The sequence below is a fragment of the Erpetoichthys calabaricus genome, chromosome 4 (assembly GCF_900747795.2).
Source record: "Erpetoichthys calabaricus chromosome 4, fErpCal1.3, whole genome shotgun sequence".
Taxonomy (NCBI): Eukaryota; Metazoa; Chordata; class Cladistia; order Polypteriformes; family Polypteridae; genus Erpetoichthys; species Erpetoichthys calabaricus.
In genome coordinates this window covers 214,977,944-215,050,032 of record NC_041397.2, presented here as the reverse complement: position 1 = coordinate 215,050,032, position 72,089 = coordinate 214,977,944, and the positions used below count along the sequence as shown (strand labels likewise).

The window sequence follows — 72,089 nt, the reverse complement described above, 5'->3', positions numbered from 1 at the left end:
ATATATATATATATATATATATATATATATATATATATATATATATAAAGTGTGTGTGTGTGATTAAATGTCTGTTTGTCTGACTATTTCCTATAAACTACAAGTCAAGTCAAGTTGGGGAGCATGCACTGGTACAGTGCGTTGCTGCACCCACTACACAACAAAACAACTCGGGATCCCAGTTTGTAACCCCCCAGGCAGACACATGGTCCAGTCCCACCCTCCAGAAATGACCCTCTATCTGCCGCAGCCAGGTGTTACATGGGCGACCCCTTGGCCTGGTCCAGCCACTCGGGTCCCCAACAATGAGGATCTTACGAGCTGGATCACCCTCGGGGAAACGCGCCACATGGTCATAGGGCCGTAACTGACGCTCCCCCATAATGCAGGCAATGTGCCTCATTTGGGACTTCATGAGCAACTGCTCATTCGACACAAAGTCAAACCAACGGTACCCAAGGATTCTGCAAAGAGACACAGTACTGAAGGAGTCCAGTCTTCGTCTTAGGTCAATGGATAGCATCCATGTCTCACAACCATATAGCAAGACACGAAGCATCAGGACTCTAAAGTCTTATACCTTCGTCCTTTTTGCATTGATATCGGGAGCACCATACACCCATTTCCAGCAACCTCATGATCCCCCATGCTCTCCCAATCCGTCTACTGACCTTATAGGAACAATCACCAGAGACATGAATGTCACTGCCAAGGTAAGTAAACCTCTCAACAAGGTTGACACTCTCTCCGCAGACAGACACACTGCTGATGGCTGTGCCCAAGAAGTCATTAAAGGCCTGGATCTTGGTTTTTATCCAGGACACTCGCAAGCCCAGACACTCAGACTCCTTGCTCAGTCTCTCGAGCGCCCGAGTCCATGAAGATCACAGCATTGTCAGCAAAGTCAAGATCCGTGAATCTTTCTTCACCAACAGATGCCCCACATGGGCATTGTAAGCATCTGTTGTATAAACTACATTCCAACATATTGATGGCATTATGGTCCTTATTGTAAACTTTATGGGCATTTCCCCCATCCAGAAACACTTTCCATCTGAAGTAACAGATATGGGTACCACACAGATGTAGTCACAAAGACATAAAGCAAATGATATTTCATGTTTGGGACTCCCCTCTTTCTGAATGAGTCCACCACTTACTTGTATTCATGCCATGCCTTATAACTGGCAGCTCTTCCTACTTTTCTTTAATATGATATATGAATGGGTTTTCTGAAGTGACACAAACCGAGTTCCCAAGACCACAATTGTCTTTTTTTTCAAATTGTGGTTTGGACATTAGTTTCATGTGTTTCCTGTCATGTGTTCACTTCTCAGCTCCATTTAGGAGCTTTGAATTGTGTGTGAACATCTTCCAGATGGCACTACGTGTGTATTTGGCAAAAACTGAGAAATAATCAGCACTTGAGACGTCACAGTGTCATAGAATGTACATCATGAGAAAGTGCTAAGAAAACTGATAGTGGTTATACTTTTAACGTTTTGAAATCATCCTATACATGTAAAAACAAGATTATTTATAAGCTACATTTCAACTTCTTTTATAGAAAAAGGTACTTCTCAAAGATAATATTAACAGTAATAGCTCTGTAATGTACAGTACTGCTTAAACATTAAAGCCCCTTTTACAAAAACAAATTCTTTTTCACACATTTTTTTTATTGAACAAAACTGAACTGTACACAGTGTTCTCAAAACAGCAGCTCTGTGGCATGGCTCCAAGCTATAAGCCAGATGAGGATTTTAGGTAGAGCAAGCCGACCTCGATAAGTATTGCTGATAGATGAACATGCTTTGCTGAAGCGTCTGAAGAGGTCTGGTTACTGCAGTTTCATTACGTATAAAATGATAAAGAACATGCGTCAGACTTGTGAGTACAAGGCTTTGTGGTGAACTAAATTAATGTGGCCTCTGGGTAACCATCTACGACCTAATGCTTTTCTTTCTTGCTAACAGCATTATTCACTTAGCAGGAGACTTTGTGTTTTTTGTACAGAAATGGTTTACTTTTCAAATATATAACCAGTAAGAAATCATATTCCTGTATTATTTTGTAATTCGTTTTGTATTCTCCGGCAGGTGGCTACTCATACCTTAGTATGTGCTGTTTGTTAATGCTCATCTATAATGGTGGTGGGAAGGGGCTAGTGAGACAGTTGCACCTATGTGTGTGCATGTATGTGTGTGTGAGCTGCTACTTTACAAACAGGCACCTGGAAAAGAAGAACAGGAGCAAAATAAAGCTTTTAAAATAATGGTAGTTATTTCAGAAACAGCTCTGAATAAGGCAAAGGGAGCCAGTGTGCTAAAGTGAGGCCAGTCTTAGTCCTTGCTTTTATGATGTACAGCAGGGACACTCATGTAGGGTCATGTTGTCTGTAGGCCATGGAGTACCCAGGTGACTTGTCTTTTAGGAAAACCATTTTGAGTCCCATATTTTTATATGTCTTCCATTTGAATCTACTGTATATATAAAATATTAGACTCATGCAACTGATATATTGATTCCTTGATCATTTTTTTTATATAGAAACATAACTACAGGACAGTAAACCAGTGTATAGTATGTGCTCACAAGGAGTTTAGAGAGGCAGCTTTAGACTCATCATCTCACAATCTCAGGCTAAGTAAAAAAATCTCTAGATAATGGCTAGGATACTAGTTTTTTTGTTTTGTTAGACCTCTGCTTGTACTGGGGCCCTCTGGGTAGGACTATCCATGTAACAGGGCATAACTAGGCAATGAAAGTGGTAACCGTGTTCATGAGCATTTCTAGGACAGGCACACATTCATTTTCTTCCTACATGGAGGCAGGTAGGGCATATTGGAGAGGAGGTGCTGGCAGGTCATTAGGGCAGCCAAATGTTAACTTCACAAATGCAGAGCAGATTTGGAAATGTAAAAGGGTCAGACTACTCGTCTTATGGTGAATGACCTGTAACTCCAGATGTACAAGGAGTGTAAACAGCCAATGATAACTAAATACAGAAGTACAGGAGTTTAGTTCTGGGAAGAACAGATGATAGGAGAGGCATTTACCAGAAAAAGAATGAGGAAGGCCTGTGTAGCAATCTGGAGGGGTACAGTAAATGGACTCTGGTGCCTCTTAAGTAATATCTCGTATGGGGTGGAATAGGTGCCACCTTTCACAACAGCTTTCTGTTCTGAATATTTCAAAGATATGCCATTTTAATATAATGGAAGTTGAATGCCTCTGTTTTAAAGCTGATGGCCCAAGGGAGTTGGACACGACATGTCAAAACTGAGTCAAATGTCCTAAAAGAGAAATCACTTGAAAGGAGAGCTCTCTGGCCTTGTTAAATGGAGCAGCAGATTAGACTTTTGTTTGTACATTAGAGCAATAGGCTTGTCACTACAACAAAAACTGAACAGCATCGGCGCTAAGTGGAATTTGCAGATACCGCTCATTATAAAAAAGAAAGAAATAAAAGTTGAAGATCTAGAAAAGTATTTCCAACAATCTATAAAACAAGTTATGGCTGAAAATTTATAGTGTATACTCTATATGTTATGAAGCCTATTATCAGAAAACCTCTATTTCATATACTACACTGGGTAAGAAATTAAATATTTGAACAGTTTAAGACAACTAAATTAAATTAATATATATAATAATAAAATGTATAACAACTGCTTAATACAGCTTTAGGCGGAGTGGTGGCCTTGAGGCTAGGGATCTGCAGCGACAATCAGAATGTTGCCGGTTTGAATCCCATAAGTGACAGAAGTGATTCCACTCCATTGGGCCCTTGTGGAATTGCTCCGTCCTGGGTATGACATTAACTTGCATTCAGCCCTGGTGGCAGCATTGGCACTCCAGGAACTGTAGAAAACCTCACATTGTTCCATTCCATTCAAACTAATGTGAGGCTAAGGTGTCACCTGTTGCATGGCTCTCCTCAGGTCCTATGGGATCCTAAGGTGGTTCGTCTTGTGGTGGGTGCAGCAACGCGCTGTATCAGTGCACGCCCCCAGCCTCTTCTCCTCTTTAATACAGTTTAGGTTATATTAATTATATGATTATCAAATTATATATCTATGTAATGCAAGGGTGCATTAATTATTTTGTTTACTTTTATTCATTGATATTCTTATCTAATATTAATTTGTTCTCCTTTGTAAAGCACATTGTATGAATAAGTGCTATAGAAATACATGTTATCATTCTTGTAGGATCACTAGGGCATATTACAGTGCCTATCTCAGTAGTACCAGGAGCAAGTGCCAGTACACACCCACGCACATACAGAATGGCCAATTAACTTTAAACACAAGTCTTTCAGATGAACGAGGAAAACTGCTGAACCCAGAAAACACCCACTATAATATAACATTCATTTTAAAAGTGCACAGAACAGTGGTGCTTGGTCACCTTTGCTGCCTCACATCTTCAGGCGGCCACTGTTACTGTGCAGTTTGTATTTTCTCCCAGTGTCCATGTTGGTTTCTCTCGGGTTCTCCAGTTTCCTCACATTGATTTAACATGAATGTCTGTCTATTTACAGCTCCTATGGACTGGTCTCCCATTCAGTAATAGCCACCATGCGGTAGAAAAATGAGCTGATAAAATGGATGGATGGTTCTTTTAAAAGGTATTGTAATTGACATGCAAGTATGTTACAGTAGCACTCTGCTAACATGTTGAATTTTAATATTTTGTGCCTGGAAAGCTGGTATCAGTTTAGAGAAACAACAAACTGAAACAAAATTTCAGTTAAGAACTTAAAATTAAATTGAAGATTTCTTTTTTTTTTTTTTAAATAAATTTGGCTTTGACTGCACTCAAATGATGATGATCATCAGATGACAAATAACCTTCCGATTAGGCCACTCTCAATAGAACATGTGGACATAAAACCTTCTGGGTGCCTTTGCTATGACCCTGGTTTATTTACATAATATTCCATGATCTCAAAGTAATTAGAGACAATATTAGATAAGGCTGTAATATTCTGTTTTCATGGATAATTCTGATGTTTCTGGCATATTCAACACAGATGAGATCAGTGTTTCTCAAATAATGTCATGATAATTGCATACTAATTAACATATAGCTAATAACACATAAATAAATCTTATCAAAAGCTGTTCTTGGCTAAAGACTTCATGTTCTATTGTAAATGTCAGTAAGCCTTTAGTTTTAAAGAAACAGTGTCTGCTTTTGAGAGGTTTCTTTTTATTGAAGGAAAAAATAACATATAATTATATTACCATTTAATGTTGCAAAATACCCAAAAATGTACTTATTGTTAGAACAGTCTACAGAAACTACTGCCGGCATACACTATGATTTTCCAAGCCATTACAAAGGATTCACATTACCTATTTAATGGACATACAATGTTGTTATTGCATGGTGCCACCATTTATTTGTAAAGTGAGAGCTTGTGGGCATGTGAGAGTGTGCCCTTTGAGGGACTTTCACCCCATCCAGGGAGGTCCCAGCGTAGAACCCAATATGTCTGGGTCAGACACCTGCCAGCAAGACTATGAACAGGATTAATCAGAAAAAGATGGATGAACGGATAAAAAGGGTGTTTTCAAAGAACACAAGAAATCTGATAAACGAGAGGAGACAATTCAGTCCATCAAGCCCATCTATTTAGCTAAAAGCTTAGTTATCCCAATATTTTATCCAGATTCTTCTTAAAGGTTATCAAGGTTTCAGCTTCAACCACATATCTTGACAGTTTGTTCCAGAGGGAATGTACAAACTTCACCCAGATTCAAACCCACAAGTCAGGAGTGATAACTTCTGTAAGTTGCACAGTGGCTAACAATGTAGTTTGAAAAACATGAATACAAAAACTTCATTTTATAAAACCAGAAAGCACCTGATACATCTGTATAGCAGCAGTGTTGACCACCTCAGTACTTTTGGAAAAGCTAAACAGAGAGTGACATTTAAGACACCAGTGGAAACTAAAAGTAAGCCCACTAAATACGAACACCCGAAGCAGTATGTCACACAAAACAAATGGCTTAAAAAAACAACTGGATGACATATTGAGACAAACATCTGGATATTTAAATAACCAGACAAATATATAGTCTTTATACGTGTTATGTCATTATTTTCCAGAAGATGAGAGTTTAATAAGTAGCTGCTCATATGGACCAAGGATTTTATTTGTGCTTTTAGGAAAGTAATACAAAAGACAACACAGGTATGCTTTGGAAATAGAAACTGTTTTTATAATTATATCTATTTATCTATTTTATATATCTATTTTTATCTTAGTTTCTTCTATTAAAAAGGACTGTTTATTTGATGCTTAACAATTAGCTTTCATCTCTAAAGTACGCTCTAAAATTTTAGCTCTGTACAAGTAGCAATATCTTGCTGTTTCTTAACTTTGTTATGCACAGCATCAGTTTGTGTTATGAATGACCCGTGGTGGCCAGTGGACTTCATTCAGACTTTTAACTGTTGGTTCCTAACGACTTTTTCTGGATTCTGCATAAAATGCAGATCCCCTCCCCACTTCCTATTCATTGTCACCTTACAGATCTAGCATTCCGAGTTTGAATTCCATCTCCAGCCAGTCTAAGTGTGGGGTTTGTACATTCTTCCCATGGCTACAGTACAGGGTTTTTTTCTGGATACTATAATAGACCTTGTACTAGATTGATTATGAGCAATTCCAAACAGGCCCTCTGTGTGTGTGTGTGTGTGTGTGTGTGTGTGTGTGCGCGCGCGCGTGTGTGTGTGTGTGTGTTTGTGTGTAGTGAGCACTGTGTTGGACTGGTGTCGCATCTGGGTCCCTCGCAGTCTAATTTTGAACCCATTACTGCCAGAGTTACACCCCTAACACCCAGAAATGGATTATGTAATTTTAAGAAATAATGTTCTGAAAACATACCTTAGTTTAATTTACTCTAACCATTATGATTTATTTATATAATTAGTATTAAGACTGATTGATTTACATATATATATGGAAGTGAAGGTCTGTGATACAGTTTGCATATTTGTATCTGGAAATCTACAAAGGGAGAAAATTAATCACATATCTTAAAATTGTTTTTTATTCCTAAGGTTTCGACTCCTATCAGGAATCATCATCAGAGTAAAATGAATAGACTTAAAGGAATCCAAAGCAATATATAGCAAATAAGGAGGGGAGGGGAGGATAGATGGATGTCGGGGGCGGAATCGATGAGGTGGGGTTCAGAGGGTGTAGGTTATAAAGTCTTATTTACTACGTGCCCGTCCTTTCCAAGCCTACATATGCTGGGTTTTATATATACACATACATACATATTATATATAAATACACACATATACATATACACATATATACATACATATTTACATACATATACATATATATACATATCACCTTCAAGGCTCAGATAAGGTATGTAATAACCCACTGGGGCAAGAGGGGACACCAGCCGTAATAATAAATCTATTTTCTTCTCCTTATCTCTGAGAAGCTTCACAAGGAAGGCACGCCAGTCACACCCTCATTCAACTAAGCCATGCCCCATCTGTCAGTATAAATTCAAGGACTCCCAGAAGATGGTGTATTAGTTGGAGGAAACAGGTCCCACATGATTGAGCTCCTGGACACAGACCTGCTTGACAGAACCGAGAGTTTAGAGAAACCATTGGGGCTTAACAGGCAGATTTCACTGTTATTTTCTGTTGCTCCACCGCATGCTAATTTTTGCTCACTTTTCTGGACATTGGCAGAGTCAGGGTGACCCAGTTGGCACCCCAACTTTTCTTTGGCTCTCTGCTTCCTTTATTGCCTTCACACACACACACACACACACACACACACATCGTAGGTGCCAGGAAGCAAGGACAGGCAACCTGGCCGGGATAAATGAAGGATTCATACCTGGCCAGTAGGCCATAGTGGAAGGATTGGGCGAACAGGAGCAGGTCATTCCCCCACAAGGAAGGTAGCAGTTTTTCCTTAAGGGTGGACCAGTTTAAGACACCCGCAGGGTGGAATGGGAGTCGCAGTCTGGAGACAGAGCCCTGTTGGGGTCTTTGGAGACTGCCAGAGGGCACTGTCAGGGGACAACTGCCCTGGATTACACACGACCCAGAAATGCTTTGGAGGACATGGATATGAGACCAGAAGCAGTTCCTGAATCTAGTTTAAAAAAAGAGCGTAGCACCTCAAAAATTGTCAAAAGATTTTTTTAAACAATTCAGTTTTTCTAATTTTTGAGTAATCAAACTAATCTGTCAATTTTTGTCTGGTGTGATTATTTTGATGTTCACTTTTTATTTTAATGTGTTGTGACTCCTTGCCAAAAGAAAATGTCACTGATTTGGTTTATTTCACTAAACAATGAGGCAATGGTGCTACATGTATGTATACAACTTAAGGGCTGGTGTAAAATGCCTAATTTGTATCATTGCTTATATGGGTCATGAAAAATTGCACTGCCATTAGTCTAGATGAATCTAAGGTCAAATGAACATGGACGCTCAACTGCAGAGTTGCACCATTGTTGAACAAAATGCCAAAGTGAGATTTCTTTGGCAGAGGGAGTGAAACCTGATGAAATTCGCCGAAGAATGTTGGAAGTGTAAACAGCATGAAAGGGTAGAACAAATGTAATTGACGAAGCTCGATCTGGTCAACCATCAACATTGCATACACAAGTCCACACTGACATGGTGAATGCCTTCTTCAGAATGATTACATTCTTCACTGCTGCTGCACATTTGGATATCTACTATGGATCTGCATATGCATAGTGCATGATGACTTGGGGTTCTGTAAAGTTTGCACAAGATGGGTTCCCAAACAGCCTACAGTACTTATCTGCACAGTTCAACATCCTTCAGTGAATTTCAGCATGTTTCACTCCATTTACCCAAGGAAATCTCACTACAGCGTGTTGTTCAACAATGATGCAATCCCGCAGTGGAGCACCCATGTTCATTTTAACTAATGGCAGAGTGCTACCGATTACCAATAAGCCAATGCGAATGTGTTGTATTGTGTCAATAATTTTCAAGTTGTCTCAGAAATTCACCATTTATTAATATTAAATGACTTTAACAAAGTAAATAAATTCAGAGAAGCCCTGTATTGTCTGTAGTGTACAAATAAGGATAAACAAAAAATGTTGAATGCTAAGCACAGCAGACATTACACAAGAAAAAAAAAATTAAAAAGCTGTCATTGCAGGTTCAGTCCATTTAGTTGTCTTTACCTGTAAGCTGCAGTGAAATTCTTCCCAAGCATTAAAACAATCAGTGGCATGAAATAAACTCTTCTGTAGCCATCCGGGGAGAAAGAAAGTACATATGTCCTCACAGGTGGCGCAGTGGTAGTGCTGCTGCTTTGCAGTAAGGAGACTGTGGAAGATTGTGGGTTTGCTTCCCGGTTCCTCCCTGTGTGGATAGCGCTTTGAGTACTGAGAAAAGCGCTATATAAATGTCATGAATTATTATTATTTTAAAAATCACAGACTTGAAGACTAGTATTATGTCTTCTGTAGAAGTTTATTGTTTGTAGATTATGAATATGAAGAAGTGAATGTGTTCATAAGTAGGAGTTACTGTATGTGTACTGTGTGAAAAGAAAACACAAAACATTTCTGAGGATCTTAACCAAGCTTTTCTTTTTAGCCCTTCATAGTATTTCTCAAAGTGCTGGACTACTGTAATTTGAAATTACGGCTAGTTGTCTCGGTAACAAGCAACAAATGGAATGGAAATGGATGATTATGAAGTGCTACAAAACTGTTATTTCATTCACAAATGGCTGTCATGGCAGCAGTCCTATTATGTGAGGAAAAAATTGCTGAAAAGATCTTAAAAAGAGAATAGATAAATGAATGCTAAATATGTGGAGAACTCAAAGGCAAAGTTCAGAAAAGATGGCACAGCATATGTGAATGGATGGATCATCTCCAGGGACTGCAAGATGAGAGCTAAAACTTGACAAGTGAATATCAGTGTGTGTTTCAGTGCTCCATTTGATGTACTGGGGTTGTTTCTTGCTTTGTACCCCAAATAGACAGATGAATAGCATATAGAGAATTATCATGTCATGTCAGGTCATTAATTCATTTTCTGTATCCACTTAATATTAAAATAGTTGTAATATTGGTAACACTGGGCAAAACATAGGATGGTTCAATGGATGGTCTCCCACTGGGTTAATGCAGAGTTGCCCATTAAGCTGCTAAAAACATGGAAAAAAATTAGAGTATCCAGAGAAAATCCAAGTGAACATGGGAAACCTGGGCAAACTCTTCAACAACATTTGAAGTCATAACTTTGAGGTTATCAAAAATTGAAAAATAATATAATTTTCAGAGTTTTACAAAAAGTAATGGGTTAACAACATACACCTTTCCTGCAGTAATGTAAGTTACATTTTCTTTGAAAGCTGAGGCAAACAATTCCTACAAGTGTCCCAAGCTTTTTCAGTTACTTATGTACAATTACTGTCTATGTGAAGGCAGTTTTGGAACAAAGTGTGGTAGTATTATCTAGAGAATATTGCACTGTATATTGCTAATATAATGGCGAGAAAAAGGCAATTAACAAGGGAAGACACATAGACCATTATAACCCTTAAAAGTGAAGGTCTTTCCTTTTGAGAAATTCCAAAGAAAGCTGAGGCATCAATAACTATAGATTTCTACACCAACAACAGGAACTTGAAATATGGATGGGTCAGGTATGGCAGACCCAATGTCACAACAGAACTGTTGACTCTCAGAGACTTGTCTTCTGATTCTGATTGGCTTTTTTAATCTCTGGCAGTTTATCTCTAATCTTTGTACCATTTTGGGTTATTCACTGGACTTGAGCTGTGTAAATTTCAATTAAAAAAATGGAAAAATTGAGGTGTTCCAAAACATTTGACTGGTAGTGTATGATAAACATAAACATACACACATACACAGTATGTACTGTAGATATAGTATACACACTGTCACGCATGTGTATCAGTGGATCATCCTCCGGGGTCTTCTGAGATATGTTCTACCACCTTGTGTCAAGAGGGGGCACTAGTGCTAAACCTATCCTCTTTTTCGTTCCCGCCATAGTGCCAAGAAGATGCCCAGTTAGGGCAATTGACTCTGCTCCTTGCTCCCTCTACTACATAATCTGTGGTTCCCGGAAAGAGGTGTCACTCGTTAGAACATATCACAGGATGGAGCTCCTTCCCACTGTAACTATACCAGGCATTATTAGCCAAGAAAGAAGTTCCTGAATTTTCATTTGTTTTGTCACCATCAAGTGCACATTTTGTTAATTCCTTTGTATCAATTAAAATTGGGACAACCAGGTTGGTGCCCCAACATTTCAGTTTGTGGACCTGCAGTTCTTTCCATGGACCACAACACATACACACTCACTCTTATTCACCTAAATTAAACATATGTCACTAATTATCATTGTTTTTGACCCTTTCTTCTAAGTATCCTGCTGTGACACTTGTGATATTCACCAAGCAGTGATGAACACACACACACAGCATCCGATCAGAGCATCATAAAATTATTCCCAGTGATTTTCTGAAAAATATAAAAACATAAATAAAATAATTCTTTGGAGTGTGACAGACATTCTACTAGCATTTCATTTCCTAATTCTATTTTTATCCTGATTGCTTTCCAAGGCACAGTGGTTGATGTAAGGTGAGTTTAGTCTAGCAAACTTCTACTTAACTTTAATCAGAAGGTTTCTGGGAACCCCCCATATCCAGTTTATTTGAAGTGGCTCAATGACATAGTACAGCAGCAAGCTGTTTACAGAAACACTGGTTCAGTTCTCCTACTCTGCTCCAAATGTCCTGGCCTTGAGAGATATCTCTTCCACTGTGTCTAAAGGAAAACAAGCAAAAAGGGGAATGCTGCTACCTCATGGTCTGACTAGCCCCTGGAATGTCGTACAGAGAAGAATGCAAACGTAACAGAGGCCATGTATATCCCAGCCCATGCTCTTCTTAACCAGCAAAGTTCCCACTACTTTAAAAGCGGACTTACTTCATTCAGACTAAGCACACCTGCAGCTTGAAAAATGAGAACCCCCAGTAGCCCCATGTAGCTTTCAACTGCTTGATTTTCATTATCTATACAGCATGTATATACGTCCAGTTGATTTCTTCCTGACTGGTCCTAATGCTATAAGACTTTACATACACTGTAACTACTACCAGTTTCTACCATATTGTCAAGCAGAGCTCTGCAATCCTTCAAATTTGTTGCCAATTATTCATGTCATTTGTTGGCTTAATTTATGGTATAATGTTACACTATGCTTCTACTTTTTAATACTGATGCATCATCCTAGTGTCCATCTTTGGGATCAGTTGATACAAAAGGAATCTGTATAGTTATTGGTTAATAATTCTATACTTAGCATACATCCATACACACACACACATATATATATATATAAAAAGTATATATGTGCATGTAAATTTTGCTTAATTATTATTTTTTCTGCTGTTGCTCTCAATTTATCTAGGTGCTATGAACCTGTAGTGTGACCAGAGTGAAGAACAAAAGCAAACTGAATTAAGAAAGTTTGATGTGGGATTTGTGTATGTGGACTGATTTGTAAATAGAGAAACAAGAGGAATTGCCTAAGTCATGGCAGCCACAGAACACAATTCCCCCATACATCCCCTCCCTTCAGTCCATTTCTACCCCTCTGATTCCGTACATCCCCTCTCTATTAAACTCTTTGTAAAACCTCGCTACTCAAGAACGACCTTCTTGCAGACTTCTGGAAGGCTTAGGATAGCTGCCTCTGATTAGGTCTAATTAATAAACAGGGAGAATAAGTGGAAAATATAACAAACTGGAGATAAAGAGACAGTAGTGCTTGTGTTATCAGAGCTGAAAGCCTGCTCCAAATTCACATTTTTTTGCAAGAAATATTACATAAAGATTACCATTCAGCACAACAGGCTATTGTCTGTTAAACTTAAAAAGCAGTTATCTTGTTATCAGATTTCGAGACTGATCCCTTCTAGAGCCTGGTAATACGCCTGTCTCTTGATAAATGCCAGCTGTGTGGTATACTGCACTCCTGGGCTCAAGTGCTCGCTTTTATTGTAGGGAAGTTTTAACAATGCCAGTACTCTGTGGACTCTTTAGATATAAAGGAACAGACTACACAGAGCTGGCAATTGCAGAATCCCAATAGAAAAGCATTTACAAAGCTTGATCTTTCAGCAAGACCCTAAAGCAAGATTCTGAGAAGCATAAGATTTTCTTTATGCACTGACTTGATGGGTTCACACTGCAGGATACTCAGCCATTGGGAATGACAAGTTAAAAGGTCTGGTTGTCTCATGAAGAAAAAAATCTTGGTTTATCTTATTTTCTATTGTTTTAACTCTATAACTAACTTTTTTGTGATCAACAGCATTAGGAAACCAAGGGCCAGACATTGTGCAAAATAAGTTACTAACATCTCTTAGTTATTTAATAAATTCAGATGTTTATAACACCCCTCCACTTTTCCTTCCTAAGCATTTTTTGCAATGTTCCATCATATGTTCAGTGTAATTACTTATCTAGGTAACACTTCTGTTTAGGTACTGCAAAAATGCATCTATTGCTCTTATATAACAAGACCTTAACAAACACTTCTTTTGTTTTTTATGACATACTGTATATAAAACATCAATAGATGGATCATCCATCTCTGTGCAGTTTGACATATTGGCATGATGGTAAAAATTCTTGTTAATATGAGGAATTCACAGGTTTTATACTAAATATGTACAGTAAAGTCAGGAGAAATATGTGCCTCAGTTAAGCCACCTCAGACCACTCCAATGTGAAGTTTTGGTAGTAAATTAGATTGCAGAGATGAATAAACACTTTACTGATGCTTTGGAAGCGTTACAAAGACCCAAAGTAGCGTATGTTAAAGTCATGTTACAGAATAGTAAATGTGCAATGCAGGCAAATACCCTTAGCGTAGCCTATATAGCCTTAGCCTTACCCTTAATCGTTGGTTAAATATGACCTATTGTAGTATGTAAAATTGTCCTTGTGCTGCCTGCTGGAAGTCTGTTTCCTGATGTGAAGCTGGACCAGTTGGCCTTGCAGTGTTCTAAGTCTGTCCTTGGGTATGTCTGTGCATGTTTAGCCTGAACTGTCTACTTTAACATTGGCCTTTGAACAACAGAGCACCTTACCTTGGCATTAAAATCAGGGCCACATTTTTTTTCCCCATTGCATGTTTGCACTTCCAGTTTGAGCTTCTTCTATTCAAGGCTATGCAACACAAGCCACCCAAGAAGTAGGAAAGTCCAGGATTACTTGTTCTCTTAATATTAATCACAGTAACATGAAGAAAAAGTAGATCAGTATTTGCAATACACTGAACACGAGACATCATGCTGATGTGCGTTTTGATTATTAACCCCTGCTGAGGGGGACTAGATGATGGTGCCAAGTTTGAAAAAGCCACCAGGAAACTTCACATGTCCTCCATCCACTTTGTGGAAAAGAAGTCAGCAGTACGATGCCCCCTATTTCAAAGAAGCACTAAGTGGTGGCGCAGAAAGATCTGGGGCTTCATGTATAAATGGTGCGTACGCACAAAAATGTTGCATACTCCCGTTTCCACACTCAAATCGCAATGTATAAAACCTAAACTTTAAGGTTTTCACAGTAGCTCAAACCCTGGTGTATGCAAGTTCTCCGCTCGGTTTTGCAAACTGGCGGCACCCAACGTCAAAGCAGTGCTTTTGTTCTAGTGTGGTTTCCCTTTCTTTTTTAGATCCACATCCTTGACGCGGCTTTATCATATACACCAGCATGTCTCAGCCTTTAAGTATTTGCGACCTGAGTTTTCATAACAGTTTTAATCGTGCCCCCCCTAACGTTTTTTTGAAACCCTAATAAAATTTATTCCTATATTTTTTGCTGCCGATACACCACTACAAGTTTAAAATTTCCCTACGAATAGAGAAATTACGCCACATATGGCAAGATTCATGCCCCCTTTTTTGTTACTTAGTGATTCACACACGTAGAGCACATAGAAGAGAGCACATAGAAGAACACATAGAAAACAAAGCATTTAACATGCTACTTTAGTTATGATAGGATTTGAGAAACTAGTAAATTAAATGATTTTAAGATGAAGTTTATGATGTTCTACTTTAATGACAAAATAAACTACGTGATTAAAGTGTAAAGTTCGAGATTAAAGTTGCTTTTTTCCCCACTGTGTGCCTATTTTTTTTTCTTTTCTTTGTACCCTAATAAGCTTTCATATGACACTCAAACGGTGGGCTACGACTTGTCTTTTCATGGTGACTTTGATATCTGACAGCTTCTTTTTTATTTCGGGCACTGTGCGACTTTGTGAACTTGAGCTTTCGAGTTTTTCTGACACTCTATATCACTCGATCAACTTCCTTTTGTTGTTTATACCACTGTTTAAACCAAGAAATAGTATGTTTTTCCTTGCCTCCACTTGGTATTCGCTGAAATTCTTCTATTTCCCCCCGTGCTTTTGCCATTGCCTTTTCACAGAATGCTGAACTTAAGGGCTATTTATATTGATTTGCATATTCAAAGAGACGTAATTCTGGGAGGAGTTTGGTTGAGTGGCAGCAGGCGCGTGCATTACTTTTCATGCTGACTGGGATTTATGGAGCGGAAGAATGTGGAAGTTGGTGTTTGCACAAATTTATGCATCTGGATTTTTTTTGTGCGTATGCACATTTCCGCTTTGTCCTTACGCAAAGTTTTAGTGTGAATTCTATGCACGGTGTTATGCTGCATGAGGCCCCAGGTGTGAAGAAAATACTTTTTTCTACATACCTGGCCAAATAGAGCTTAGTGCTACTCTTAGACAGCCCCAGAGTCTTGTATTTGAGTCATGGAGTGTGTTCAGTCTGTGTGTTTTGTTTTTTTTTCTTTGTTATTGTGGCTTGTCCTTCACCTCAAAGCTGTTTGATTCTAAATGTGAGTCATTGCTTTTGCAATGAATGCATTTCATTGACAATATATTTTCCTGGCCCGCGTTTAAATATTAGTGTATTATGTCAGATGTTGACAATATCAGAGGGTATCACACAGATCTGATGTCAATCGAGGAAAACCAGGCACCAGCATAACATTGTCGGATTAATCTCTGTTATGATGTGAACAGTGCATGAACCTGCATGTCTAGACAGTCATTAGCAACAAAGGGATGGATGTTATTAGTTACATGGAGGTAAGTTAATGTTAATGCTAGAGAAGTCTGCCAACATAAAGGAAAAAAATTCTAGAATCCCCATGACAGAAATGCCACTGTTTCTGATGAATTTTGAGTAGCCTCTATTAGATTTATTTTCAACTAATGAAACTTTGATTTATAGGAGATGTTTTCCTGATATTATAGGATACTCTAATTGGTCAAGAATTGATATATTTTGTCAATGTTGAAAGACAATCGCTCACAGATTTTAAAGGGTGTGTTGCCCTTTAATTTTTTGCAGTAATAACAGTGCATTCACTTTCCTATAGCTGTTTAGCTTTAGTTTCATACATTTTCCACAATACCTGTCCTCTCAGTGTTTCAGGAATCATTCTTTAGTAGTTTAAGTAGCAGATTACTGTATATACTCGTGTATAAGTCGGGTCTTCAAACCCAAAAAATCGATCATAAAATCAGAGCCCAACTTATGCACCCATTCAAAAATGCGACACTTAAATTTCTTTTTTTTTTTTTTTTTTACATCTTCTTGCTTCCTCCAATCTCTCATCAGTTACTCAGACTCATCAAATTTCGTTGCAGCAGTGCAGTTACCAATTTCTTTTGCCACTTCAACCATGTTTAATTTAAAACCAGCTTCATATTTTCTTCTGATCGAATGCTCTATCGTAGATAAGGGATGCTCTTACGATAAAGGTGTATGAGGGTGTGAGATACAAAAAACACAAAACAGTGCAAACGTCACTTCATGTACATAGAAAAAAAGAGACCGTGTGCTCCATGGTTACTCTCTCAGGTGGGCGTTAGCATATCGTAATCTCTTGGACTAGTAGCATGAGTTTTCCGCGTTCAACTTATACGGCTGACATTATAAAATAACAGAAAATATACGGTTAAATCAAGCCCCGATTTATCTGAACTTAAACATTAGTATATACAGTATGCCAATTTCCATCTTAAAACAGAATACAGAAAAAATGCAGACTTGGACTGAACTGTACACACTATCTAGTAGAACTGTACATACTATCCAATAGTTGCTGCTGCACATTTTACCAGTTTACTGCTTAATTTTCTTTTTGTCACCGATTCTGTTCATAACTTTTATGGACAGAATTTCTAGGCGCAGCCAGGGCGTTGAGGGGGTCCGGTTTGGTGGGCTCAGGATTGGGTCACTGCTTTTTGCAGATGATGTTGTCCTGTTCGCTTCATCAGGCCGTGATCTTCAGTTCTCTCTAGATCGGTTCGCAGCCGAGTGTGAAGCGGCTGGAATGAGAATCAGCACCTCCAAATCCGAGACCATGGTCCTCAGCCGGAAAAGGGTGGAGTGTCCTCTCAGGGTTGGTAGCGAGATCCTGCTTCAAGTGGAGGAGTTCAAGTATCTCGGGATCTTGTTCACGAGTGAGGGAAGAACGGAGCGTGAGATCGACAGGCGGATCGGTGCGGCATCCGCAGTAATGCGGGCGCTGCATCGGTCTGTCGTGGTGAAAAAGGAGCTGAGCCGCAAGGCGAAGCTCTCAATTTACCAGTCGATCTATGTTCCTACCCTCACCTATGGTCATGAACTATGGGTAGTGACCGAAAGAACGAGATTGCGAATACAAGCGGCTGAAATGAGTTTCCTCCGCAGGGTGTCTGGGCTTTCCCTTAAAGATAGGGTGAGAAGCTCAGTCATCCGGGAGGGGCTCAGAGTAGAGCCGCTGCTCCTCCGCATCGAGAGGAGTCAGATGAGGTGGCTCGGGCATCTGATCAGGATGCCTCCTGGACGCCTCCCTGGTGAGGTGTTCCGGGCACGTCCAACCGGGAGGAGGCCCCAGGGAAGACCCAGGACACGTTGGAGGGACTATGTCTCTTGACTGGCCTGGGAACGCCTTGGGATTCTCCCGGAAGAGCTAGAAGAAGTGGCCGGGGAGAGGGAAGTCTGGGCATCTCTGCTCAAGCTGCTGCCCCCGCGACCCGACCTCGGATAAGCGGGAGACAATGGATGGATGGATGGATATCCTTATTAGAGTGAAAGAGCTCTAATAACCACAGGTCTGCCATTGTTTCCACTTTTCTGCTTATGACATCTTTTTGTTATATTTGCCCTACATAAGGCATCTGCTAAAATCAGGAACCTTGCAAGCTGGTATGTAGGAGTGACAATACAACATATGCCACATTATCATTCTTTGAAAATAAGGAGATTTTAAAGAACGATTGTTTGGTTTGCTTCAGCGGGGTCAGTTGGATCCTTTTCACAGAGTCTTAACGAACCTCATTATAGTCCTGTATATGTGAAAAGAAGCCTATCCATTAAAGCCCCCACACTGGCATTCTTCTTCCTGATCAATTGTTGCTGACAGAATGCACCACGATTTTATGAATGGAGAGCACTAGGCTACTGGTAATCTTCTAACATTTTTGCAGTAAGTATTATACAAAAATAATATACAGATCAACAACACTGCAAAAATTTTTTTGCAAAAAAAGAAAAAAAATTAAAAACAGCAATCTTTCATTCACCCTTTGCTGCTAAACATCATATTCATGATTCCACTACTCTAGTAAACAGTACAGCATCCTCTCCACCAGCCTCCAACGCTCATACAAAGGTAGGCATTTCTTTCAGTGCTTTTCACTTTCCAATTTTTCTGTTGGCAGAAAAAGAAGCAAATCATTATGCAATTCTTTTTTGTTTGGGTGCATTTTTAGTGGAATCAAATAATTGTATTACATGCCACTGTTTGCCTTTATCTCCTCCTATAGCACAGCCACTATGTCATCTCTGGGTATGTTTATAAATAAAAGGGTGAAAACGTAATTCAGATTTTCCAGTTCTTCATCATGACCCTGTTTTCAAAACTAATTTCTTTGATGCTTATAGCTGTTTTTGGTGATTCGCAATTCTTGCTAACAAGTTTAGATTTAATTTTTGCCACTAAATTCACCTTTTCTGAGGCTATCTCTAACATCTATAATGTCTCCGGCTTTGGCATGTAGTTTATGACTTGCATTATAAAGATTCTGAAAAATCACTGAAAATATATTTATTTAAAAATGGAAAATGACCTTGCAAAACCTTTTATATATTATTTAAGCACATACAGTAGTCTGAGGTTAAACACAAACAATAAAAAACAATTTCTTTAATGAACTTTGAGAGAATTTTAGAATCATTTCTGATTGTTCCTGCAAAAGTTCATCTGCTTCAGATCATGTGCTGGCTGATACATGAGGCATATCAGTTTATGGCTGGCATGATAAATGGGTTTTGAATATATCATAATATAGATGAAATATTGCATGCCAGGAAACCAGCACTTAATTGTACATTTAAAACAAGATATTAAAAAATGACATCTCGTCATTCTTTTTTCTTGGGTTGAGGAGAGAGTTGAAGTGTTTCATTTTTACCTTTTTGTAAAGTTATGATTGCCAAAAAAAAAACACAATAAAAAAACCTTTTCAATCAAACTTCCCAGGAAATTTAACAAAGGAACCCAACTAATGGACTCCACCAAATGATAAACATGCACAAGTGGAACACAGTCGAAATCTGATACTGGCTATGATCTCATTAAAGAAAGAGAGAAAGTGCTCAAAAGCAGGATGAAAAAAGACCAGCAGATTGGAAGTACTAAAGGAGCACACAACATTATCAGCAATAAAAAAGCAGAGGGTCTGAAAAGTCAGTTATTCAACTGAAAAAACAAATGAGAATCAAAATGCTAAAACAAGAATCATTAACCAAAAATCAAAGTGAAAAGCTCAAAGCAAATATCCTAACTTGATTTGTTTCCCCTATATTCCACTGCGACTTTATTTTCTATTTTATTTCTATTCATCTATTGATTGATTTATTTATTTAGAAAAGTATTCAGAGCTTGAAACTGAGTAATTGATTCTGCCATGTTATATAGCATGAGACTCGTGACATAATGTGTCATGTGACTTCCATGTCATGTGACCGACAACAAACATAGCAACAGTAAACAATATGGCTGCAGCCATGCAAGGATCAACAGGAAATGGCAGCAATGCTCAAGAAACCAGACCACAAAGTGGTGGTGTCTAATGATAAAAAAAACACAGAAAAAACAAAGCAAAAAATTCCAAAATGGTACAAAATACATGAGAGAACCTAAATACGGAGGTCATGACAGTATTTATTGTTTTCTGTGTGACTTTACTGGCTTTTCTATTTTTGCTCTGTCTTTGTTCCAATACATATTGGAACTTGTTTGCCTCAGACTGCATTTTTTCTATGTTTTCTGATTATTAATAAATCACTTATTTTATAAAGATTATGGTTTGGGATTGTCTTTCAGACCAGAGTTTTCATAGTGTTACCTCCCTTGTAAAACATTTCTGTATATTCTTGAACTTTGAAAGCTAATTTCCCATTTTGTCAGTTGTCAGGGGCAAGCTGGTCTGAAGTTCTGGGCTGGCCTGTGAAAGTTCTGGCTTTTTGAAGGCCTCACACCCATCAGTCATATTTGGAACACTATATCACAACAGAAATAAATTATAAGGGAAAGTCAACAAGTATTCATATCTTTTTTGTGCTGTTAGCAGCAGCAGTAGTTGAATGATCGTGTGTGAGTTTTATTTTGTCTAAGTTGCTGCTAAGCAGGTCCTAACTAGTCTGGTTAATCAATGGCATGTCATACCATTGTTAACATGGCCACTTCCCTCTTCTTATAAACCAAAAAAGAGCAGAATGCTCTTATCTGTTTTTTTTGTGGGCTGAATGTCTACCAGGAGTACAGGATCTAGGACCATACAAAAACTATGTTATTGCCTCAGTAAAGTGTCAATGGATGGATTGAAAAGCTCAAGAATGGCTACACAAGGGTCAGAGATGATGAATAATCAGGTCACCTGTTCATGTCCACTATTTTGGACAATATTGAACAACAGTCTTGTAAAATATTGTGTGTCCGGTGGGTTACTAACCTAGAACTTTATGTTCAAAAACAGTATTCAGGAAAATGCTGTGTTTGTTCTGTGTTAATTTTAAAATACACAGCGGATGACAGATAATCCTAGAACATTACAAGATATTTGTTTTTGTTTCAATAGGTTTTCAACAATATTTGGTTCTGGATAATCTCCCTCCTTTACATTTATAAAAATTAGACAAGTAATCTGTGTTGGTATTCTTTTTACCTGGGCAATAAGAAATAACTAAATGGAAATAGTTAAAATGATCTTATTTGTTAATGTACACATTAGAAAATCGCACTTTCTTTGTTAGAATTACATGGGGAACTTTATCTTATCCTAGCAGCAGAAGGCAAAAATCAGAACCCAATCCCTGATGGAATGTGAATTCATCACTGTACACACTCCCATATACTTTAGACACATATTCACTTATATTGGGGCAGCTTAATAATAATATATTTCAGAGAACTGCTATGGCTTGGAGTAGTGACACCCTGGTCTCTGGAACCTGTAAGGCAGCAGTGCTAACCACTGCACCAACATAAGACCGTTTCCTGTTTTTAAACAAAACACATTTTTGCGATCCATTGAACGCCATAAATGACACCGCCAGTGCTATTCTGAGAGCAAGTGCCCATATCGTGGTATTGCAAAAGAGACAAGAGTTACTGGAAATCTTCATGGTAAAACATTTCTGACTGCAATATGTGATGTACCTGCTTCCATTGCAAAGTGATGATTGAGTTGTTTTTGCTTTTTTTGAATACATCATCTACTTCACAAGTCCTTTTAAACTTACATGATTGCTTAGGAGGATATAATAATTAGCAAAGCCACTACTAAACCTTCACTTGGAAATTTAAATTCAATAGTACAACGCTAAAGTCACATGAAATTAGAATTTCTCCTTTGTTAAAAAATAGATTTGCATCAATTAAAAAGCTCTTCATTACTATGGAAAACATAAGACTAGCGCCAACTTTGGAAAACAAACTCCTGAAAGGAACCCTTAAGAGAAAACTGAATTCCAACCAGACTATTTGTGCTGAGCCTTAAAAAGTACTTGCTGTATAATTTCCTGCAGCCATTTGCAATGCATGTTTTCAGTTGTCTGTGTGCCATTTTTTAATTAAGTTTTATGCACATCTTATATTTAATTATATTATATTTAATACTGGTTGTCTTACAAAAAGCAAATGATAGCTTAGGCATAATTGTAGGCATAATTTTATTCAGTGAACTGCAGTCCAGTAGTTTACAGGGTGTGCTACAAATAATTTCTGTCTTGTCTTCTTATTTGTGCACCATTCTACTTTGGATTTAAATTAGCTAGAGGATGGGGTGCCCTTTCCTAAAAATCACTGGTGACCACCTCCTCATCTTCTTAGAATGAAACATACAATCATTATGATTTTATTCAACCCAATGTCATGGTCAGAATAATATATATAAAAAATTAATTTAAAAATATTTCTAAATGTAAAAATATATTAAAGCTACCCAATGTCATGGTCAGAATAATATATATAAAAAATTAATTTTAAAATATTTCTAAATGTAAAAATATATTAAAGCTACCAGGTATCCTGGAGTGACAGGGAGACAAAAAAAATTTGGGAACAAAAGAAAAGCAAAAATCTACCAAGCCCTATTGCCAGCCTGAAAAGTTGTATGCTAAGAGCACGATTATGTAGAGCCCGCAAGTGCTTACTTTACCACTTGACTGTAACTCAATTCGTATGGACACCTGCTTAAATAACTAGCAACTTACATGAATGTTAACAAAATAATTTTCAAAGGCACAGGCACAGATGACAAAGGTGCCTCAGAAATATTTAAGGAATGAATGTCAAACTGCATGAGTCTGACATCTCCGACAATTTTTAGAAGAGCTGACCGGCTTCATTGGAGTGAGTAGACATGTTGCAAGTTGGTCGTAGATACAAGTAGTGTTCAATTTATTTTTGTGTTTTCTGCTTTGCTTTTGCATATTTAATTAGTTTTTGTGCATTACATTTCAGGGCCACTGTACAAGTAAGAATTTTATTGTATTTTACTTGTAACTACTACACTTAATTTTGGTGGATTGCAAAGTCTCTAGCAAAGTGTGAGTGAAGTTGTACTTGGCCACACAAAACTGTGTCTCACCTTACCATTACACAAACTCACCACATGACAATAAAAAGTTAAACCAGTAAAAATAAAATGTTTTTTAATGTAAAGTGTATATCTATATTAAAAAGATGAAGCATTAAAACATAGTCCCAATTCCTCAATCCTGAAATAAATGAAAATATGTACACTGGTAACATAGAACAAGCACAATTGCCATTTTATGCAGTTCCCACTACAAACTGATAATACTACTACATATTTTGCTGATTCTGGGCTTTTGTAGTGCCCAGATGGTGGCGTCTGTAACATTATTTAAACACAACAAGATACAAAATGAACTAGGCAAAACAAGTGTCTGTTATTCATTCCTTTGTTTGTCCTTGTTGTAGTAAATTTCATTAAGAATATTTATGAAGCAGTCAACCCTTAACAGCAGGTCAGAACAATGCATTAATTCAGCAGAAGGTGTTCCTTTTTTCAAAAGTAATTTCACTCCATTATGTCATTATCCATTTGTTATTTCTTTTAGAAGAAAATGTGCTGAAAGAGTTTATAGTTAAAAGCCATGTTATAAACCATAGTCATGCTTAACAGAAAACCAGAATGAAACATGTCTCTTTCTTGTGACTTACAGTGAAGTCATATGTGCCTTCTCCAAAAGGTAAAAACATTATGTATACTTGAATGAGCAACATGAGTACTTCTGCTTTTATTCTATTTCAGTAATCATGCACACTCTGTGAAGAGGACACAAGGGCTTCAACTGCAGTCTCATTCTCTGCTTAAGAGCTCATTCCTGTGTTTTTTGATGGCTCATACAAGATGAAGAGTGAGCCGGATACAGTTTCTAGGTCAGGGACAAACAATGACGAAAATGTCATCATGACCAAGTGTTCAAAGGCCTACCATTGGGAGAGTAATGTTCCTCTGATTATCTTGGCGAACCTCAAACCACAATCTTCATTATGCACCTGGAGTTTTACTTCTTTTAATGAAAATTTTCATTGTTGAGAGGCAGAAATGTAGACTTCACAAAAGACATATTCTAAAAATAAACAAGATGACAGTCACATGTCCATTTGGATGTGCAGTTCCCTTTTTATTGGTGTTCTGTATCAACTGATATCCTCCATTTCTCTCAAATTTATAATGAATTTTTTTCATTCATTTTAATGTTCATTTAACTTAACAACTGTACAGCTGCGCAAAAATATATGTAGCTTCCAATTACAAGTCACAATAACATGCAAATGCACTTGTTCATGTAGTTCTCTCTTTGCTAGTCTTTACTTTTTGTCAGCCCATTGTAGTATATAAATGTAATGAATTATTATTATTATAAATTAGAAAATATTAACAAAGCATTCATGAGGTAAAGCACATACACACACACACACACAAAATGGTGTAGGAAACTAAAACGCTTATTCAGTATAATTTACAATAACAAAAAACACTAGGCTAACAGCCATAACTCAGAACTCTGTCCTGGATGAAATGTCAACCAAAGCATCAATAACCAAGCACTTGCAGATATACCTAATAAGCGATTTGATTTTTGGGCAATAAATAACTCAAACATCTCTATATATACAAAATCCAACGTCTGTCTGTATGTCTGTTCATTTTTCACAAGAGAACTACTTAACGCTTAGCTAGCAAACCAGAAAACTACTTAACGGATTAAGATCAGGTTTTTTTCTATAATTTGCTTCAACATTTTTTGACCCCTCTTATTATGCTAAGTATCATAGCTCGCTTGCTGGAATGATATATTCCCGCTAATCTGAGACAGAGGCTGTGAGCCGGGGGGAGAGGAAAGCGTGACATCAGGAGTGGAGAGCCAGTTTTTCCTGTTTCACTACTACATTGGCAATGCCGCGAGGAACTGCTAGTTGTATATAAAAACAAGTGTTTAATACTCAAAACCTTTTAAAAACAATTCTGCAAAATTGTGTTTGTCGTCTTTCTTACCATTTGGGATTCACTTATATTGATTAATCAGAAATGTCATATCAAGGCTGGAATTCAGCATTTTGCATAGAAACCACAATGGCCTGATCAGGTTTGCATGTTCTCTTAGGTTGCTTAGTTGTCAAAATGTCTTGAAGAACAACAAATCATGTGCTGTCCCATGTCCAGCTGTGTCCAGGAATCCACCCAAAGACAAGTGAGTTTGTGGTACTTACCAAATATCTTACAAGGTGTACAAACCCATTCCTGGTCTCCCTAATTCTAAGAGAGTAACCCATGAATAAACATCACACTGACCTTTCTGAATGATTGACTCTTCACTAATATGTTCTTGTGCAAACTGGTCTTGTCAATGTAGTCTTGAAACTGAATGACAAACTTTGGGCCTGACTCAACTGTTGCATCCTGTGGTGTTTTTTTGTTTCTATGTCTTTTAAGAGAGGGTGTGGAATTTATATGAGAGAGGAAAAACTATTGGATGTGGGTGGGGTTAAGTGCCTGGTTTTATGTGGAGCTATGCAGTTATGTTCAGTCAAACCTTGTTAACCATGATTCTGATAAAAAGGGAAAAACATACCAAAAACAAACTCTAATTCATCCTTTTGAGAAATTTCAGTAGGCAGTGTGAAGATTGGGGATCCATCAATCAGGGCAATCTTACACAATTAATGTTAGATGAGCACCTTTGCTCACAAGAATAATAAAAGGGAACTCAGTGGTGTCTGTTAGTGAGCCAAGCCGGGAGATGGTTCTTGTTGAGTTTGAGATGATATGGATATTGATGTAAATGCTGACCTGATCAAATATGTCTGTGTCCACAAGGTGATTGATTCAAAGCAACCAAAGGGTATTGCAGAAGAAGGAACATCATAGGACAAATGTAAACATGGATATCCCTAGCCTGAAGGACAGAGGTAGATGTAATTTTGCGTGCTGCATCCCAATATCAGAATGGGCCCATACAACACTACTGTCCATCTGGAATTTCTCATATTCTGCATGACCTTATATTTCCTCTCCATGACAGACAGCATACAGTAAGACTCACAAGCACTCTGCCTATATTGTGATATAGGATAATGCCAACTTCCATCCTGCAGACGATATCCAACAACCCATACTCCTGTAAGGAATTTGCTGGAGGCTCGACCAATTCCTTATTTTTACCTACAAACTTTTCTCCCATATTTTTCTCCTATAGTTTTTGGAATTGAGCTCTGAAAGGCATGACCCTGTTTATGGCAAAGTCCTCAGGTGTTCTGCTAATTTTGGCAGTCACTTGAGGCTCCATAAAAGATGCGACTGGAGCTTTGGCACTGACTAACTCATCAATCTTTGCAGCAATTCTCAACTTATTTTGTTTTATTTGGCTTTCTGTTTTGTCTATACCATTAAGTTTAATAGTATGACATTCTTTTACTCAGCTCTTTTTGTGATCATTTTAAGTTGTATTATTCAAATTTGTCATTTGCATGTACTTTTTTTGCAATTTTAGTCTTGTTCTGATTTAACTCATTTGTGGGGTTTTCTGCTTTCTCCTTTGTTGGATACTCTTTTTAGTTCATTGTTTCCCTTCATCCCTTTTCTCTTCTTGGTTTAGTTCCTTTAGTGACTGTTTTACTTCCTGTTGCAGTTTCTTAAGTTAATTTCTTTTCTGTTTTGTTTCTTTTCTTTTTAGGTTTGGTTTGTTTATTCTTGTTTATTTCAAGTATTATCATTCCTAATTAAAGTAACATATTTTTAGTTTACTATTTTGTTTAGATTAGATCAATTTAGGATTTCTTAGTCTAAGGGAGGTTGCGGTGATTGTCTTCTGGGTAATGTCTAGATGAGTTTGATACGTGTGTTGGGATATATATTTATAGGCATTCAAAATACAGTAAGTCCCTGTTCCCCAATCCAATCTATTAATGTCTGCCTACTTGGAGTTTGAAGATTAATGATTGAAACCCTTACCAACAAGTGTATTTTCATGAGGCAGTGTCTGTGGCCTGTGACAATATCACTCCGGGGCATGTCAAGGATGTATTTCTCATTCTTGGTGCTACTTGACTTAAGGTTTCATCACAGATTAATTGTGATGTCAATGAAAATGCATGGCCTCTATTTAATCTTGCAAATATGATACTATTGTATTCTCTGACCTTGCTTCCCCTTTTTGGAGGTCAAATACTTTATGCCCTGCAAACTTAATTTACAATTGGCAACCTAACGTACCGTTGCTAGCTGATGAGGACTTTATTAAATAATATCCACACAAATTAATATTTTTTAGAGGTTAATTCTTACCCAGAGGGTTTCTGCAGGAACAACCTGGGAAACACTGAAGCCAGTTTTAAGAGGATAAATTATCTCTTATGTTTCATAAACATAGAAGGGCATCAGACTGGTCTATGGTGATTTCCAAAATTGATTAAGAATATTATTATTACCAAACAGCTTTCAATTAGAAATTAATCTACACAAGAAACAGAACTTTTTAAAGTAACTTCTTCATTACTATAAACATTGGAGAATATGACAAGCTTAAACCAATACATAAAGTTAGCAATGCAATAGTATTTTACACATATATAAACCATGGGTCGAGATGTGATCATCTCGGAGAGACACTTTGACATCACACGAAACTAGACATTACAACCTTAGAAAGCAAGACCCGTGAGATGGTGACTTTTGCATGTCATGCCCTACTTAAAAACAATTTAAAACAAGTTCATGGACATCTAACGTCGCAGTTGTTGGAATGCTTGGCTGACACACTTCATGTGCTTCCAGCTCTTAAAAATGTTATACGTTCTAGATGGCACGTGAACGACTAAGTGAAGAAGAAAGAGCAGTGCATCGAAAAGAGACACAAAGTGTTGAAGAGAAAAGAAGGCAAAAAAGGATGCACAAGAGAACAATAATAATCTATGTGCAAATTTAGAAAATAAGGAAAGTAATAATCAGCCCAGACATCCCGCGAGAGACACTTTAATGTCCTGCAAAACAAAGCAGTGACAGAAAAGGACAGCTGCTGTACAGACTTTTAAATTATCAGGACATGCAGCTTGCCAGCAGCGTTCAGCCCCCCCTTCACAACGCGAGCGGCAGAGACGTGAAGTGGCAGGCGTCCCAGATGGGGAGGGGGGTAAGCGAGCGAAGAGAGGACAGCTGCTGTACAGGCTTTGAAATGATCGACATGCAGCGCAAGTTGCAGAATACACAGCATGGCAGGAGGAGCAGTAAGCAAACAGGTGATCTGCCCGAATCTCCAAAGCGTGCATTCAGCCACCCCCTTCACAAACGCGAGCGGGTGCTGCTGTAGATATCTGTTGAGAAGAAGCAAGAGGCTCTTCTGTCATAGGGAAGTTCTTCCTGATCTGGCTTGGGATCAGGGCTTGGGAGTGCACAACAAATCTCTTGTGGAGAGGAGGGGAATGAAAATGAAAGAAATGAGGTTTACAGTTGTAATAAAAATAATAATAATAATCCCATAAATTTATATAGCACTTTCCTCACTATCCAAAGCACTTTACATAGTGAGTGTAGAGACACTTCAACTACCACTTATGTGTAGTATCCACTTGGCTGATGCAATGGCAGCCATTTTGGTGCCAGTACACTTACCACAGATTAGCTGTTAGGTGGTGAAGGGGTAAAAGATAAGTTTGCCAATTAGAGTCAGGGGATGTTTAGGGGGCAGAATGACTAGGCCATGGTGGTAAATTTAGCCATGGACATTGTGATATACTCAATTATTTACAAAGGATGACAAAGTATCTTTTATGACCACAGAGAGTCAGAGCCTTGGTCTTGTGTCTCATCCGAAGGACGGCACCATTTTTACAGTACAGTGTCCCCGTCACTGCATTGGAACATTGGGATCCATGTTCAGACCACAGGGTAAGCACCCCCTGCTGGTCTCACCAACACCTGTTCCAGCAGCAACCCAAGCTTACTATCCTCAGATAATAGAAAAAGACATGGATAAAGCTGAATGGGGATCTCTAATCACCATAGTGTAGAGATGTGTTTTTGACTGAACATATCTGCATGTAAAAAATACTCTTATGCTAATCCAGAAGCCTTAGTCTATAATAACATGAAAACAGATTTCTATCTAACTTTAAGCTCCCTTACTGGGCTACAAACATTCACAATAAAATATTGGAAAATGATGGATGTCCATGAATCTACACCTGCTTGGATTGTAATGGAAAGGAAACTTTGTTCTATATCTTGCTCATATGCTCTTCTCTATGCTCCAGTTAAAACTAATTATTGTCAATGTACCATTGGACCATTAATTAATTATTGTCAATGTGAAAACTGCCATTCAACATTTACTTAAGCAAAGAAACCAATATAAGATGCATTTACAGTATAGTTAACAGACTCTTATTTGTTGTTCCTATACATTATAATAGCATATTTGAGATTTATCTAACCTATCCAGTATTCAATCTACAGAAGACACTTGAGATTGTGACATTTAGATATATCCAAATGAATTTAGTGTAGCCAACTTGTAAGATCATCATTGTTGGGGACCCGAGTGGCTGGACCAGGCCAAGGGCTCGCCCACGTAACACCTGGCTGTGGCAGGTAGAGGGTCATTTCCGGAGGGTGGGACTGGACCACGTGTCTACCTGGGGGATTGCCAACTGAGATCCTGAGTTGTTTCATCATGTAGTGGGTGCGGCAACACACTGTACCATTGCATGCTCCCCAACTTGACTTGACTTGTGTCAATGAGCATCTTGAATGGTAAAAAGGTTAAAGGTTATTTCTATACTGAAATGAAAGAAGGTTAAAGACACAATGTTTACACTGTATAACCTTAATTAGGTGTCCATCCATCCATCCATCCATTCTCTTCCGCTTATCTGAGGTCGGGTCGCGGGGGCAGCAGCTTGAGCACAGATGCCCAGACTTCTCTCTCCCCGGCCACTTCTTCTAGCTCTTCTGGGGGAATTGCAAGGTGTTCCCAGGCCAGCCGAGAGACATAGTCCCTCCAACGTCTCCTGGGTCTTCCCCTGGGCCTCCTCCCGGTTAGACATGCCCGGAACACCTCACCAGGGAGGCGTCCAGGAGGCATATTGATCAGATGCCCGAGCCACCTCATCTGACTCCTTTCGATGTGGAGGAGCAGCGGATCTACTCTGAGCCCCTCTCGGATGACTGAGCTTCTCACCCTACCTTTAAGGGAAAACCCAGATACCCTACGGAGGAAACTCATTTCAGCCGCTTGTATTCGCAATCTCGTTCTTTCGGTCACTACCCATAGCTCATGACCATAGGTGAGGGTAGGAACATAGATCGACTGGTAAATTCACCACAACAGACCGATGCAGAGCCTGCATTACTGTGGATGCCACACCGATCCGCCTGTCGATCTCACGCTCCATTCTTCCCTCACTCGTGAACAAGGTCCCGAGATACTTGAACTCCTCCACTTGGGGCAGGATCTCGCTACCAACCCTGAGAGGGCACTCCACCCTTTTCCGGCTGAGGACCATGATCTCGGATTTGGAGGTGCTGATTCCTATCCCAGCCGCTTCACACTCACGATCCAGAGAGAGCTGAAGATCACGGCCTGATGAAGCAAACAGGACAATATCATCTGCAAAAAGCAGTGACCCAATCCTGAGTCCACCAAACCGGACCCCCTCAACACCCTGGCTGCACCTAGAAATTCTGTCCATAAAAGTTATGAACAGAATTGGTGACAATGGGCAGTCCTGGCAGAGTCCAACTCTCACTGGAAATGGTTTCGACTACTGCCAGCAATGCGGACCAAGCTCTGGCACCGATTGTACAGGGACCGAACAGCGCTTATCAGGGGGTCCGGTACCCCATACTCTTGGAGTACCCCCCACAGGATTCCCAGAGGGACACAGTCAAATGTCTTTTCCAAGTCCATAAAACACATGTAGACTGGTTGGGCGAACTCCCATGCACCCTCCAGGACTCTGCTAAGTGTGCAGAGCTGGTCCACTGTTCCGCAACCAGGATGAAAACCACACTGTTCCCCCTGAACCCGAGGCTCAACTATCCGACGGACCCTCCTCTCCAGAACCCCCGAATAGACTTTTCCAGGGAGGCTGAGGAGTGTGATCCCTCTGTAGTTGGAACACACCCTCCGGTCTTTCTTAAAGAGGGAGACCACCACCCCAGTCTGCCAATCCAGAGGCATTGTCCCTGATGTCCATGCGATGTTGCAGAGACGTGTCAACCAAGACAGCCATACAACATCCAGAGCCTTGAGGAACTCCGGGTGTATCTCATCCTCCCACGGGGCCCTGCCACCAAGGAGTTTTTTGACCACCTCGGTGACCTCAGTCCCAGAGATGGGGGAGCCCACTTTCAAGTCCCCAGGCTCTGCTTCCTCATTGGAAGGCATGTTAGTGGGATTGAGGAGGTCTTTGATTATTAATTAGGTGTGCTGCTGAAAAAGAAAGAGAAGGTAACATATATAGGGGAGGAAGGAGGGACCAAAACCAGGGTTAGATGAAATGAGCAAAACTGTGAGTAGATGAGGAAAAAGCTGTCATTAGAGAGAATGATGGGAGAGATTAGTACCCATTGCAACTCCACTAGGTCAGTACAATTGCATTGGGTACTAGATTGGGACCTCGATATGCCAACATCTTTGTTGGCTGGGTGGAAGTATTTTTATATACTGTATATTTTTTTAAATATTTTTTCTTCCTCTCTAGGCTTTGTGCAGGACCTGTGCAAAAGATACATCTCCAATTGTGTTGGTGGTGCCTCTTTCTCCAGACTCCAGCTACAGGAATTAATGATTTTCCTAGTTCACACACATCCATAGGTATACAGTTGACTTTTCCACCACAACTCTGCCATTTTAGATATCAGTTTTTCTATTAGCTTTCCAAGACCTCTGTCTATTACAAGCCAACTAACTCTCACAGTTACCTTCTCTATAGCTCCATCCATCCCTGGCATATTAAACAGTCTCCTTTTTCATGGCTTCTTAGACTCCGCTGCCTCTACAGTGATGAGACTGATGTCTGTAATGAAGTACTAAGAATGAGGACTTTCTTAATTGATAGAGGATACCCTTCTCATATTGTGGAGTGGCCGTCAGTCAAGCCAGAAGTAGACCTTGTAACATTCACTCCAAGTGGAACCCAAACAATGAAACCCACTTCCCACTGGTCCTCCCACTCCACCTTAAGACTATATCTCTTCTACAAGTCATCAAACAAAATTTCCCAATTTTGCAGATTGATCCTTCCACAGGAACCCTTTTTGCTAAACCTGCCTTAATCTCCTTATGTTGATCCCCTAACCTATGCAAGCTTCACGTCTGCAGCTCACTTCAAAGAGGAGACCCACATTTCTCACCAGGCACTTTGTGCTGTATCAGGAGCTGCCATTTCACATACAAATATGTTAATAACAAAACCCTTGTATCTGGTCCCCTGGTAAATTCAATACTAAAAAAGAGGCCTCTTACCTGTCTAAAAATCGTATTCACTACATTTCTTGTTGGAAGTGCACAGCCATCTCCATAAGTGAAACAGGGAGATGGCTAGCAGGCTGTTTCAGGGAGCACAACTGAGTTGTTAAAAACACAGATCTTACAAAGTGTATTGTAGAACACTTCATTTCCCTTGATCATTACCACACTGATCTCTGTTCTAACACAGAGCTCTTTTTTCAAAGAAAAACAGAAGAAGCTAAGTTCTTTCTTAGCTTTGGATCACACATTTCTCAAAGTCTCAATGCCCGACTAATTGTTTAATCTCTCTCTTTATCTTCTGTAATGACAGCTTTTTCTCACCCACTCAGTTGTTTCCTTTTTATCTTCCTGATTTTGTTATCTGCTCCTCCTCCTATACATGTTACCTGCTCTGTCCTTATATGCTGTAAACTTGATGAAGGCTATACAGTCGAAACGTTGTATCTTTAACTTCTTTACTTTTCAGGGTGGAAATAACCTTCAACCTTTTTTTCTCAATATGGATAACATATTTGCACTCTTTGAGCAATTAAGCTTCTTTATACAAATTAGAAACTTTGTTGGAAGCAACTTATACAATTTCCTACACATTTCACCTATATCTATTCCTAGTGCTAGAGTGGCTAGTGTGGATGAAGATTCAGAGAGCATCTACAAAGTATATAAAAATTTCTGACAATTTATCTTTTTCTGATTTTAGGGAATTATGGGAAAGGTCAATATCATTTTCAGAAAAGACTAGGGGGCTCTTCCCCCTGCTCGCTTCACTCGCCAACCCCCGGGCGGACGCTACGCACTAGCTACTTCGCAACTCTGCCACTCACGTATGGGGAAGCAGATGTACAATTTAAACAGATTGTTATTTTCATGGGAATTGTTACATATGCATACTAGAACTAACTATTTTACATTACAGCGAGTAATTAACCATAGTAAAAAATAGTAAAACATAATAAATTAAAAGAAAATTATGTTTCATGTTGCGTTAGAGGTATTTGTTGTATTATATGTTTATGTTCTATTTGGCTTTGAAATTAACACGCAAATACTTTTTAAACTTACACTTTTACTGTAAAACTTCAGTGAAAACAATATTTGGAATTAACTTTTTGTCAATATCACATTGAATTTTGAGTCTGTGTTTGGGCTTACATCGTGACAACGCAATGTATAACTGCCCATAAGTGAATATCGTTTCTTTCTCTCTAATAAATAAACCGACTTTTTTGAATGTTTGTCTCTGTGATTTGATAATTGTCATAGCAAAAGCTATTCTAATGGGAAACTGTAAATGTTTTAATACGAATGGCATATCAAAATCTCCTTTGATGTCTAATGTTATTCGTGGAAGATGTACTACATTACCTTTTTTGTTGCCTGTTAAAATTTTACATGTCAGAATTGTTCGACTAATTTTGAATACAACTAATCTTGTCCTATTGCATAGCCCATCAGGCACATCCTTCTTTCAACAGTATTTCGGCCGGTGGAAGACCGGATGGTGTTAATGGTTGTAGGTATTCTACGGAATATTGTAAGCTGATGTTTTCATCTTCCGCACCATCACCACCAACTGTTTCAGCATAGTCTATTGATACGCATTTAACCAATTTGCCGATTGACAATTTTCACGTTAATTTGTTTGACTTCATCGTTTCTCTGTCCTAGGATAGCCCGTGTACTCATTCCTTTGTTGATAACCCTTCGTGATTAAATTCTTCAATAAAATTTGGACATAATAAGTCTTCTTTCATTGGGAACTTAAAGTGAGGGAAACGGAAAAATGTATAAAAGCTGAGAGCACAGGAACTGTGTCTGACAAAAGCATTCACATGAATGAGAGGTGAGAGGACCGTGGGCGTGGCCGTTTAGCTGGAAATGTTTGAGAGGAGGGCAGGACTTGAAAAAATCTCTTGGCAATAGTCTCGCCTCATTTCAAGATTTTCTTTTATAATAGAGAGAAATGGAGATCAGCCATTCATAAATACATTCCAAGTCAATAACTGCCAAATACACCACACCACAATTCTACTAAAAATTCTTGATCAATTACGTAAACTCATTTAAAATTGTCTAAAATGTGCCCAGCTTAGACTAAACTATCAACAGTACACTTACTCAGAAAAAAACAGTAACCGTAAAGGAGAAGAGAAACACTATTATGTATATCTCTAATACTACTAAGTGTACCTCTAATGCAACTAGATTAGAAGAGCCAGAAACAGCAATACATAATCAGTATCATCAATACATAAACCTATAGACCGATATCTGAACTACAGCTCAACAATATTAAAACTTATGTGCCAGATTCATGAAATATTTTTGTCAAAAATACACACTTTCATTCAATAATCATGTCGTTACGAATTAACTTAATACAATAGATACCAAAAAATCAGAGTTTAGGTCAATTCACTAAACACACAGTGTACACACACACATCAAACTCAATTGTGTAAAGAGAAATAAATAAATGAATAAAAACGTCAAGTGTATATTAGCACCATGTGCTAATGTCTGGAGAAAAACGCCTACAGGCAGAACAATAGGTCACATAAATCCTGAACATCCATTCTTATGGATGCTATTCAGATCATCATATCCAGCTGAAAACAACATGAAAAAATTTCCTCACACATAAAATAGTACCTCCAGTTGAGAATTCAGGTCTTTCTTTTGTTCAGTTCTAGAGTAATATCCTTTTTCCTGTTTCAGATGAAGTAAACCTCCATTTCTCACTCCAACGAGTTTCAGAGCTGGTCCAGTCCCTTTATGATGGAGTAATCTCACATGGGTATCAGTACACTGTGGCTTAGAAAATTTACCAAATTAGAAGTCATTGCCAAACTCTATTAAACTGTTCAGTTTACAATTGGTTACACCTCAAATCAACTTACACATACACAGCACAAACAACTAAAATATTGAAACATCAACATCCAGAAAGAATATAAAAGAACAGTAGTAGAAAATGATGAAAGCAACAACTACAACTATTTTTTGTATGGCCCCCTTCATTGAGTGCAGGTGCAGAGTGCTATGAACAATTCTAAGTTAAAAATACAAGTATAGATTATGCTAATTGCTAAGTACAGAACTGGAACACATAAAAATGCATATTTGTTAAAACACACGGAGAACAAGGTAGAAACAGATTAAGCATAAATAGAAGCCAACAATATCTGTCCATTAATTAACATATGAACTATGGCCAGTTGACAATGGAAGACATTAAACTTATAAAAGAGTAGGTCAAAAACAAAGTTACAGTCCTGGAGACCTCGGCCAACTGGCCGTGTACCCCCAGCTGGATTTTCTATTGTGGATTCTGTGCTGGTGGTCCAATCTGATGAGAGAATCTTTCCATCAGATTCCAAAGCTCCTTTATCCAAACTGACTTTTCCTTATGCTGGGGAGCAGACTGGTAGTACAGCAGTGGCACCAAGTGCCAGATACCGAGAAGAGAAACAAGATACAGTATAGGAAAGTTAGGAACGGTTTATAAATATTGTATTTCTTATATTTCAGAAATACAGTATTGAATATAATCAAGATTCTGATGTACATACAGCTTATGTGAATACAATCAGGATTAAGACACAGATGCCACTGGTGGTGATGTGGTAATTTCAACCATAAGGTTATGTGCTGTAACTAAAAGTAAACAATGTTGTACATGTCGTAAGTTAGAAGATACTCATAATATTCAGACATTCATATGTTAAACACTAACTGATAAAGGGAACCGAAATAGGACCTACATACTTATTCATACAACAGCTTAACTCTAAACTCTTCTCAATTCATACAACAGCTTAATCTTAACTCTTACTAATATAACACTGTGCCCACTAGCAAACACTAAAACCGATTTGTCTAAATGAATTATTTGGCTTGGGATGCTACCTTTGAATTTTACGCACTTTCATGCACCTCTGGTTTTTAGACTTTGCTTCGGTGCAAGTCATATGCTAGTATATCTTATTCAGTTCTCAATGTGAATCACATATAGTACATGCTCTCGCTGTGTGTGTATCTGAGTGTTTATGATTCTAACTGAGTTATTTGATTGTGAGGGTTGTGAAATGACATTTTTGGTACTTGTGATATTTGATAATGGGGTTTGCGTAAAAAAATGGAAAACTGGTATAGTATTCTAAGATAATATAACAAATGAATGCTTCAAAGCTTTAGAGGCTTGGATTTAATTTTAGTTTAAGTTTCTGTCAGTGTGGAGATAGCACTGTTTTTCAGCTATGTATAAATTTGACGTGTGACTCTAAATTGGCCCAGTGGGAGTGAATTTGGGTCTGTACATGTGTATGCCTTGTGATTCCTGGCTTTGTATTCGGGGGCTCAAAGCCACCTGGATCAGCTCTGGCACCTTCACAATTTGTATTCAGTGAGGTATGTCTGGAAAGTGAACACATAGATGGATGAGCAGAAGGAATCTCCTGGTATTTTTTATCTGTATTGTATCAATTTAGCCACTTGCTCAGAAAAAATTCACCGTTCTATGAAAAACTGAGGCACTTTAAATTTTTTTATTCATTTTTTATTCTTTTAAAAATAAAAAACAAACTTTGCACAACCAGTATTACATATTTATTTTAGAAGTGAATATTTTTAAAAGTATAGATGATATAATAACAAAAATATGCACCTTTCTGCCACATAACTAATCCTCATCCGTGATGAATTATATGTTGTTGTGCATGCTTATCTTTAGTATATAAAATCTGACTGAGCACGAGATTGTAAATTCCGTTAAATTTCATAATTCCTTTGATCACAAGGCTGTTTAGTTTTCCAATGAAAAAAAAATTGTTTTTTCCTTCCAAACAAAAGGAGCAACATTGAAATACCTTCGACCCTGATCACATCACCTACAGAGCTACTTTTGACCTACTACTGCTACATATTTACAATCACAACTTCGGATTCTGCAAAAATAATGATTTAACTACAATGATTTAACTACACATTTTTACACCAGTTAAGAGCCATGGAAGGCTGCAGCCTGACTTGGCTTCATCAGACTCAATGCAGGCCACATCCTAGAAGAGGACACCAGCCCATCCCAGCTACCCATTACACCACCTCTCAACTTGTAAGAACTCAGAAGACAAACTGGAGTATCCAAAGAAGCACCAACACAAATAGAGAGAGAGTGAGGAAACTCCACACATTTAGTGATAAATGACAGGATGAGGAGAAGCTGGCGACTGTTTCTGAGGATAGGCTTTGCCCATTTGTCCTTAAGGATAAGGAGATGGAAAGTGGAATAACGCTATTCATTATTAGGGGGTTACAAGTTGCTGACAGCTATAAAATATAAAGTAGAAAGCAGCCCAAGATGGGATGGCAGTTCATAACTGGGCACTCCCGCTTCAGTATGCACATGCAGTGGCACAGGGATCATCTTTGAATTGTGGTAAGTAATTAAAGTCCATCAAGGAAAAACTAATATTTTTAATTTGGTTTTAATGCTGCAGTAGGCTCATGGTTATATTTGATGTTATTTTGTACGTAAGGACCAGGAGATCAAGCTTAGGAAACAACCAAAAACTGAGGACAAAGACAATCTGAGGTCAAATATCACAAGGACAACAAAAAAAGAAATCGAGGCCAAAATGTTGTACATGAAATCAAAGTATGGAAACAATGTAAAGGTGTGAAGAGCTAAAACAAACAGACAAATGTTCCCTATTACAAAAATGAATAAACACAAGCTCCACACAAAAGAGGTTTTAGTTTTATTCAAAAGCTAGGCTACCTGTGCCTGCATGCTGTCATCTCATATAGGTAGATGGCAATGACATGATTCATCATGTGACTGTCAGCAAGCACATGCAGCATTCAGTTGCTATCACACTGACAGACACTAAATATGAGTTGCCAAATCAGAAAGTCCAGGTGAACAGAATACAAACTTAGAGACAATTCAGAGAAAACAGAGCTACCCGAATTCCCCAAGTTGAGATGTAGCACTGACATTTCCCCTTACTCATTTGTATAAAATAAAAAAAAATATATATATCTTGGTCTGCCTGGTCGAATTAAATTTGGAGCAAAGTGCCACACATTTAATACATTTGGTACGGTCTTTATTTTCACATAAATAAAACAGTTTATCTTTAACTGCTTTCTTTGCAGACCAACTAACAAATTAACAGTGATTAGTGTTTCTCCAGACGAGAAATATTTGTGAATGCACATAAGTGGGAAGGTGAAACTTGACAAGCCAGAGCTCTGAAAACACTGGCAGCATGTGAACACAGCAATAAAATCCTTAATCAACATGCAGGATTATTACAAACTGGGGACAACAAACTAAACACAAAATGGTGTTGCTAGAACAATGATAAAAAAAATAAAGAATAAGAAAAAACTTAATATTCACATGAAACATAATTAATGACTGAAAAATAAAGAAAATCATAACATAAAGATCTCACTGTTTGAGGTCTAGGTGTCCGTATTAATATTGTATTTTATCAATGCAACAAAAAACTTCAATCCCTCAGATTTTCTTTCTTCTTGTTATGTACGTTTTACGCTCTCCATTTTGGGCGTCCAGGTGTGTTGTTTCTTCTTTCTGTTCACGGCCTCAAGATACAGAATGAGATTGATTGCTAATTAATTAGTGGACATTTTGTTCATTCATTTTATGTACTTATAAGGCCAAGCAGAACCCTGTAATGGCCAAACAACCATCTTCAAATTACCTTCAGCTGCTTAACAATGGAGAGGCATGAAGAGCACAAGATTTTTACAGGAATCTAAGGTGCACAACAAACCTGACTAGCATGCCACTCCAATATTGAACACGTAGGCACATCCATATTAAAATCCGGGATATACGCTATAAAGATCATGTGGAACTAATTGATAGCAATGTTTCCAATGATCTCCTCTGTACTACTACAATATCTTTATTTTTAAAGACTGCATTAACTTTTAGTGTCACTGTCTCCTGGAAGAATATCAGGACCTCAGTTTTTTAAGTCTCAGTTTAGTGTGTGCCAATGTACAGTACAACTGTGAGTGTTATGACTTTAAATTATTATTATTATTAATCATATCCCACACCTAATGGACAAGGCTGATTGCATAACAATTATAACCAACAACTATGGGTATAAGAGAATAACAAACATGCAGTGACTCACAGATATGAATTCCATGTCTGAAAAGCAGTCCAAATAGGGGAGCGGAAGAATTTGAGCAAACTTTAAAGATTAGATAAGGCAAGATAATAAAATGCACTGTGGGTATAACTATCTTACTCTGTGCTTTCCTCACCAAAGATAATTAATTACATCTTCAAACACTCAGAACAGGTTTAAACTATTTTATGATATTAAATGATATTAACATACAACCAAAAAAAACAGTTCACAGTGTCTTGTGAATTCTATCTATCTATCTATCTATCTATCTATCTATCTATCTATCTATCTATCTATCTATCTATCTATCTATCTATCTATCTATCTATCTATCTATCTATCTATCTATCTATCTGTCAATCTATCTCTTCACTTGCTTCAACATCATAGGGTCACAAGGAGGACAGACACTGTAATATTTGGGAACAAGATGTCAGTCAGGACACTCATACTGTTGCAACTATAAAGGTCTCTGGTGAGCAGGCCTTCCGGGTATCAAAGAAAATCACTTCAGACTTGGGGAAAATGAGCCAATTCACATAAACAACAAGCAGGCATAGAAACCAATCCACCTATAAATATGGAATCAATAATTTAACTAAACAATACAGCCTCAAGAAAACCCAGCCTGTATGGAATTTGGACATTCTCCCCTTGTCTACGTTGTTTGTTTTCTCCATGTTACTCTAGTTTTCCTTCCACATCCCCCAAGGATAGGCTTGTGCATATTTGATCAATGGATGATTCCAAACTGATGATGGTGTGAGTGTGCATGAACATACAAGTATGTAAGTTGGCCCTGAGATGGACTGGTGTCTCTAGCACTGGCCCACACTTCTGCTGGGATTAGCATTGCCCCCCAAATTAGATTAGGCAGATTTTAGAATGTTAACAAACTATTTAATAAGACTAACCATCAAAGGACAGTGAACTGAAAACAAGAGTATGTGGAAATGTTTAAAAATCCAAATCCACAGTGCATTCATGGCTGATTCCTCCCACATCTCAAATATATGGCTGTTAACTTAAATAGTCTTTTTTTTATTCAACATGAAAGTAAAACAAATTATGACAAGTAATATCCTGATTGACATCTTACAACTACAAAAAAAAAAAAATGACCTTTTCAATTAATCTCACCTTAAAGTTAAAATCAGGAATTTGCCTTGGGTAACAATTTGGTTGGATGAAAACCATCAGTTGCTGTGGTATTACGTCTGAGATCCACTGCTGCACAAGACGAGCCCGTTCTTGAAGAACAAAAGGTCACTTACCTATCAATTACATAAAATGCAAATGAATAAAAACACATATTTATTTGCCCAGAAAATATGCTGTTTTTTCAGCTATTTTAAGGTCAGTTAAATAGCTGCTTAAAATAGCTGAAAAACCATATTTTTTAATTTAATCTCAGAAACATATTCTTATCTTCTGGAATTATTCATTTTCCAATAATGTCTAAATGCTTGAAGAAATTAATTTCAAAAACCAACAGCCATATGAGGCTGTTTGAATTACAAGAAATAAGATCTAGCAACTTTAGTAGAGTTTCTGGCACTATATTAAAAAGGTACACTTTTCCTAAAGATGTATAAGGTTTGGAGCAACATGGCAGCATTGTCATTATCCTGCTGCCTCACAAAGGGACCTGCCTTGGCCACTGCCTGTGTGAATTTAGCTTATTCTCCAAATCTTCTTTGTTTCTTCTTTTTCAGGTTCCCTTTCTCTCACTTTTCAGATTCATGCAGTTTTATTGTCCATACTAAAGTGACCTGTGTGACCCATTGTCTTAAAAATAATGGTTCTTTACTGGGTTGTCTGGTTCCTTTGCTTGAGAAAGTACCATTTCACTGTGTGAGGGGTTCCTATAATCTTATGAGACAATGCCTGTACCAAAATGCATCTGAACTCTCTACGATTAATGCAAAATGATGAGACTTCACCCACACAACATTGAGATATTGCTCTCAAAAAGGACTTTGCTCAGAAAATGGTTCTGGGCTTTGACAATTTTCCTAATATTGAACAAAACAACTGTCTTTAATATACAGTACAATACATAGCAGGATACAGCAGATAAAGAAACCCAAAACTTAGCTTGGGTTATGGTAGGCAGCAAAAGTTCTTTTAACACATCGTTATATCACAAGTCTGTTACCGTCTATCCATAGCTGTTTATGGAACATGTTAAGCATCTAAATCAATAAAAGAATCATCCGGGAAGGTTTGAAGAACCTTCAAAATCGGTTCCTCTATGGCTAAAGGAACCACTTTGGCACCTTATTTTTAAGGATTGGCATCCCATTCAGGGTTGGTCCTTGTCCTATATGGGACGCTGCTGGGTTAGGTGACGGTTCCCATGCAAGTACAATGGAAAAAAGGATATCAGAAAATCGAGTAATGGGGTGGATAGATGGATGAATGGGTGGATGCATTTGCTTTAAGAATGTTGTTTTCCTTTTACAGCCATTTGTACAAAAATAAGTAAACAATGCAGTATAATAAAGACTAAATTATTTTTTTTTCTTGGGTGTAAATACTAGTTGAGTATATTGCCTCAGTTAAAAACAATTTTGGGTCATCCATGAGGCAAATATAAGACAATCCTTTTATTTCCTGCATGGGACTAACAATGGGTCAGTCATGAAATGAAATAAAGGGAAATGGCTGAAATCATTCAAAGAATAACCTGGAGGTTACAGAAGAAGGCTTCGGGGTGGAATGGGGAAATGTAACAAGTAAACGTTATTACACTATAATTGTCATGAATATCAGCGAGCATATTTAACCCAAAAAATAACTTAATTTGCACGAAAAAATGTTGTGCTTGAGCGAATCGACTTCAGGGTAGGTGGCAATGTAAATCGGGGCACCAGGCGATTGCAGGTACATTCGTCATATGCAGCATTTTTTTGAGACTGGTTTCCAATTGAGTTCAAGGCTTGAACCCTCAATGGCTGATTCTTCTGTCCATTGCACAGTAAACGTGCTTTAATATACAGCAGGCCACCCATTTTCTAAGACCGATCTGAACTAGATTAAACGTGTTTGGGATAATTACGTAAATTATTTTTTGATCAGACCATTCATACCAGAGATCCCAAACAATTCGCATCTCACCAGTTCACTCTGCTGATAACTTGTACAGTTTTGCTTCTGACTGATTGTCACCCGCCGGGTTAAGGCTGTTCGGATGCCAAGTACGTTTCAAGTCAAAGGATCGCGGAGCCGGGCGCAGTCTGGAGACGACGGGGTGTGTGCTATCTCACATACGCACACAATCTAGACGTCATAGTCGTTATGATGCAAGAGCAATCTGTAACTGGTGTTATAAGCAAAAAAGCAACTTTTTCAAAACAAGCCTCATTTTCATTCTCGACAGAAGAAGCTGACAGTTCTTGTGGTAATGTCCTTGTGATCTTCCGTTCTACCTAATCGGGATTTGCACTGATAATGAGAGCTCAGTTTTTCCACTAATAATTCATCCCAGCCAAGCGGATTTCGTCTGATGGACTTCGGAGGGTTGCTTTACTTCTCGGACGACACTCTAGTTGGTAGGGACCTAGGGACCGCACGCGGCAGTGGCACTCGGTGGCACACGTGAGTGCTTTACTGAGCTCCAACCTTCTGACAGCGTCTCCCGCAGCGCTGACAGCGCACAGCTCAGGGACTGCGATGGACAGGGCAGATAAAGAACTTGTCGAACAGATTTTCTCCGCCCTCTCAGAGGCAACCCAAGAGGACATGAAAAAAAGTTTCAAGTTGTTGCCGGATAGTAATTCTTCCACCGCCGTGATGTACCCGAGCAACCCCACTTGCTCTCAGCCGGCACCGCTACCTGTAAAGCATGGCCACGACGCAAGTTTTCGGGGCTTCGGTGCTGAGACAGAGCGTATTGTTTGGGAGGCGCTGGGCATATTGGATGGTTCACTCATCCCGGAGGATTTCTCTGATAATACTGAAAAGCCACCTTCCTCGCTGACTGATCGGATGTCTTTGACAGAAGAGCAACGTGTTGATACCAAGGAGGCACTGTTGCCAAGCAAGAAGAACACTGCCGTGTCCCAAAAGAAAATGGCAGAAGCCAGTATCTCCAGCCTGGATGCCCTATTGTCCACTTCGTCCCAAGAAGTGACAAGTATTCAGTGCATCCTAACTCTCGGAGAAGAACAAGCGGACGACACAGTCACTCTGCCGGACACCCATAGCACCAACACAAACGATGCGAGGGGTGCTCCCCAACTTCCCAGCATTAAGGTGGACCCTGACAGCACGAATGCCCTAGCTGCCCTTGCGCTGGGCAGCCCCAGGCACGGCGTGATCTTCAGGAATGAATTTGCACCATCGGCCATGCGCTCCTCGCCAGCCTGCGGCACTCACCTTTGGTTTCGCCCAGACCTTCAACTGCCCGAAGCGGGCTACATAACGCCTGGCATCCAGGCAGATGTCATTCACAGTTACACCACTTATCCACAAAGTTGTGGAGCTTACTTTGGGTAAGAATTTGATTTGCTAGTTTTTAATAGCCACAGTTATATAGAGGGCACTTAACCTCGCAAATATTATCTGAAGTGACGGATTCAACAATAAAAAGCCGAGTAATGTATCGATTTTAAAGAAAGAAATTTGTTGTTTTACACGCAGCAACAAAGTATTAACACAAAAGTACGAACGAACATTTCAGTACCATACTGCGATGATATTTGTAAACCTTGCACCTGTTCATTTACCGGCGAACCTTTTTCCATCATTTGGACGCTTGCAATGGACCAGTCCAATGTACCAGGCACATATTTTGGAGTGTAGGTTAAACCCACCATACCCGATCTCATGAACTTCGCCATGAGATTTGGACAGCAGCCGCGCTAAAGTCTCGTGTAATAACGGGTTATGTACATCAAGACACTGTACGCATAACTGACAAGATATGTCATTCTAGGAATTTGGATTTTTAGTGAAAGACAATCAATTTGTTTCTTTTGCCTTTTTTCTAATTTTTTCGATAGGTTATGTATTTTAATATACGTTTGAAAATTGTAAAACTGTCTGAAAATGCTAAACAATGTCCTGGATTATAGCACCCAGTAACTGTTTAAAACGGCTCCAAGAAGTTGAACACTTGACACCCAGCCATAAAGTGACACTTCCAAAGAGTCAGTGTTCACATCACCTTCGCACGACACCTTAAATGTATTAAGCTAAATTTATAAAATGGTCAGGTTTGCCCGCATTGATGGGCATTTCCGAGTCTGAATTTGGCCGTCGACATGCATCGATGTCAGATTTTTGCACAGTGCTGCCGAGTACGCCGCGGGCATCAAAAGCTGGTTTGCACAATGAATAAGCCGGCATTACCAACACATATTAACATTAACAGTTCTAGAATCGTGAGCAAAAAGAACAGACTGACGCAGATGCCATCACTAGCTGTGCTCGTGCCCAATTGCTATATTAACTTTAGTGAAGAGCAAAACAGATGTATCCCGTCTAGATGCATCAGTTAGTCATTTATTTCTATATAAAACGACCTTAACCAATTGTTAAGTTTTATAAAACCCCAGTGACAGCACCTTAGATGAGACGTCACCTCTAGTGCCTTTATCACTCGCATGCTGCTAGGGCAGTGGTCTAATTATTTTTCTCTCTGTTTTATGTTGAACTGTTTTACAGGTTATTTGTGCATTCATTAAGAAGGAAACTGTGCATTTAATTAGACAGTACAGTAAGTATTATAAAATATGCACAATTTCACATTAACGTCAATGTTTCATCTTGATTATCTAATTGCTGACAAATCCAAGTCAATGTGTTAATAACACACACAATTATGCATAGTAATTGATTGGTTGATGTCACAAAGCATTTTGATTTAATTAAAATAAAAAATAACAGAAATGGGAGGCAAAACATTTTATATATTCAATTAATATTGTAAAACTAGAATAAGACAGCTAACAGATGACAGTACAGCATGTCCATCAATATCATGAAAAATATGTAGTTTGATGATAACTGCTATATGGTATTTGTTAGCTTTCTTATAAGATTATTGCAAACTGTTTTTGTTCCTTGTCCTTAATCAATTAATAAAAATATGGAGTCTTCAGTTTGTCAAGTTGATTAGATCAACTGAACCTAAATAAAAGCTCCTGCAAACAACAAAACAAAGAATTCAAAATCAGAAAATATGCTGCATAGATAAAGGACTAGTACATGTTGGCACTCCAAACCCCCTGAAGTGCATAAGAAGATTAGAAAATGGACAGAAAATACTTTTAATCATGAAACAACTGTAAACCAGATGAGACCTTCATGTAGGCAGTTACCTCTATATTGTTCAAAGTTTTAATTACACTCTGTATATTAAAACAATAGGCATATACTGTAACTTGCATTATAATATTGTACATGTCGATAAACATGTATTGAACATTTTATAGTCTAATTAAAGGAATCTCACATTTTAAAAATGTCTCGAGACATTTGCAGAACAGATGATATCGGTGACCAGGTCCAGGTGTTGTTCCTGCCTTGTACCTGATGCTCCCTGGGATAGGCTCCTGCTTCCCTATGGCCCTGCTCAGGATAAGAAGGGTTGGAAGATGGATGGAAGCAGTGACGTTAGGTTTACATGTCTTTGTTTTTCTTATACACAAATGAAAGAAGACTAATACAGAACAAGTACAGCATAATATGGTTTTGTGAGACTGTTGTTAATCATATATAAGCAAAAAAAAAGTGAGTGTCATTCTTTCCTTTAATGAGATCTTATATAATATAATTATCCTTTAAAATTGATCTGTTTCGTTGTTTAAGATTACTACGGTAATGCAAGTGCATTTTTATTTTTTAAAGGACTTCTAGTCCATGTTCTAACCTGCTTATCCACTCCTAAAGTATAACATGAAAAGAAGATGAAAAAATACTGTTTAAAAAAATCTATATTCATGATTTAGAACTGGGTGATGGTTCCTATTTGCATTCATCTCCTTTGAAAAATATTGTTCTTAAATGAGTAAAAGCTTACATATTGTCCTGTCCATATGGATTTTCTCCTTAGAAGCCCAGATGAGAGGAGAATGCAGAGCCCTCGGTCAGTTTCCAGCATCATTCCCCAAAAGTTTTGTCTGATCTGTGGAGATGAGGCCTCTGGCTGTCATTATGGGGTGCTCACCTGTGGAAGCTGCAAAGTGTTTTTTAAGAGAGCCGTTGAAGGTAAGAAGTTGTTTATTTAATTGTTTTATTTGGTAGCTTTAATAAACTTGTGCTTTCATCAATTAAGTATAGAAACAGCATTATTAATTGTATACCACAATAATGAAAGCACAGCTTGTTTAACTTAACATAAAATCGTTATTTCTTTGCTTTGATGTTTTCTGTACAAATGTTAACCTTTGTGTCATGTAAATGTTTGTTTATAAATGCATAAGAAACAGCATCATTTTTTACATCCCACACTCTTAAAAATAAAGGTGCCCAAGTGGTTCTTCAGAGCAATGCCATAAGGGGACCTTTTTTGGATTCCAAGTGAGGCATCCACATGAAGATTCCCTAGAGACTCTTTATTTATTTAGATCAGTAGCAAATCCTATGATTACTCCTAAAGAGATGAGTACAGATTTGTGAAATCACAATGTGCCCTTGATTTTAAAAGCACTCTTGCTGCATACAATAACACAGGCTAAATGTGGGTTTTCCTGAACTTTTAAGAGTCCTGCTGCCCACTATAAATGAAAGATTTTGGTTTCGTTTACAAAATAATATACCAAATATAAGAAATTTCTACTACAAATATAAGAGCATTTGAAATATGCTTACATCATTGTCACTGCTTAATTTGACTGATTTGTGATGTAAAAGGCAATTTTAACTTCATCAGAAAAATCAGCTAAAAACTTTGGTTAGAATTCAGTTGCTTTTTTATAAACAGAATTTTAACAATTTGTGGAAAAAATTGAACTACACACACACCTATATATATATATATATATATATATATATATATATATATATATATATATATATATATATATATATATATATATATATATATATATATATATATATATATATATATATATATATATATATATATATATATATATATATATATATATATATAGGGCTGCATGGTGGCGCAGTGGGTAGCGCTGCTGCCTCGCAGTTGGAAGACCTGGGGACCTGGGTTCGCTTCCCGGGTCCTCCCTGCGTGGAGTTTGCATGTTCTCCCCGTGTCTGCGTGGGTTTCCTCCGGGCGCTCCGGTTTCCTCCCACGGTCCAAATACATGCAGTTTAGGTGGATTGGCAATTCTAAATTGGCCCTAGTATGTGCTTGGTGTGTGGGTGTGTTTGTGTGTGTCCTGCGGTGGGTTGGCACCCTGCCCTGGATTGGTTCCTGCCTTGTGCCCTGTGTTGGCTGGGATTGGCTCGAGCAGACTCCCGAGACCCTGTGTTCGGATTCAGCAGGTTGGAAAACGGATGGATATATATATGTATGTCTATCTATCTATCTATCTATCTATCTATCTATCTATCTATCTATCTATCTATCTATCTATCTATCTATCTATCTATCTATCTATCTATCTATCTACTAAATGGCAGTAAACGACTGTAAATGTTGTGCTACATGTTGAGTCTTATTTTACATTGCTAGTTACAACTTTTATTTTGCAGATATATATTTCACCCTGACTAAGAATTAATCTAGTAATAAAAATAGTTTGACTGTATTTATTTCAGAATTCATTAGATGTGTTTTTCTTGCAGAAATATTTTGAGAAATAAAATATCCAGTACTCCCGTTTACATCAATCTGTATCTACAATATAGTCACAGGCATGCTATGCAAGTAAATGAAGCCGCGTCTTAAGTAGCTTATAGTACATTCTAATATACAGCATGGCAGTACACTTGGATTTTGCAATATGTGTTATCGAAGTTAAGTGTGTAATTTCTCTAAAGATGGTTGAGGATCTTTTCAAATATGTATTGCATTAGCCATTCATTCATTTTCCTAGCTAATCTTTCGGTAGTTTAGGAAACAGCAAGGAGGACAGGGAATACACTTTGCCTAAGAGAAATGCACAGTCACACCAGGGAAATAAAACAGCAGTAGCCAGCCTGACAGGAAAATGATATTTTATTAATATTGTTCATAACAATGTAATTAAAGAAATAATTTTGTGACATGTCTTCAGCCTCTCTGTATTTATTACTGCCTATTTCATCATTGTTAATTTTTATAAGTTTGATTGCCATAGCACACTATCTCATGTGAAACTATTATTATACGAGGATACCAGGTTTGATTCACTAACTAATACTGCACCAATACACTTAATTTTCATATTGTACATTGCTTGAATTATGAGGTTTGCATTCCATGTTTACTGCTCTCTCTCTCATGTACCACTCATGAACTTGTTTATATCTTTTTTCATGACATTAAGGGTGTAGAATCTGAGGGCCACATTGACAACACCTTAAAACAAGCGAGGAAACCGGAGCACCCGGAGGAAACCCACACAGACACGGGGAGAACATGCAAACTCTACGCGGGGCGGACCCAGGAAGCGAACCCGGGTCTCCTAACTGCGAGGCAGCAGCACTACCACTGTGCCACCGTGCCGCCCATACATGAACTCTTGTTTTAAATTTTCCTTCTAGTTTACCCCTAATTCAGAACAACCCGGAAGTGTGTTCTTCTTAACAAATGTACCGTATAGTAACAGTTTAACATGACGCATGTGTGTATCTAGTCTCTTCAGTCTGAAGTCTATCACAAAACACACACTGGGCGGCACTTTTTTAATGGTGGCACTTTTTAATAAACTTTAGTACTAGACATTTTAGACTTTTGACAGTTTTGTTTGAAAGGGTTTTGGCAAGCTATTGTGTGTTATCTATGTCAAAATTACACCATTTTAATGTTTGAAAACTGTTACAAAAGCATATGTTGCAAAGTTATATTTTACAAATGCCAATCTTGATCCATTCGCCGACTTACTCTGACCAAAAGGGACAAACTCTTCAATCTCATTAGTAATATTTCATTATTCTTTCTATATCAAGATGAAGCAAAAAATGAGAGCGGTGCTGCTTTTAGAAAAAAGAAAAAGGCGAGGGGAAAAAGTTTTTTAAAAAGAATGAATGGGAATTATTGAAATACCTCAATCATAATTAATAATTAAAAATGTTGTTACAATTTCCATCATTTTAATTTTTTGCATGATATGTATTATGTATTATTTTGTAAGGGGGGGGCATTGTCAAACTCAAAGACTCTAGCTACTCCAATGTAGAAATGCTAACTGATGTGCGATTAAAGAAACAAGACAAAGACTCTGAAGAATTAGTAGCTATGTTGTCCCACTACCTCATGGAAATACTTTTAAAATGTTTTCAATTTTACCACTACAGATACATTCTGTGGTAATTTACTTCAAACCTTTTGTGTAAGGAAGTGCTTCCTGACTTTTCCCTTAGTTTCCACCGGTGTCATCAAGTAGCTTATTCACTGTTCATCTGGTTCAGGTTTATTGATGCCTTTGACCATTTAGAAACCATTTTGAAACCTGGGTCAGGTCCCTCCTCAGCCTCGTTTGATCAAGAGTAAAGAGGTTCAGTACTTTTAGCTCTTTTTAGTCCAGGGTGATCCGTAGTTGCTCTCCTCTGCACAGCTTCTAGAGATATGTGTCTTAGTAGCATAGTGACCAGAATTGCACTCATTACTCCAAACATGGCTTGGGTAGTGCATTATACACACTGATCATAATGTCAGTGTCCCTTGGTTTATAATTAACAGGTCTCATTATATAACTTCACATTTTATTTATTGGGTGTTTATGACCAATCTTGTATTTAATACCAACACATTGCACTTTTTTGTCTGTTCTTCTTGATTTTGAACCATATACATTAAGTAAAGAGCAACATATTTAAATAAAATAACAATGTGTGATATTTTAAGGTCAACTAAAAAGTAAAATATCACAGCCAATTAGGCTAAAAATAAAAATGTAAATAACTTGTCCCTGTTACTTAAAGGATAAGAGTCTGTGTGTCTGCCTGTGTTTCCATGTCTGCATTCCAACAGATGGTGCATCACAAACATTAGCACTGCTTTTACGAATCCCAAACTAAATCTACCTTAATAAAAGGACAATTGTCTATGTGTATGTGTCTGTGTATCTGTGTCCATCCGGTTGTTATGTCTCTGTTTCTAATAGATGGTGCTTCACAAACACTAGCACTGCTTTTAAGAACCTGTACCAAGGGCACGTATGGGAAATATAGCAACCAGATGGGCACACTGCACTGTAGACGTTAGTTCCAAATACATCCAAGAATAATTGCCAGATGGACAGGAATCAGCTTATTCGCTTTAATAAACAGAGAAATGTCTCTGTGATTGTGTATGTGTGTGTCTCTCCAGTTGCTATGTCTCCGTAATTCCAACAGATGACGCATCACAAACATTTGTAGTAAAATAATGCATTGCATTTATCATTCCAACAGATATTGCATCATGTGATGCACCATCTGTTGGAATGACAAATACAATGCATTTTATTACTAAATGCATTGCAAAAAACATTCCAATAGATAGTGCACAGCAAACATAACACTAAGAGCTGTACTGATTACTTAAATTTCAGTCCATCTTAGATGGGTATTACAGCTAGTAAATAAATAAAATTGTTAACCAGGAGGTCGAAGTTAAGGTAGAAAAACACAGTAGTAGCTAGTGATTCATAAAATGTGCTGTCAGGAGTATAAAGAACATTTTGTATTCTACATATTTTTGGTAAAATTGTGGAGAAGCCACAATGATTTCTTTTGCGATCGGCCAAATACAATGTCCAATGCCATGTTTGTGGCAAAGGGATACCCATAAGTATTTTTGGGCATGTTGTATTATTAGAGTTTTTTTATTGTTTCACTTCTACACTAGTCACACCTTATCAGACAAGCTGCCACTTCACTTGCAGCTCTCTCCTCCATGGTTAGAGACGATCATGCTGACAATAAGGTTATTTTGTGACTATTTAGTAGTTAAACAGTAAGAATAAAAAAAAAAAGTTTTTTACATCTTCAGAATTCAAAAACTTTCTTTGTCATAACAGTAGTAGTAGTACTGCTATATGTATTGAGTTTAATGGGACCATGATAAGCAAAAATGTATTAAAATGCAGAACTTCAGGTCAATGAACAGAAAACACTTATGCCACCCTTACCCAAATTATTATGCTTCCATTTTCTAAGAAAAGCTCCAATATAGTAATAATTAGTTTCAGGGTGGGGGCAGCCTGGCACTTTACTCAAAAAACTGCACTCCCTTGGCTTGACTTGCCTGCTATTATGCTTCATTGGCGAGTGGTTATTACGATGACTGCCTGAAATCCGGGAATTTGAAATGGAAGTCCATCAACATTGGAATAGAATTCTAGTACTTTTCACATAAATGCTTTTAGGAAAATTAATGTGGCAATTGCAATGTAGAATTATGCTAATAAGTGACAGTAGCAAAGAAATGATGAGATGCTCTGCATAGCTTTAATATTTACTGAAAATATCAACATTTTGTTCTGCTGTATTCCAATATTGGTATAGGTTTTCAATCCAAAAGACAACCACGTGATCTTTGAGACTTGTGCAGTCTCAGAATAGCTATTATTCCTTCTAACGACTGAAACTTTAAGATACTTAAGGCATATACATCACAAAAGTATGACTGAACTGGGGATGATTATATAATAAAAAACTGAAGCACATGAACACCTGCATGCTGACTACAATATTTCAACAGGCAGTGAATTTAATTTATTTTGTGTGGTTGGCCAAGGAGTCGAAGATGCTGCCTTCTGAATCGAATTACCTGTCTTAGTCTGCTTAAATGAACTGAATGTGAGTGGCACAAATGCTAGAGATAGAAGGACCTATACAAAGAATTACATATTTTCTGTGCTTTGTTAGGGTTAATTTGGTAATTTGACAGTTGAGTCTTTGCATTACTTAATAAATACTTAATGAACATTATTTGCATTACTAAAGGAATATCTGCATGTAGAACAGTTGATCAGAAATATCAGTCACAAGTGAAATTTTGTGGCAGCATTTTCTGTTGACAGCTTCAGAAACATCAGAAAGGTAATGTGAAATAAATCTCACTACAATTTGCAATGCTGTAAGTCATAATGATTCAGTTGTTTCTTTCTTTGTTTTCAAATGAACAAATGAACTTTAGTAATGACATTAATATTAGATATTTTGTTGTGTACTAGGCTTTTCTTTCTTAATATAATGCTATTTTTTAAAAGCAAAACACAAGAGTAGAATGAATTCTCTTCCTGAGAAAAATATTCACTAAAAGCACTTGTCATATTTGTTCCTTTCAAATGATTAAATCGTCATTTGTTTTATAGGTCATCATACTTATTTGTGTGCTGGTAGAAATGACTGTATTGTTGATAAAATTCGTCGAAAGAACTGCCCGGCTTGCCGTCTCCGAAAATGCTATGAAGCTGGCATGATGCTTGGAGGTAAGCAGGTTTACAATGTGTTATTGTTAATTTTGGATTGTTTTGCATATTGGCATTGATTTTCATGGCTAGGACATAAAGAAACAATGAAAAGTAATAGACTTAGTAGGCCATTGTGACCTAGCTACTTTTACTGCTTGGCAGCTAAGCAAATATTAGAGACAATCCCACAGGGCTTTATAATACAGCTGGATTGCAGACTTCAAAAGCCAAAAGAAAAACACTATAAAATGAATGGTTGACTTTTATTACAGAACTATCATGTTTCGGAAAAAAACAGATAACAACAATCTTAAACTTTTCCATGAGAAAATCTTATGAATTAAAAACTTTTTGTAGTTATTGAGTGGGGGATATTTTAAGTGGAAAATAAATGTGTTTTCCTCTAAATGACCAATATCACGAAAGATCTTATAGATGTACTTTCTGTATAAAAAGGTAGTACATGAGTTAAAAATAATTAATATTGACTAAGACATTAACGGCAATTGGCAAGTTTCTTAAAATGCACCCTACATTTGTAGTGTAGCCTCATGAAATCAATATCTACTGTATAATAAAACATTAAGGTCTGTGTGTCCAGGCCCTCAGAGCATTTTGATTGGTCAGTTTGTCTTTGGTGATGTGACGGAACAGAACTGCAAATATGAGAAGCACGAAGAGGAGTAAAAGTGCACACTAAGGGAACTGGACAGGCAGTGGGAAAGGTGTCTCAAAATTGACCGAGTCTGAGATGCAGGCTTTATGGGAACACGCTTGAGAAAGGAAGTGCTGGTGAAGACAGGTTCAGACACACGCAAATATGAAAGAAAGGTGCTGAAAGGGCAAGAGAGAGCAAATATTTTTTAAATTACTCAATTACATGTCTTGGGCATGTACCACAGCTAGTATGTAAAGTAACTCTTAACTGTATGTTACAGGAGCAAGAAGAGATGAACTCAGAAATTTAACCTGCCCTGTCTTTGCAGTAGTGAGAAAACCAACAAACAGAGCTAAAGGGTATTTGTGACATACCTTCAAGGTCTGCTTACAATCACAGAGACGGGTATTTTTGGGTTCTGCAAGAGAAGGAAACAAGGCTAAAAATAAGGCATTCTTAAACAGACATTGAATTAAAGGGCTTATCTCACATGTTTCCAGAGCTAAAGACAAGAACTAATATAAATAAAACTGCAGGCAAGATAGGTACTTAGAATCAACAGAACTAATTGTAAAATAGGCGCATTTGTCACTTGACTTTTGTGGCTAACTACAGTATGTCATAAGGAAACAAAAAATATTTAATAAGCAAATGGTGTCAATGTTATATTGATCTTATGTCTCAGGCTTGCAACAATGCAAGCTTTTGTAAGCCCTAAATTCTGCAGTAGAGAGAACCTATGTAAGTAAGAATGCATAATGGGACACTAGCAAACCCACTTAATCCAATTCTGGGTCATGGTTGGGGCTGAAGCCCATATCTGAAGCACTGGGTACAACACAAGTCTCAACCCTAGACAGGGCGTCAGTCCACCGCAAGGCCCCCTCAAGTTCATACCCACCATTCATTTTCTTCATTAAATTTAAAGGTCTCGAAAAACTGGCATCTTTCAGCAGGACCAAACACAAGATAGTAACCATCTGTTTGTAGCCGGACACGGATTCACAGTTTGGGGAAACAAGGCAGTAACCCGTCTACCTGCAACAAAAAAGAGATATTGACGGTACGAACAAAACCACTGCCTTCAACAATGAAATAAGTCTCCAAAATATGCTTGAGAGGGTCTTGATTTATCTCTCTCTCTTCCCCCCTGGGTTAAAAGACACCAACTCAAGTTGGTTGTTAGCTGCAGCACCCCATCACATACATCACCATAGTGCTTACTTAATTATAGCCTTGAAAGAGTCCTCTGTGTGCATGTATGTGACAATATACAATGGATTCAGAAAATATTCAAACCCCTTCACTTTCTGTACACTTTATTTAATTGTAGATTTAAAATTAAATGCATAAATTTGCCATTTTTTCCATATTTGTTTACACAATAATCCATAATAATAAAAACTCCACAAATTGTGGTCAGGTTAATTCTGTTTGCTTTAATCATTCTCATGATCTGTTTAGAGCTTGATTGGAGTCTACCTGTCACAAATTGAATTGACTGGAGATTGTTTTTAGAGTGGCACATACCGGTGCATATAACATCTCACAATTCACACTGCATGTCAGGGCAAAAGGCAAGACACAAAGTCCAAGGAAATCTGTGTAGACTTCCGTGTTGGAGTCAGTTTGATTGTGTGTGATTTTTCTTTTTCTATTATCCACATTCTTTGTTACACACTTGGATTGATTATATGCTAAACCATGCACCTAGTGGTATAGAGCAGTGTTCGATGGAATTCTGATTTCCAATATCCCTTAATTATCTTTTATGTAAGAGTGAGTTATTATTGTTTATTCTCATCTATGCCATTGCCTCGATCATCTTTATACTCTGCCTTAGAGTCCTTTTTCTTTGTATTTGGTGGAGTCTCCATTGGTAATATTTTGACTGATGCATATCATTAGGTGTTAGTCCTTTTTTTATGTCCAAGTAGTACTGTGATGTGAGGTATTAAAATTAGTGTAACACATTAAGATATTTTATACCAAAGTCAACATTACATTCCCAAATCAGCCTAATGCAATTCAGGGTTGCTGGGGGTCTGGAACCTATGCCTCCAGCATCATGCATAAGATGGGAAACAGCACCAGGGGTTATTTTTAAATCAGCAACTATCCCAGTAAAGTTTGTCTTTCAGAATGTGGCAGAAGGAAAGCCCACACATATGTACACACACATACAGAATGTACATCCCCACACTGAGAAATGGATAGCGGACACTGACTCTGTTAGGCAGCAGTGCTAACCACTGCCCCACTGTACTAACCAAATCTAATTTAACTTTAAATGTAAGTCTTCATTTTAAAAGTTGTTTTAGAAGAAATTATACAGCATGTTATACATTATTATAACAGTTACTTACAACAGTAGCAACAAAAGGTATGTAAATGATTCTTTTAGCAGTAATCCTGTGATTTTTTTCCTGATGTGCAGACAGGTATTTTTTAAATGTTGATAAAATGGAAATTGTAAATGAATAATCAACAGTATAATGGTAAATATAAAAAGTTCTTTTTATAGTGCGAAATGGTTATGTTTTTATAGTATAATGTGTTTCAGGCCAGCATACAGCAGATGGATAAACTGATTACTTTTATCCCCACATGCACTTTGCTCCCTCATTTGTACTTTTTGATGAAGGGTAGGTAGGGCATTTCCTACCTAAGCTATTCTCCTGAAGTGACATTTTGTACTTGGATAGCATACAATACAAGTTTTATTAAGCTACTGATGTATGTTTGATCTGGGAGCATGAGGATCTTTTAATATAGTTGGCTAGGGAAAGTAAACAAGCAGACAGGCAGTTAATGTCAGTTTGAAGCCTTTTATTTACAAGTACAAGACCATGCTGACCTGGTTGCTAACTTGAGCGGGTGTATGAAAGTTCCTATATCATGATTCAGGCATATTTGTTTTTAGTGCTGTGGCGCCCCTGTTCCATCAATTTGCTGCTGCTGATAGTAGCTTGATGAGTGATTGTAAAAGGTATTTAAGTGTTTTTCACTAAGTGTTATAGTGTTCATCCTCTTGAACCTCTCTTATGTATAAGATCTATCGTTTGTTAATAAGACTGCTTTACCATGTAGTAACTTGCCTAGATCTGAAGATTTCATTTTGCATTGCTTCAGTTGCTGTGATGTGAGTTTACAAAACAGAGAAGATTGCTGATGAGTAAACAACAGTATTAGCTGTATGTTCTGCTTTTGGATTTGCTTGGCATGTTTTATCTCAAACAGGAAATGCTGATGATTTTAATTACTGGATCAAATTCCTCAATGCTTTTATCTCTGTACATTTTTTTAACTACCTAGAAAGCGGCAAGCAGTAATTTTATGTATAAGAGCACTTATTTTTAAATGAAGAAATTTTAACATTTGTAATAAAGATTTTTTGTTTGTACATGTTTAAATGTTTTGACATATTTAATAAACGTCAATAATCTAGAATAAAGTACATTATCTCTTTTACCTCATCTCATTCTTAAACCTTTTTATTTCTGTGTGGCAGGTTATGTCTTATTTTTTTGATAATTTTCTGGGGAAACTATTAATATAATCATAAAAAAAACCTTTCAGAGACATTAATTAAGTAAATAAATTCAGATTGATAGTAGAACATAAAATGCTTTGACATGTACAGTGAAAAGATATTTTAAAAAGTATACTTCCAGTAGGTCTAATTCAATGTACAATGTTTTCTTTGTTAAAAAGATAATATGTTATAACGTAATAATTCAATGAAAATTTTAATTAATTCAGTATTAATAATTGTTTAGTAATCCATCTGGTATGAATTTCCGGAAAATTGTGCATCTTTTGAGATTAACAAGCAATATACACAACGTACAAGCTACTTTTGTGCGCATTTCCCAAATCCCCTTTTAATTGGTCACTTTATGAGTGAGTATAAAGTATAACTTTGTTAATCCTGCTCCTGAAGTTACCTGCAGAAAGCATCATCTAATTTGAGAAACCCCATCCAGTTATGTAATGTGACATGTACAGATGATGAGCTCAGCAACTGCAGTCATCAAGTTTGACATCCACTCTGACTAGAAATATGTAATGCGAGATCAACTTAAAGCACACAGCAGCCTTTACAACAGCAAGAAAAACAAAAGTGGGATGACACAAAGAAGAGAATCACAATCTATTTTACTGTCTTTGAGACACATGGCGATCAGCTGGAGAGCCTGGTGGTAACTGGTGCATTCTTTGTGTAAATAGTTGATTTATATAATCTTAGTTTTCCCACAGTCAATAAATTATCTAACTAATGATGATTTTATGAAGAATCTAGCCACCAAGGGGGCAAATTGGTGCCCGTCCCAAGTCTGGTTAAATAGAGAGGGTTAGTGTTAGAAATGACATCCAGCTGTAAAACTTTAGTGAAAATATTTAATGACAGCCTTTCAAAATACTAGGGCATACCCTGTAGGCAACATGCAGGGAGGGGTCTTGCCTGACCTTTGTGGGAACTGAGCAAGGGCATGCCTGGTTAAAGTAGTTATACCAGAAAAAGAAGATTGGGGAAGGATAAAGAGAAGGGTAGGTTGGTAGGTAGAGTGTTGGAACAATGTCTCTTAAGTAGAGTGAGTTGGCATATTTGATAGATAGGAGGAATGTGGGAGAGTGGTGTGTCCAAAAAACTAGATGGAAGGGGAAAAGATGGAAGAGAATTGGAAGGAGCTTATAAGTTGTTGGAAAGTGGAGCAAATGAGCAGGGGGGAAATGGTTTAGGGATACTAGTATTCAAAGAACATAGATAGCCTTGTCAGTGTAAGTAAGAGGAGTGATAGGGTAGGTGGGGCTTGATGAGGGTGCAGTTAATGTCATTTGTGCATGTGCTCCTTAAGTGGGTTGTGAGGAAGAAGGGAAGGAGGCTTCCTGGATACAAATGGATGAACAGCTTAGAGCAGTACAAGAGTGAGGAAAGATGATCATGAATACATGAGATAGATGGAAGATTGGGAGTAGCAGATAAGAAAAGGGGATAGAATCCTAGATTTTGCCATGGTATTTTATTTAATAACAACACATTTTTTAGAAGAAAGTAAATCACATTGTGATTTATACTTGTCGATGAAGAGAAAGCCAAATAGACTTTCTAATGTGTTAAAAATCTCCTATAAAAGAGGTAAAGAATTGTGAGGTCATAAATGGAAGTAAGTGTGACAGCACAACATATAATGTGTTAGTGATGGACTGGGAGATCAGGTAAGCAAGAGAATAAAATTAGAGCAAGCAGTGCCAAGAGATTAAAACACAAAGGGCTTAGGAACAGGTTTAGAGAGAATGTTTAAGTTAAGTGCAGTGATTTGAGAGTGTTGAGGAATAATGCAAGAAGAATAGTAAATATTTTATTCAGAGTAGGTGAAGAGGTGTTAGGTAGGATGACAGGAAGGAGATATACTGTGGGATATAACACAGAAGATTTATAAACAGGAGATGTGAATTTCCCATTGGGATTAATAAAGTATCTATCTATCTATCTATCTATCTATCTATCTATCTATCTATCTATCTATCTATCTATCTATCTATCTATCTATCTATCTATCTATCTATCTATCTATCTATCTATCTATCTATCTATCTATCTATCTATCTATCTATCTATCTATCTATCTATCTAACATATCAGAGCAGTGGAAGAACAGTGTGATTGTACCCATTTATAAGGAAAAGGGAGATGGGATTGTGGAGACCATAGAGTAGTGTTTTTTAACCACTGGCTTGCAATCCAGGCTGCCACTGGTGGATCACGAGTTACAATTGTTTATAATGTTAGTGGGTCTCAGTGACGATCATGTTTTGACAACCTGAGATTCACACTTGATTTACCAAGATGGGTCACAAAGACACTTAGACTTGGGGAAAAAGTGGGTTGCAACACCAGCAAAATTAGGAAACACTACTATAGAGGGATACAGCTGATGTCAGACAAGCTGAAAATTTGGGAAAGGGTTAAAGAGAGGAGGCTTCTTCCAATCATATGGGAGGAGTAGTTTGGTTGTATGTCAGGTAGAGGAACAATTGATGCAATCTTTGCAATAAGATAATTCATAGAAAAACATCAAGAAACGCTGAATGGTTTGCATATGATGTTTATTGATTTATAGAAGGTTTATGAGAGGGTGCTACATCAAGAGGTCACAAGGAAGAAAGGATTAACAAAAAAGTACATTAAAATTGTCCAGAATGTGTATGAGGTAGTGAGGATCCGGGTTTGAAGCAGTGTTGGGAAAACAACATCCCAATTAGAGTAGGTCTGCACCAGGATCTTCTTTAAGCCCTTACTTCTTTGATCTGAATATTGATGTGTTCAGTGCCCCGATGACATTATGTTGTGTAGAACATAGGAGGAGATACAGGAAAGTAGGTTGCATAATATTGACATGTGATAAGGAAAGACAATGAATATGTGGGCAAAAGAGTGATGGAAATTTAAGTATGGAGGAAGAGAAAGTGTAGGGTGGCGAAGCAGGGGTGGATGGATAGAGTAAAACAAGATTTGAAGGAAAAGGTTCTGACTTGGGAGTAGATATGGGGATGAGCTGTTTGAGGAGGATTGATCAAGTACATCAACCTCACATAGAAATTGGAAGAGATGAATAGGGAAAAGATGATGATTTAGGAAGACAGTGGAAGAGCATTTTCCACATAAAGTAGCTATGTATATATCTTGCATCCCACAATGCTGCAGGTTTGATGTTTTGCGTTTTTCAGCCTCTGCCTGAGTGGTTATGAGTATCAGCAAGTATGCATTAAGGGAAAACCTACTATCACTCAGTTGCTTTTTGACACATTGTTCTTAGTGACTGCAAAATCACCCACATGTTCACTGCAGAGAACCTTTATGGCAAGTGTAACTAGGCACCAAGAGGCCCAATGTATGAAGGGGTATCATCCTATTGGTTTAATTTAAATAATGTTTAAGTGTGTGTGAGGTAAACAGAATTCATTAGTTGTTCTTCTGGGATAGGCTTTCTGTATTGCAGCTGTAATGTCTCTATCTAAGCATATCAGCTCCCAGTTCCCATCCTCCTGTATTCTTTCTTCCCATTTCCACATAATTGTCACACAAAATATCTCCTAGACCAAAAAAAAAAAAAAACTAGCTGCAGACGTAGAAAACTGACCCTTCAAATTGATTACAAAACCCAGATATATCATCAACATAACTTTGTAATGCATTTCATAATTAAAATAATACAATCTCAAGAGCAAAGTATTCTAAATGTTCGGAGTGCTATCATATCATATATTTAACATATTCTGTGTGGCGACTGCTGCCAGTGGTTGCAGTTGTTACAAGAGGTAGCCAGTTTAAGAAGCGAGTGGGTCAGGGAGCATGCAGATTATAAAGGATTTAATGTGCTACATTATTTATGATGAATTTTGTGAAACACTTAGATTAACAATCAACAGTCATATTAACAGCCGTAAGATGAAGACTATGATGTTCTTAGTGTTACAGTGCTTTCAGAAATGCAACCCAGATTTCATTTGTTGCAGATTCTAGTTGTTTGCACACTCATTCACTGCAGTGATAAACATTGCTATTACTCATTTATTCAGTGATAATATAAATCTCAGGAAATTATTAGCCAAATGTCATGTGAAAAAAATCAGATATTTCTTAATGCAATGAAATCATAATAATAGGCACTTTGCTGTCTGTCCTGCTTTGTTTACTGAAAAAAGCAACACGTTTATATACTCATTAGTATATGTGTGAATATTTCTTCTTTAAAATCCTTAGGTGAGGCACTTCATCACTTCATATGCGTCTACATATATTCATTCCATTAGTACCTTAAAATTTCTTGCATAACAATTTCCTAACAGTACATCAATACATTTTTGAATAATTACTTTTGAATAATTACAGAAATAAAAGAAAGCTAATCATTATGAGGTGCATACAATTGTACTGTATTTTATTTCCTATGTAGTTGCTTTCCTGCCTGCTCAGAGACAGCTGTTGACATAATAATTGATAACATTTGTTTTCTTTCTTTCTTCGTTCAGGACGAAAAATCAAAAAATTTGGAAATCTGAAGGCTATAAATTCAATTCAGACAGCACCTCTGATATCCCCACAAATATGGCACCATGGAAGCCAGGACCTGGGCAAACTATCCTGCTTGCCTTCACTTCAGGAAGTTGAGCAGAATCCACAGGTTATCTGTATTCTAGAGACAACTGAGCCTGATGTGGTGTGTGCAGGAACTGATAACTGCCAACTAGAATTACCCAGCGTTCTGCTGAGCTGCCTGAACCAACTGTGCGAGAGGCAGCTACTGTCTATAGTCAAGTGGACCAAAACACTTCCAGGTTATTGTTCTTTACTGGCTTAATAATTGAAAGAGATGCTCCTTAAAAGATTTTCCTTATTTTTTAAGAAATGGCAAATAGACCAAGACCGTGTTATGAATTCAAAACCAATGACCACTTATGTGGAAAAAAAAAGAATACATTAAGAACAAAGTTGTTTAAATTTCTGCTACAGACAGTGTTTATAACATGCAATGTGGGGAGATGCTGTCTTTCTGCTTAGTAAATTTGGATTGCACACAAGTAACGCAGTGTGAATATTTTTACTCAGTACTGAAAATGAACACACTGTACGGTACACTTTTATTTTCAGTTTTCGTTAATCCATGAATGATCCTAACATTCAAAACAATGATGCTTCCTAGGATTTAATGTTCCGTGGAGTCTATTTAGTTGTTTAGGAGTTATTGCTCACTTTACTTTTAAAGTTAACCCTTGTTTTACTGGTTGAAAAAAAGAAGGTACAAACAGCAGTTTTTAAAATTTCCTTATTACAAAGTATCTTTCTATTTTCCTAAAGCCATCTGAAACAAGTATATGGTCTATGTACAGTGGGTTTTATTCACCAAAAGGTCCACATTTAACAAAATCCAAATGTACACTTGATTTTATAGGCATGTTTATATTTATTGTTATGAGCATAATTATACAATATGGTAAAACTAAATGAAAAACTCCTATTGCATTTTTCACAGCCTTTGGCAGTAACTGTGCATCTTTGCAGGTGCCAGAATCTACTTGTAGGAGTTGAAGTTGACCAACAAAACTTGCTGTAACTTTTCAGTATTATTTTTAAGTCAACATTGCAGGATATAGAAAAATGTGTTTCATCGGAAACTACAAACTAAAGATAAAGGTTAAGCCCCTGATTATGTAAATAAAATACAGTCATGTGAAGTACATTCCATGAATTGTTTTCTTTTTCTAACATATGTGGATATATCAAGATGTGATCTTCATTTAAACAGTATCTACAGATAAAAGATTATATAAATAATATAACATGCCACATTTAAACAATTTGTAGTCCATTGTATAATTGTAAACATACAGTAAATGCAAATTTCAGAAGTGAAAAAAGTGAATACATCCCTACATTTGTCTCTATCTAAAATACCTACATTTAGACTCATAAATACATGTTGTTAGCAACTTCATAGAGTATTTACTTTCTGGAGCTGTCAAACTTTTAAGTTTCTTCCAGTTTCATATTTACTTTGATGTGGTATATATAGATGCTTTATACAGTATGCTATGAAGATTATTTTTTTAGCTATGTCTACATTTATATGTCAGTATTTTATACCTTATATTCATTACACAGAACCAAATTAAACATTTAGTCGACTGTGAGGGGAAAAAAAGGTTTTTCATGTTATATACTGAATATATATATATATATATATATATATATATATATATATATATATATATATATATATATATATAATTTATTTATTTTTTTATTGTTTTTTTCCAAAAACCTGATACACATTTTTTGTGTGTATTGACTGCTATTATTAATGTAAAACCAGAGAACAGCGGATTGTGCAGGTTATTCTAACTAACCAAATGCCTTCCAACTAGACCTGAAAACGCCTTAAATACACAAAACAACATCCTACAACGATAATGTCACATATGTTGCGAAGCAGGCTGCATATATACATTACAGTATTTAGTTATTGATTTATTTATTAATCAATCAAGCACCAAAAAACTATACACTGGATAAATAATTATATAATTGGAATACATACAAAGTGTATATTTCTGTTATAAAAATCACCATCACTTATTACTATTGTAATCGTTTTTCCTTTTGCATTAATTTCATCATCTCTTTTATTTCACTTGCAATATAATCATTCCCTTTTCCTAACCCTTTTATTCATTTTGAAAGTAATGTTCTATTTTGTTATTATAGAATTGCCGTTCTGTGATAGGCTGTCACCCTGTATGGGTGTAGTTTCTGCCTTGCGTCCAATGACTGCTGGGTTAAGCTCCATCTGTCCCACAACCCTGACCTGGACAAGCGTGTTAGAAAAATGGATGGGTGGATAATTTCTTCTCTATTGAATTCTTTCTCCTGAATTTTGCTCATTTTGCTTTATGATATTTATATATCAGAACTACAGTGGTGTGAAAAACTATTTGCCCCCTTCCTGATTTCTTATTCTATTGCATGTTTGTCACACAAAATGTTTCTGATCATCAAACACATTTAACCATTAGTCAAATATAACACAAGTAAACACAAAATGCAGTTTGTAAATGGTGGTTTTTATTATTTAGGGAGAAAAAAAAATCCAAACCTACATGGCCCTGTGTGAAAAAGTAATTGCCCCCTGAACCTAATAACTGGTTGGGCCACCCTTAGCAGCAATAACTGCAATCAAGCGTTTGCAACAACTTGCAATGAGTCTTTTACAGCGCTCTGGAGGAATTTTGGCCCACTCATCTTTGCAAAATTGTTGTAATTCAGCTTTATTTGAGGGTTTTCTAGCATGAACCGCCTTTTTAAGGTCATGCCATAGCATCTCAATTGGATTCAGGTTAGGACTTTGACTAGGCCACTCCAAAGTCTTCATTTTGTTTTTCTTCAGCCATTCAGAGGTGGATTTGCTGGTGTGTTTTGGGTCATTGTCCTGTTGCAGCACCCAAGATCGCTTCAGCTTGAGTTGACGAACAGATGGCCGGACATTCTCCTTCAGGATTTTTTGGTAGACAGTAGAATTCATGGTTCCATCTATCACAGCAAGCCTTCCAGGTCCTGAAGCAGCAAAACAACCCCAGACCATCACACTACCACCACCATATTTTACTGTTGGTATGATGTTCTTTTTCTGAAATGCTGTGTTCCTTTTACGCCAGATGTAACGGGACATTTGCCTTCCAAAAAGTTCAACTTTTGACTCATCAGTCCACAAGGTATTTTCCAAAAAGTCTTGGCAATCATTGAGATGTTTCTTAGCAAAATTGAGACAAGCCCTAATGTTCTTTTTGCTTAACAGTGGTTTGCGTCTTGGAAATCTGCCATGCAGGCCGTTTTTGCCCAGTCTCTTTCTTATGGTGGAGTCGTGAACACTGACCTTAATTGAGGCAAGTGAGGCCTGCAGTTCTTTAGACGTTGTCCTGGGGTCTTTTGTGACCTCTCGGATGAGTCGTCTCTGCGCTCTTGGGGTAATTTTGGTCAGTCGGCCACTCCTGGGAAGGTTCACCACTGTTCCATGTTTTTGCCATTTGTGGATAATGGCTCTCACTGTGGTTCGCTGGAGTCCCAAAGCTTTAGAAATGGCTTTATAACCTTTACCAGACTGATAGATCTCAATTACTTCTGTTCTCATTTGTTCCTGAATTTCTTTGGATCTTGGCATGATGTCTAGCTTTTGAGGTGCTTTTGGTCTACTTCTCTGTGTCAGGCAGCTCCTATTTAAGTGATTTCTTGATTGAAACAGGTGTGGCAGTAATCAGGCCTGGGGTGGCTACGGAAATTGAACTCAGGTGTGATACACCACAGTTAGGTTATTTTTTAACAAGGGGGGCAATTACTTTTTCACACAGGGCCATGTAGGTTTGGATTTTTTTTCTCCCTAAATAATAAACACCATCATTTACAAACTTCATTTTGTGTTTACTTGTGTTATATTTGACTAATGGTTAAATGTGTTTGATGATCAGAAACATTTTGTGTGACAAACATGCAAAAGAATAAGAAATCAGGAAGGGGGCAAATAGTTTTTCACACCACTGTATATCTTTTATACGTCTTGAAGTAACTTGATTTTTTTCAGCCAGTTTACAGTTTTCCAGTGATTTTTATATGTATTTGTGTATAAGAGCAACCTGCTCCACCACAAAGAGCTTTCCCATATGTCCAGATTACAGGAGGTGTGCCTAGAAGTAATAGTAGTAAACAACAGTATTTACAGTAGTTACATGGTATTTACAGAATTGGTTGTAAAATCGAATGCTGAACCAAAACTGACATTTTTATTTGTATTCAAATTTTGAGGTCTGTTGAGATGATGTCTTGAGTGGATGCAAATTTACACAATTTATGAAAGATTTTTGTAAATACTGTATGCTATAGAAAAGTATAATTTACTGTATGTGGAAATATACCAATGACAGTTGGAAGTGTTACAAACATTTTTTTCAATTGTAGATTTCTTTAGTTTGAGCTTTAAATTGCTTTTGTATATTTTGAAGGATTTCGCAATTTACACCTTGATGACCAAATGATTCTAATTCAGTACTCCTGGATGAGCATAATGGTTTTCTCAATGGGATGGCGATCCTACCAAAATGGTACCCACCGAATTTTATACTTTGCTCCTGACCTCATTCTAACCGAGTAAGTGTACTGAACTAATAAGCGTTTCTAAATACAGTATTATCTGTTCACCATGTGTTATGTATAGTATGTGCTCTAAAAATAGTGTTATCATTTTTTTGCTAAACTAAACCTTATAATTCCAGGGAAAAAATGAAACAGTCTCCAATTTATGACCTGTGCTTATCAATGCTAATCATCCCCCAAGAATTTCAACATCTTCAACTAACAAAAGAAGAGTTTCTCTGCATGAAAGTTCTTCTTCTACTCAATACAAGTAAGTCCTTCTAAACCCTCTACTTCTAGTTTAATGCAAAAAGCTAAAATGAAGTTAAACACTATGGTAGCCTTCTCAAAAAAAGAACTTGACCAATACTTTATAAGACCCCAGAGAGAGGTCAAGCACTTCTGTCTTTAGTACTTTATAGGTAATACATGTATAATGCAACACTTGTAATAAAATCAAAATAGCCTTTTTATAATCCTACAACTTGAATATGTAGACTTTTATAAGAAAAGTGAAGATGTATTTATCTACATTTGCAAATAAAATGTTCAAAATGTTGATACACAGACATAAAGTAGCATCGCACAATATCAGAGGACTCTAATGGTATTGGACTAAAAGCTACATGCTAGCCCAAATATATTTCATTTCATCAGACTTAATCCAGCTTCGGTGTGTCTACTCTGATCGGTCAGTGATTTTCTAAACCACAGGTGGTGCTGGAGCCTGTCCCAACAACCGTAGGGCGCAAGGCAGGATCAAACCCTGGACAGGGTGCCAGTCTATTGCAGGGTGAACACATACACCCCAGATACATACTAGGGCCAATTTAGCATCACCAATCAACCTAACCTTCCTGTCTGTGGACTGTGGAAGGAAACTGGAACACCAGGAGGAAATCCGTGCAGATACATGGAGAACATGCAAACACCAAGCAGGGAGGTCCTGGGATGTGAACCCTGGTCTCATTACTGTGACGCAGCAGCACTTACTACTGTGCCACTGTGCCGCCCCTACTCTGATCAGACAAGAGTGATTTGGGGGTTCTGACTGACAATGAAAACATCTAAATTAGAGATCTTGATTATTTCAAATTTGGTAGTAGTTATTAATAAATAAAGGAAAATACTGCATGTGATTTTTTGATTTGGTGGAATAATATTCCTGACCTCTAGCACTGTATTTTTAAAGGAAGGTGAAAGTACATCAGATATTTTAGACTACATTCAGAGGACACTATAAATGAGTTTTGTACCAGCACATTGTCAAGGGTCTTATAAACTGCAATGAAGACTCTGACCTACCGTAGATTGTTGAGCACACTGTGAATTGACCTCAGATATTGAGGTAAAGTCAACCCACTGTGAAAATAGCAGTAGAAATACAAAATCTTTTATTATTTGTGACTTTTATATTCCCAGATGCCCCCTGGAGACATGCCAAAGAAAAGCCCAGTAGCATTAGAAAGAGATGGACAGACAGAACTGAGCATTTATACACTTGATGTCTAGGACAATGTGTATGCTGTAGTAACATGAGTGAGAGTGTGTGCTTGAGTGTGCTGTGTGATCGACTTGGCATTGTATTCCAGTTTGGTGCCCAGGGTTATTGATGTTGCTCTTCCTTTGGCCCAACACTGTAAGCCGTGTTCAGAAAATCGATGGATCAGTGTTTGTGTTTCCATTCGCAGTAGCTCACCTTGTACATCACAGTTTTCACATAATCTGCAATGCTATAATTGTGTCTGTACCTGGTCCTTGAAGCAGTTTAACAGATAAATAAAATATATTCTCATTTAGTTTCTGTAAAAATATAATTAGCTGGGCAAGTGGTTAAGATTGTCGCCTGATAGATCCAGTTTACTGGGTTCAAGTTCCTTTCACTGTTAGTATGGAGTACGAAATTTCTTCGAGTTGTCTTCATGGGTTTTTCTAGAGACAGTCGGATTTTTCTCCCTTGCCCCCAAAGACATTGCTGACTAAGCTGACTGGCATGTCTAAATTGGTCTGGTGTGAGCCTGTGAGAGTGTGTGTGCCTGTACACAAGAGTGGCTGCTCTGAAGGACTAGTGTGTCCTAGTAGGCTGCTTTGGACTGCTTGGTGCTCTTGCAATACGCTCTGTCCCCACTTAGTTGTGAGCTAGAAGTTTGAGAGTGTTATGTTATAAATTACAATGTTTTGGAGTTCCGTGGCTTTGGCATTAGTTAAAACTCTTTCGTCTTCCAGGTACACATTATTACCAAGTAAAAATGTATCTGAGCTCAAGACGATACCAACAATTTGAAAAATATTGACATGAAACCAAAACCAGTCAGAGACATTGCTACTCATCACTCAGATTACGAAAACAGCAAAGCCTATGATCCCTGAGCATCTTAAAATGTATAATTGCAAGAAATATCTTAATATCATCCTGTTTAAAGACATTTTAATAAATACTTCTGTAACTAATTCTGTTTTCTGACAGTACCATTGGAAGGCCTAAAAAGCCAAAGCTTTTTTGATGATATGAGGCAATGCTACATAAAGGAACTTACTAAAGCCATTCACAGGAAAACAATGGGAATTGTTGCAAGCTCCCAACGCTTCTACCAGCTGACCAAACTAATGGATTCTATGCATAAGGTTACTCATTTTTTTTTAAACTAATTTACTTCAGTCCAGGGTGAAACTACAGTAAGATTAACACAACAAAATGCAAAAATCTAAGAACTGTAAACTTAAGGAAAAAAGAGCGATTTGATACATTTTTAAAGACAAGGAGTAGAAGATGGTTAACATGTTGAACCATAAAGCCCAAGGTTGCTCTTTTTAAACGCTATCACTGTTCAACTAACTGGCTAAAGTACTAATGGCACATGTATATCTACAGTTGTTCATTGGGTAAAATCATTAGCTGTACAAATATATGTAAGGACAGATGGATTCCAAACTCATACATTGTTTCATCACAGAGATCCACCAGATGGAAAAAGGAATTCATTTAATAAGTTCTAATGACAGGAGTTTTGAAATACATTTGTATTGTGGATTATCATGAAGGGGCATTTAAAGGTTATTCAAAAGCAAAACAAAATGGGAGGTTTAAAATAAGCTGGCAGACGTTTTTTGCACTGCTGTTCACTGATCAGAGAGAGTCAGGGGGCTTCACTGATAACTATTTAATTTTTAATATGTAATATTTGATAGTGATTTATCTGACAGTTAAACAGTCCAGCAGCGTCCCACGTAGAACTAACTTACTACAAAGGGTTTAGCTGCGAGTAAAGGATATGAGGGACAGAAATGCCTCTTGCCCGATGGTCCAATAGATTTTAAATAGAGCAACGCATCTTACATACCCATTCAAATAGTTATTTGCAGCAGTATCTTATCATAGCAGTGATATTTACAGGGCTGTGTTTGTTAAGAGATCTTTCATGTGTAAATTGCCACAAAGCACAGATGATCATCCATCAGTTTTTATAGCAGTTTGCTGCATTCATACCTCGTCTGCTATCTTCATTTCATTTTAATCATAACTTTTAAAGATTAAAAGAAACATCATCTACATTTATAAGATTTTTGCAAGAAGTTTAAATATTGTATTCACTAAATCCAATGATAATATGAAAAAGACGAAACTAGGTAGGCATCCTCTAGAAGCTACAGTGAATTATCTCCTTGCTCTCTGGGCTGAAGTGCCAAGAATATATTCTGGAGAAGCTGTGGTCATATTTAGACATTTTCTTTCTTGACTGTGCATAATAGGCTTAGAGAATGGTGAGAATGCAATGTCCTCATTGTGCAAATGGAGTGTATGTATCGGCATTGTAAATTCACAAAGAGCTTCAAGAGACATGAAAAAAAATCCACATTTCCTGGAACCTCTAAAATGCATTGTGTGCTATGTTCTCCCCAGAATCCTCTTTAAATTTTGATTCATAGTGCCGTTCCACTGCACAATTGTATGTTTCACTATGACAAAGATACATCGAATTGTTCAGTCTTGAAGAGCGAAGGCTCTCATTTAACACACTGCACCTCTTAAGGCAGTTGTTAAGGGAAGTATTCTGCAGATGGGTGGAAGTTTTCATTTTAGCACTGTACATCAGATAGTTGTGGTGACAGAAGTGTATTTCAGCCTTTTTTAAAATTATTTCTCCAGAACTGAATATGTATCATATGTTAACTATAACCCTGCTGTGGTAACACAGCTCTAGAGACCTCAGTTTGCCTCTTGTTCAGTGACTGTGTGGATTTTCATGTACTCACATTCCAAATATGCACATGCTAACATTAGTCTTTGATTCAAAATATGTTCATAAGTAAAGTAGTGTGAGTCTGCCCCTGAATGATGGCTTCTTTGTGCCCGATGCTGCTAACGTGACTCAGTTTGAATAAATGATTTCACAAAATGGACAGATACAGTAGATTTCAAGCCCATACATAGCCTACATTGTGATTATCATTTTCAATAGTTTAATTATTTGATATTTTTTTTCTCTACAGATTGTGAAAAAGTTGCACCTTTACTGTCTGAATACATTTATCCAGTCCAGCTCCAATGTTACATTTCCTGAAATGATGTCAGAAATTATCATCGCTCAGCTGCCAAAGATCCTTGCAGGAATGGTCAAGCCTCTTTATTTTCATAAGAAATAATCTTTCTTACGTTTCGTTTTGAGTTTGTGTTTCCTGAATTAAAATTGCAATATTTAAATGTATTATGTAGCTCTCTTGAGTGTTCCTATGTCTCTGCATCTGAAAAGTGTGGAGGCATTGAAACTGTGAAAGAATTACATAAAGGGTTTTTACTGTAACATGTTAATACGGTGGGTTGAATTTTCTTTTTTCACTTTATTAGTTTTATAATAAAAAAATTACAATAAATAAACTCAAACAAAAGAGCATACAATAAATAGTACAATATTTCATACAAATTCACTTTTTTTACCATATCTAACCTGTTTTGTTTAATGAAACTTCGGAGTCAAGATGATATCTTGGGGCCTTTACTAACAAACAGAATTATACAGCTAGTGATGACACACACATACTGACTCCCTACTGGTATCTAAATCCTTCAAGTTCCAGGCAGTATCACTAGCCAATAAAATAGTGCATCGTTTTATAGAACCCACTAGAAACGCTCAGACCTCCAGTCCTTAAAGAAAGATGGAACATGCGCCAATCACGAAACGCAACACCCCAGGCCATTAAGCCGAAGTTGCCACAGTGTCCTTCACTGCCATTCAGTCTTGGTGCACCTAGTTTCCTGACAGACAGGCCACATGCTTGATGGTCCTGAAGCCCACTAATGTGGTGTAAGGAGCCTGCATGTCCAGCTCTTTGGTTGTGTGGG

General features: G+C 37.5%; 1 protein-coding gene across 2 annotated transcripts; it reads left to right on the top strand.

Annotated features, from left to right (window-relative positions):
* The first annotated feature begins 13,132 nt into the window (after positions 1 to 13,132).
* On the top strand, positions 13,133 to 71,553 carry LOC114650560 (progesterone receptor). Of its 2 annotated transcripts, none has more exons than XM_051926460.1 (8): positions 13,133 to 13,323; positions 46,937 to 47,091; positions 53,304 to 53,420; positions 62,098 to 62,403; positions 66,616 to 66,760; positions 66,886 to 67,016; positions 69,213 to 69,370; positions 71,237 to 71,553. In XM_051926460.1, exons 2-8 carry the CDS (start codon positions 46,956 to 46,958, stop codon positions 71,387 to 71,389), a joined length of 1,146 nt encoding a protein of 381 aa, XP_051782420.1. In that variant the 5' UTR covers positions 13,133 to 13,323; positions 46,937 to 46,955; the 3' UTR covers positions 71,390 to 71,553. The 2 variants fall into 2 exon arrangements, with proteins under 2 accessions (XP_051782420.1, XP_028656117.1); XM_028800284.2 differs by lacking the exon at positions 13,133 to 13,323 and adding an exon at positions 43,009 to 44,372.
* The last annotated feature ends 536 nt before the right edge of the window (positions 71,554 to 72,089 follow it).

What these genes read in the sequence shown, in the direction of transcription:
- LOC114650560 (XM_028800284.2), top strand. Translation starts at nt 43,552, where the DNA reads ATGGACAGGGCAGATAAAGAACTTGTCGAACAGATTTTCTCCGCCCTC. An exon ending in TTTTAAGAGAGCCGTTGAAG is followed by an intron (nt 47,092 to 53,303) that starts GTAAGAAGTTGT and finishes TTTGTTTTATAG; the next exon opens with GTCATCATACTTATTTGTGT. An exon ending in CCTGACCTCATTCTAACCGA is followed by an intron (nt 66,761 to 66,885) that starts GTAAGTGTACTG and finishes TTATAATTCCAG; the next exon opens with GGAAAAAATGAAACAGTCTC.